The 72,089-nt window shown below is 39.8% G+C and overlaps 1 protein-coding gene across 1 annotated transcript; it reads right to left on the bottom strand.

Annotated features, from left to right (window-relative positions):
* Positions 1–33,687: 33,687 nt before the first annotated feature.
* LOC311201837 (filamin A-interacting protein 1-like) lies at positions 33,688–44,092 on the bottom strand (the record flags this gene model as incomplete). The annotated part of the gene is made up of 3 exons (XM_084276298.1): positions 33,688–33,870; positions 41,274–41,447; positions 43,826–44,092. The coding sequence occupies 3 exons, from the start codon at positions 44,090–44,092 to the stop codon at positions 33,688–33,690; spliced, it is 624 nt and encodes a 207-aa protein (XP_084132424.1).
* Positions 44,093–72,089: the final 27,997 nt, after the last annotated feature.

The following is a 72,089-nucleotide window of genomic DNA, read 5'->3' as shown; positions in this document are numbered from 1 at the left end:
CCCCTTCCTTTTGCCATTTTGTATCTAAGATAAATAAAGGAAATTAGAACTTGGGCCTCAGTTCAACAAAGCACTTAAAACATGGTCCTGTGTATTTTTGTTGAAAAAGGAAAGGACTTCAGCATAAGCCTGATTTTAATGATATATTGAAATGCTTGGCTGAATGAGGCTCTTGGTCATATTTACCTCATGTAGATACTGTTGAAGCTCAGGCTTTTGAAATTCTCCAGGGGGTCCAAATCTTCAGGTTAGTTTAATATTCCAAAAATACACATCGATAGAAGTACAAATTCTGTCAAAGCTCTTATTAGCGTTTTATATTACTTAAAGCTGTTCACTTTTTTGGAGGAGGTGTGCTTAAGCTTTGCAAGAGATACTGTTGAACTGAAACACATGCCAGATTGACAAGTTGAATTTTAATGACTTGGATAAATGGGGTCTGATGTTTAAGGTTTTAATAACTCATGTGACTTCAAGGATTTTTCTCCAATGTGTGATCAGCAAGTATTTTTCTCTCAACATACGTTTTTGTCTCTGAAAGTCTGTGGGGGGATTGACATTAACACATTCTTTAATTATTTATTGGGTTGATAGCATCCTTCAAAAATTTCCTACCATATTTGTCTTTATTATTTCTCCTGGCATTGTTATTGACGCTTTCTTAGATTTCATCAGTAAAGTGTGGTTTTGTGTTTATATACTAACGCATAGATTACTTTCTGAATATTACAGAGAGAGATAGGAGGCTCTTATGGCTGAGTGACAGTCCAAAAGGCACTGACAATTGATAAATTGCCTGTGGAAGGCAAGGGAGAGAAGCAGGAGAAAGTTCTAAAGATAACATTCTTTAGAGTCATGCGTCTTACTATGGACCATAGACGGAAGGAGATTCATATCTTCATTGCTGTGTGTTTTTAATTCTTTTGGCAGCAGGAAGAAATATTTTCCCAAACTCTCCTATTGTTTGCAGATTCCATTTTTCTCCCTTTTTTGGCAGATGCAAATAAAATTCCTAGCCAGATATTAGAGATAATTAGATCCCTTTTGGTTAGGCGCCGCGTTGAGAAGTTGATGACTGCATCTCTTAACTACTAATGACTTTGAAGGAGAACTGGCAAGTTGTGAGATGGTTTCCTCTTGTATATGGGACCAAGATGATATGTTTTATGAAAAAAAGACATCTTTCCTGAGGTAGAGCTTACCAAGAACAAAGATTAATAGAATTGAATTTGAACCCCTTCCCCTGGTCTATACAAATATATAACCAAGTAATCTTTTCTCCATAATGAAATGAGGTAATGTTCTTTAGTCTATGAAAACTCTGCTCAGTAGTATATTTAAAGAGTCCATTTGGGCTTAGAGGTTTGTTTTGTAGTGTTCTGCACTGAAATATTATTATATTTTTTAGTTATCCATCTTTCCCTTCCCCTTCCTCTATGCCTGCCTAGTTGGGCTATTTCTGGAAGCATGACAGCCATTTCACTATTAATGCAATAGCAAAGTGAGTTGTAATCATGTGAAGATTATTGTGATGAGTACCTTGGAAGGTACCAAGTTCCACATTTATGGATGTGCTTGGAAAGTAGAACATATTTTAAATGTCTGTCTTCGGTCATTAGACCTCAGAAAAACTGTGTGACATTACACTATGTAATTAGTAGCCTGGGTTTTTTTATCCATCTCCTTTGAAATTCAGACAAAGCAAGATTCTTCTTGTAGAACTTCAGGGAAATTGTGTGACTCAAACATTTTCGACTTCAAATCTGACTCCACATGAATCCCTGTCTCAGATCTTTTTTTAAGTGTTAACCTGAGCTGTGAATTCAGTCATGATGTTCAAATTAATTGAACCTCTTTCTGAGCAATTTAATTCTTGTATGAATTATAAATGCACAGGTTTGAGTGAAGTTGGCTCACCTTTTCCCATAGATGTGAGTTGAATGTGGTGTCAGTGGAGGATGCTTCTTTCAAAGCTTTGATACAGATGAGGGGAAGAAGTAGATCAAATTGATACAAGTTCTTTTATTTCCTCTATATCACTGATCATCCCTTCCCTTCTGCTTTTCCCTTTGTGTCTGTTGTTTCTTCACTTGTTGCTGGGTGATGCTGTTTCACCAGTGCCTCAGAGTGCAAGGTCCAACACACAAGTAGAAGGGATTTGGCATTCAGTGTGTTTCTTACAGGTCTTAAGTTCTATAGGGGTCACTTGAGGCCATGGTCTGCTTTGAGAACATAAGGCTGTGAGGCACTGTAGGAAGGCTTGTTGGAGGCATTGATATTACACAAAGCTGTCATTTTTTTTCTTTATTAAGTGGTTAATTAGAGAGAAATCAGGATCAAAACCATATTGTGAGTCTTCTATTTCATTGTTACAGTTCTCTTAGGTAGGCTTCTCTTGTCTCCTACAGATTTAACCCAGTGAAAATGTATAGCTCTTAGAGCTTATCTGAAAGTTACTAAGGTCGTAAAATGACTGTGGATGCTCAGGAAGGCAAACTTTGCAAGGAAAGTGTTTTTGTTGAGCTGCCTGTAATAGTTAAATAAAGCACAAACATGCTTTTGGGCCCACAGGCCTTTCTTTGGGTCTCCAGATGCTGGCATTTATGTTATGAAACCTATATAATAAGAGACTTTTTCCCACTTTGATAATTTTTCCCCCTCCCTTTTTGCATTCCTGCTAGAAAATTTTCTAAGGCTTTCCTTAATCTTTGCAATTTCAGTGGCTATATACTAGTCCCCATTTAAGGCACGGGAAGTTAATGGTGCTCTCAATACCTGTTCAAGGAATCTGCACTGAAATAATGCTGAGGCAAAGGTATCCCATTTTAGATGGTGGACTCCTAGGGTTGTAATGTAACTTGTAAAACTTTGATCCCTTTGGGATTCAAAATCGTGGAGCTATCGGATAAATTCATAGTTCAGAAATGTGACTTAGTTGTGTGGTTCAATTCTCTGGTCTGGAAAAGTATTTATAGAATTTCTTAATCTCCTAGTGTGTAGTCCCATGTAGTTCTTTGTGTTAGTATTGCCCACAGCAGGTACTGTTAAAGGGGTCTCTAGGGTTCAGGGAAATGTATTTAGCAGATTCAGACACTCCATAGCCACAGAGTCTGTAACAAAAATTTCACAAAACCCCTGAGTGAGGAAGGGGAATAAATACAAAAGGGTATTAATTTGGCTTTTTTATGGCAGACTGCATGAGATATGTCAGCATTAAGAACTGTTACCTTAAACTCAGCAATACTAAAGTTGTGTAGTTATTTGGGAACACTTTTCTCATGTCTCTGGATGTTAAGTCAACAGGATGGGCTATTACGAACGATGTCTTTCAGGGCAGGAATTAAATGCATGAATAACCTATAGATTGCTTTATGCTTAAAAAATTGTACTCTAGCACAAAGAAGTGATTTAAGGAAATACTCTTCCACCATCTAAACGAAAGACAAAAATTCCTTTTTTGTCTCTAAATCCTGCGTTCTTTAAACAGTCTTCCCTGCAGCCTTCCCCAGTGTTTTATGGTCTGCCTTATTTCTTGGGTTGGGTTGGGGATTTTTTTAATTGTTGAGTACTTTATTTTTAATCTGTTTTGTTTACTTACCTATTTTTAGTTCTAAGTATGAAGTTTCTGTTCTTTTTAACATTGTTCCCCTTGGTAATGTAGTTGAAAGTGTTCTGACAGAGCATCATTTCTGGTTTTTATTTGCTCTGGGCAATGAACTTAGAAGCTTCTAATATAAGTTTAATATTAATTAGATTAAAGATATTTACTGTCCATAAAAAAGTTGTGTGCTTTTCACTGCGTGATCCTGATGAACTGTATAGAATTGATTAAACGTAGAGTTGTATTAGATTCTGTTTTGTAGTGATACAATTTCATATAAGAGAAATCTGAAGTAGCTTCCCTTGCTATGAAGTCTCATGGTACATTTGATAATGATGATTTATCTTACGGACTGTGTTATTACTCAAAAGAAATAAACAAGCCAATTTCTTAAGTGAACATGTAATTTCAAGTGGTTCTCTTACACATCTTTTTGACATAGCTGTGTCTTCCTGGCAAGGACAGTACAGCAAAATACCACTGACCTTAGTAGTCCTAGGTGACTCTATGGAACAAAGATTCAAGCGTGGTAAATTTGTTAATCTTTTGGGTTGTTCCCTACATGTGTCCTCCTATCCCCTCTGCTACCCCAGTAAATACTTAAGTGTATGTGTAAGGAAATGTTTGCACTTAACTGTAGCCAGTAGCAAGGGCAGAGGGAGAAAAGCAGTTCCCGTTATTGTAATGTGGTACTTACAGTACTGTTTGCAGCCTTTTTGTGGAAAATGACAACATTCATTATTTACTTTAACTTTTAAAGTGATACATAATGGAGTGTCTGGGTTCCATGTATGATAAACAGAGGTCTAGAACAAGAAGTTGCAAAGGAGTAAGTATTTTCTGAATTCCTAAGGTGTGTTGTATTGGTTAAATGAGACCTGGTTGTGTGTGACCTTTTAGAATTTGATTGAAGTTGACATGTGCTACTCTAAGATGACTGTGTTTTGGGACATGTGAAGTTTATTTGTTCTTTGATGTGTTTTTGGTTTATCCTATTTTCCTGGTTTTATTTATTTTTATTTCAGAATCCCCATAGTAGATGAGCAAAGGCTATTCTCACGTAAAACAAATCAGCCCTTGATATTGCTGATGAGTAAAGAGGAGCATACGTGGATCCAACTCTACCAAAATAGGAGGAGTTATTTTGCTGAAGCTGAAAGTGTGTACAGAGTGACATGAGGTTATACAGAGCTTGACAAGAATAAACACTTAATTTGAGAGTTATAAAATGCCTTTGACCTTGGGGCCTGGGAATGTAAGTGGAGCCTTAACTTGTAGCTATCTGTGTATATCTAAATCAATGCAAGTCATGCCTGAAAGATGTTGCTATGTATAGTTTGCTCAGCGGTCAGTGTGGTGGGAGGTCAGAGTTCTTGACGCAGTTCTGAAGGGCATAGGTATCTCCCAGCACAGAAACTCTTACACCTCAGAGACTGGGAGAACCCCTCAGCTGTGGGGAGTGGAGAAGCAGGATCTGAGCTGGAGTGAATTCTGAAATGCCTCTGGACCTTTTGGAATTGCTCTGAAAAGTTTGCACATGCAAATGCACACAAAGGAGTTGTGGGTACTTCTGAGCTTTTTATGAGCAATGTTCAGTCATACAACAGCACAGAATCTTGACTTCTTCCAGGTAGTTATTCTTTAGAAGTGACTGAGAGCCATTTGTGATACCTTAGCTTTAAATATTGTACCGGCATGTGTTCCACATGTATTGATGTCACAGAATTCAGTTTGTTTAACCAAACTCTGACTCACTACTTTTGCTTCAGTATTGTGGAAAATGCTTTCTTGGAAGCATCTTCTCTATTCTAGGTATCTCTCAAAACCAGGAAATCTGCCCATTTTTTGGTTGTAAATTCTTACAGGCTGCAGAGAATAGAATTAGTATCTTATGTAATACAAAAGGAAGATGAGAAATCATGTTTGTGGATCCCTTTTCAAGTATAATAATTGCATTCTTTTCAGAACTGCAAGTAGACCAAATCACTCTGAAGTTTTGGGGTTTCTTTCTTTAACTATTTTACCAGGTATTAACAAATCTTTTCTCACGCTATTCTGTTTTCTTCTCATGCTATCCCATGCTCATCTCTGTTTTAAGTGCATCTAGGAGCCAAAAGCAATAAAGGAGGCTAACATTTGTCAGGTGATGTTCCAGTTTATCTCTATCGTGTTGAAAGAAGAAAATCCATGAGTGGATTATTGGAAGGTGGAGGGAGGACTGTGCAAAGATGCCAGCGTCTGATGGAGTAACTGGGAAGGAATGATTATGAGGCATTTTTAGCATTGGCACTGGATTGCGGGGAGGGTTGTGATTGCACCTCTGTTCCCTAGGGGCCGTCAGTGGGAAAGCGAAGAGGTCCAGAATCAAGAAGTAGTCTGCAGTCTCAAATGCACCCCTTTCCCTTTGGTGTTAACCTGAGTTTAGAAGGGAGAATGGCTGTCTCTCTTGTGTTTCTGTGTGGAATTATTTTAGGCATCCTTTCTTTCAAATGGCAGCTGTCAGTTACAAGGTGGTGAGGGAAGTGAAAATGGTCACCTCTTTCACAAGGAAAGAACATGTTTTCTTTGTTTTTCAGGAGAGCTTTGGGATTGATTTGTTTGTGTGATTCCGTTCTTTTGACCCTGATGTTGTGTTCTCTCTTCTCTCCTCATCAGAAAATCACTTTCACTGAAGAGGTTACTAAGTTGGTAATAGAATTTTATTGTTTTGTTGTGTGTTTCTTCTTTTTTTTTTTTGGTCTCTCTTAAAAAAAAAAACCCACACTTCTTCATTGACCTGAAATAAGCAAGCTGCTATATATAAAGTCTCACGAGGTGACAGTCCTTTTAAAACTGTTTATGTGTGTGCATGGTCTTACGACATTCATAGGCTATTACTGTTTCTAGTTGGAACAGTGAATGTGCTGGGCATGTGTGCACCTGCAGCCTGGGAAGGTAAATTGACCAAGTTAAACACCTTCATAACTCTTAAGCTATAAGTGTACTGATGCAAATTGGATTTCCACTTGTAACTTCTAAGCAATTGTAAAAATTCTGCACATGTTCTTTTGTCTGTTGCCTTTTGAGCACCTGGAGTGCTTCGAGTTATCTAGAAAACATTTTTCGTCTTCTTATTTATAACTAACACAAGTTGTGAGAGAGGGGTTTATTCCATTTTTTGAGAACCTGTTAACTTCAAACAAAGGTGGGTTATTCTGGGTATGGTTTTTTGTGTGACCAGTTTTGAAGAAATTTATGATTCTGGTCTCGGTATCAGAAAGTTTATAAAAGCTACAGAGCAAGCAAACCAGAAAGTGAGACAGAGCTCTACAGCAATCTAATGGTTCAGACTGAGAACTGTTTGGGCTTTTGAATTGCATGGTTCACAGTGAGCATGCTCACATGTTTTTTTACTTCCAAAGTAACATTACATCATCTTATTTGCAAAGTCACTATGCTCTAGTGGTCTTTACATCCAAAAGAGCTCTCAAGTGGGATATCAAATAAGCATTACATAATCAGAACTAAGTCTGTATTGGTTGGTTGTACCCTTAGGGTGGGATGCTGAATGGTGGTTGCATATGGAAGACGTAATCTTGCAAAATTAACCATTTCCTAACCATCCTATCAACAACTATGAAGTGAAATCATAGACTGGGGGTAGGATTCACTTGGGAAGGGTGTATCTGAAGAAAATGGTATTTTAAAGTGGTTAAGAGTTCACCTTTCTGTAAGTGTACTTCAATATATTGAAACAAACAAAAATAACTAGAAGGCGTTTATAGATACGTTTATAAACTGAAAATTTCATGTAGTATTATTCCTGTTGTTAATTCAAAGGAGACAGACCAGTCTGTGTGGTTTTAATTTATTGGAAAATGATTCCTTAAAAATACTGGAAAGAAGCTTTTTTGTTATGGAATATCAAATTTATCTTTTTAATCTAATTAATGCACTTTTAAGAGTTACTTGGTAAAGACCATACATGCAAAATTACCATTATTTGTCTGGCAACTTTAATCAACCCAGGTAAGAACTAATACGGGTTTTAGTAAGATCTTTTTCTGTAAAAGGTATGATGCAGAGGTTATAGTTCTCAAGCTATATGAAAGTGATAGCAAAATTTGGTCTTCATTGATTGTTGTGATGTCTTGTGTGATTTCAGTCCAGTTTTAATGAACCCAGACTTCATAAACCTCATCTTAAAATAAATAGTTAAGTCCCTGCTCTGTCAATATGTGTCTATATAAAAAAAAAAAAAACCAACAAATCCAAACCAACAACCAAACACTTGAAAGTGTAAACTTTACATTATGACAACCCACAGGTGATTTCCTGTGTTGTTTTAATGTAGTTTTTATGCATGGGTCCTGAGTAAAATTGCACCAAAACTTCAAATTATTAAAACCTTAGTCAGCCCTTGGAAATGTGTACCTTTAAGATACTCCTTAAGGGTTTTTCTCTTCTCTCTCTTTTTGCCCTGCTCCCAGACTAAATTAGGCCCTGGTACAAGTCATCTGAAAACACTGACTTTGCTTTCAAAATACATTTGCTGAAGAGTGGGAACTTGTTTGCAACTTTTTTGTTAATGTGTCTGCCCCAAAGTGTCCTCAGAAATAATACATTGGACTTGGTCATTTCACAGAATCCCCCAGTTCCTCTCCAGAATGAATTCCAGATTGCCAGCACTCCCATAAAAGCTTGAAACAAGGTACACATTTTGGAAGTGTTGGCCTCAAAATGTTCACCTCGATACTTCAAGAACAAGGGGGATGTAAGTGTGTGCAATACTTCAGATCCTCAAATGGAAAGGAAGGCAGACACTCCACAGACTTATTTAAAACTCCATTGGGTTTCTGTCTGTTCACAGCAGGCAGCGAAGTTTTTAAGACTCTTTTTTTCCTTTGCCATTCATGCACAGGGCAGAGCCTGGCTGAATACTTAGTAGGCTTAATTAATACAGTTACTGTTCCGTTCTTTCATGAAATAAAATGAATGCAGGTTGTAACTGTTACCCATTGGGTGGGCAAGAGGTGGTGTTTAGCAACCTGGCAGGTTGTGTTACTTATCAGCAGTTCTGTGTAGAAGAGTTTGGAGTGCGCTTGTGTGACATTTTCTCCTTCACAGTTATTCTTTCTGTTTGAGCCTCCCGGGGGTCTCTATACCACTTGTGGAGCTGACACTGGGACAAAGGATTATTAGTTAATTTGGAGAGCTAAAGATGCACATCACCAAAGTGTGTTTAGGAACACAAGATTGATTTGGTGGTGTGGTGGTGATGGTGATGCATGCCCCCTCCCTCTACACCTTCCTGGTCTGGATTTTGGTAAAAAAAAAATCAGTCTGTGGGATTTCTCTCACTTCTCTCTTTTGGTAGTGGAACTTGCCACCTGACTTACCTGCCTTTTGGCCTCTCTACCCTAAGTCTGAATATTAATATTCCTTTTTATCCAAAAGACCAAAGAACTTTTACATCCCCTCATTAGCTGTGGGTCATTGGAAACTTTTTGGGACCCAGTATTTGCTGCTTTTCTCTGCTGATTGTTCTTTTTCGGTATATGCTTTTTTTTTTTTTTCAGGAAGTTAGAATTGAAAAAGTAATTTTCTGGCATTGAAAGTGGTTCCTTGGTTTTCTTTTGACAACTTCTATCTGTATCTCCTCACACTTAAAAAAGAAAAGAAAACAAAAAAACCTCTAAAACCCAAAAGAAAACAAAAAAGAAAGGGAAGAAAATCTAGTGTTAACCACATGGTGATTTTTGATGCTGATAATCAATGCAAGAGCATCAGAGAAGAAAATGGTTGAAGGTACTAGATAAAATTAATTCAAATAAAACTCAGTAGCACTTTTTATTTCACGAAAGATTCTTTTTTGGGGGTAACTTGTCTTGAAACTATCCAACACATCTACTTTTGCTCTGTGTTTGTGATTGAGTGACGACTCCTGGAAACGCTCGGTTGTTTTTAACATATTTTTAAAAAATATTGATGGACTTGACTTCCTGTTGCCCCTATTTGATGTTAGCAAGGGTGGAAGTAGCTGTTGGCATCTGTTGTAGTGGATAGCTTTTTTGCTACTGAGGTGTTAGAGTGCTGAAGATACTGTATACGCATAGACTCTTACTCAGCTCAATTCTCAGGGTACCAGAACCACCATCCTCAGGAGCAATGATGCCTTGGCACTGTGGGAATTTAAGTCATCAAGCTGACCTGCTTTTGGGTTGCTTGTGCATTCTGCTTTTTCTCTCTATTCATGTTCTATTGATTTCTCCCCCCCTCTCTTTGAAGAATTACGTGCATGACTTTATCTTTTCACAGCCTTCTCTTCAGCAGAAAAAGAAGAGTGTGGGTAGTGCTGTAGAAGTGTTTTGAGGTCCGCTGTTCTGGAACTGTAAAATGTGCATGCAGGCTGACCCTGGGAAGCAAGAGTTGCAGGGAGAGAGCCTGCAAACCACTGGTAAACTGAGCAGTGAGTTTACAAGAAAAGAATGTTGGATCACCAGTGTTGATGCTTGGGTAAGCGATTCACAAAAGAATCTTCCATCTGGAAACTGAAAGGAGAAAAAGTTTATTTAAGGTGGCCTTTGAAAAAAAATAGAAAAAAATCGCTTCTGTGGTACATGGTTGCAGCTATATATTTTGCAGCATGAGTCATGGATGGCTTTATAGTTCTACATCCCCTTGCATAGGAGGAATAAACTTTGGAGAATAGAAGTTAAGAGAAAACAGAAGTGTGAATAACTGCTAATGGTGCTCTCTCTGGCTCCATTCAGTCTGCCATTTCATCATATATGAAGGGGTAATTCAGAGATTCCTTTCTTGGCACATAAGTGGCAACATATGTTTGAAACAGTGAGTGGAAACTGTAGGGGAAAAAAATGACAGGCATATGGCAATAGGAAGGCAAGGGAAAATTTGTTGCCCTAACGTTTGCCACATAATTGGTGCACTTAACTTCTGAGGGACTGATTTATTTAAAGACAGAAATGTATGCTCCGTTTATTCAGGTTTTCTATATGTATCCTGTATCTTGTAGTTCCTTCATAATGTCTATCCAAAGAGCTCTCTGAAGTAGTGGAAGGAGATGTGCAAGGTTCAGAGCCTTTCTGCCAAGAAATGGAGAGAAAAATCTGGATGCAAAAACACAAACCTGCCTTCGTTCATGTTCTTATTTTAAAGGAGACAAAACTTTAAACCTCCTGTATTTTAGTATTAGGATTTTTTACCACGTTAAGTTAGTAAGAATGTTTATGGCTTAATGCAACTTAAGATTTACTGCTTAGTGAAAAGAAGAGCTGTTCTGGAAACAGGCATCATCCAAATGATGTTTCCAGTGTGAAGTACATGCTGAGGTAACCTGCTAACTTTAGTCAAAGAAGCATTTCTGCCCTGTGCACACATCTGTGCGCAATTGTAAGCAATAGGCAGCCTCTCAAACTGTATGTGATGTGGCGAAAACATAGGTGGCTCTTTCTGTTTCCTCGGTTGATTTTGTGCCTTGAGTTAAAACAGTCAATTTCAAGTGAGAGTGTTGCTGCGAAGGTCAAAATCTAACCTGATCCTGTGGAGCTTCTGTTGACATGTTTGCTTAGAAACTTACTTCGGCCCACAGCTGAAAGCTGTTCAATCCAGAGAATATGTTCTCAAAAATACTTAGGGGGAAAGTGGTCTGTTTTCTTTCTATTGGAAAATAATTGATCACAACCTGAGAGAGTATCTCCCACCACGTTTCCCTTCAGAAGTATGGTCTCTTTTCTGAAGAGCAGTGTGGCCCTTGGAGGACTGTAACTCAGCATCTGATGGGTCATGTTGTGGTCCGTGTTCTGAGGGGATGTTAATCCTCTCATGGAAATGGAAAATTGACTAAATGACATTTTAATTTTGTTCACTCTTCTCTCTGACCTCTTCTGGCTCTGGGATTTTATGGTCTAGTGATGTAATTTTGAGATGGTAAGTACTATGTGAGATTATAAAGAAATGCTCATTTATAAGTTGGTTGCATTATGCCAGCAAATGTAGCTTATTTTGGGGAGAAGGAGGACAGATGCTTTACCAATCTTACTTAAATTCGGAAAGTATGCACTATTAAACTTCTAAAAATAGATAAAAAGTCAGCTGTGACTTAAAAAAAAACCACCCCACTCCAAAAAACACCTCCCCATAATTAGTGCTCTGTGTTAACAACTAACACCCTGAACACTTAAGAAATCTGAGCTTGTTTCTTTACCGCATAAATGACGTCAAAAATACTGTCAGCAAAAGGAATGAAAACAAATGTTTTGAACCGATTTATGTTATTTTAGTTGTCACCCATGTTAGCAAAAAGCCAGGAAAATGCATCTGGAATTTGTAGGAATCTGTGGACTTGGTTAGGGGCTTTTTTTCTTCTTTTCATAAATCAGTTGGGGAAACCTGGTTGTTTGGTTTTTTTTTTTTTTCCTTTTTGGTATTAAACAACAAAAATGACTAATACGCTACTTGTTTTGGAGGATAGGAGAGACCTTTTAAAGATGTTTCAGGAAATTATTAAATATACTCTATTTGGTAGCTTCTGTATGTCTTATTTTACTAAAGTGTAAGTGCATTTAGTTGTCATAGAGTTGTTTGGGGTTTCTTTAGTAAGTTGGCTTTGGTGGAATCACTTCCATGTGTGCAGAATCCTGTAACTATGTGTGGACTGCAGTGACACTGGTGTGAAGAGAAGGACTTGTGTCCTTGTTATGGAGCCCTGCCTCCTAATTATACATTGGTCTTGTAGGGTGCATTTAAAGAAATCTGGTCCTTCTGCTGTTTTGTTTGGGCTTCAGTTTCTGAGTAACTGCTAAGGAGGTAAACGCATTTTGTATCATAAACCCTTCAGCTGATTTGAATTTTTCCTTTAATTGGGCATCACACCAGCATAAAATGCTCTGAAGACTTGTCCCATTTGAGGAAGGGATTTTTGCTTCGCTATGTTGGTTCAAACATATCAACTAATATTCACTGTCAGGTGGCAAAAGAGAGTCAGTGCATGGCTCTTACATCATTGTATCCCACTACCATGAAACTGTAGTCACAAAATGTGACATTTTTACAGTGTGAGAAAACTCCAAACAGTTTGTAAAGCCACTTTCAGCAACAGATTTGTGGTGTGTCTGTGTGCCATGGCTGGCAACCATCCTGCAGAAGAGCAAATTTCATGTGGGGGCTGCCTGTTGGGCGTGGAGCACATATGCACGGGTGGTTGTATCTTCTGCAACACTAACAACCTGTTCAGCACAACTGAAGTCATCCTCTTTTCCCTTCATTTTCTTGTGTCCCACAGTAACTCTACTGCTCCATGTACCTTCAACCCCCATATAGATAATGCTGGATGACTGCTAACCACTGCTGCCACTCCTGTGTGACTGAAGGCTGAAATCTGTGCTTTTATGCCACCAGCAGTCTTATCTTTTCCTAATAAAGTGGCATATCCTTCTCTAGATCAGCTCAGCTTTAGGAACTTTTTCTTACCAGAAGACCTGGCAACTGGTCACCCTATAAATAGCTGCTCTTTTTTAATTTGGTATTGGCAGCTTAAAACATGTCTTTGAAGCCTTGAAAAAAGCTTCATGCAAGCCTGTAGCTCTGACTTCTGAAAATGTGCCCGATTTCTGCTGACCTTGTATAGAAGCTTGATAATCTGATGGAAGCATCAGTGGAGTGATGCTCATGCTCAACTGTTTAAATACATCATTTTGGAGAAAATTTTGGCCAAGTGTGACCCTTAGAAACTTATCTTGGAGATGTTTTTGGTACTTGTTCCAAGACTTGTTTGGGGATTGAAGGGGGTTGTTGTTTTCTGTGCTCTGAATTTAAGACCTGTCCAGTGTTCAGTAGACATAACCAATGATGCTGACAAAATAACTGTCTCCTTCCTGTATTTAACTTATATTTGTTTGGCTTGCCATCAGAGCACCTTTGACTTCTAAGCTATAGAACTGTGACATGCTGATAGAAGTGAGCTGTTACCTTTGTTTTCAGACCTGCTGATCTGAAATCCCATGAAATTTACCACCCAGAATTTGGAATGGCTTAGTCCTGCCTTTTCTGATGCTGAGAAGATGGAATTAATGTTCTTTTAATTGAGACTTGAAGCAGGGTTAGATTTGAGCTGCTTCAATTTTAGAATTCTTTATATCCTTTTGTCCAATGTAGTTGGAGTTGTTTTTTCAGGATTTAGAGTGGGCTGTGTTGATTCATTCTAGTGGGATGAGTTTCTTCTCTGAGTCTTGGGGATCAGTTTTCTTGTTTAATTGCCCATCCTGCCCAGATTGCTGCTGCTGCTGGTGTTGTAGATTCTTTTCAATTTTGAAATTTTGCCTAGAGATGATTAAGAATTGCATACTCTGAATAGCATTCTGAATAAACTAGAGACAACAAATCTGATGGTTTTGGGGCTTTATTGCAAATGATAATTTAAAGTTTGTAAATATTCTGAGAGGATGGTGCAATGTGATTAAAGTAGAAACCCTATGTAAATATTTTTTGAAGTCTAGCATGTCTTCTGGTGTTATTTTGTACCATTTCCTTTTAAGCAGAATGTTTGTATGTTTTTAAAAGATGCAAACTCCTAGGATGTTAGCTAATTAGAATGGAAGAATTAAAGTGTATAAAAATAGCTTACATGTAGACTAACTAATTAAATATTTCAACTATGTAAATAGATGACAGTAATTGAAACCTTGTCTTGCCTTTGGAGCTTACGGTCATCAGATCAGGAATTGTACATTTGTGGTTGATTCCTCCCTCTCTGGGAAGTTGCAGACTCCTCTGCTTTTGCTGCCTCCTCCATCCAGAGCATCCTAATTTTATTTTTCCATATTATGTGAATTTAGGACACTGAGAGCCATTGTCATTTCATAGTGACTTTGTAGTAGAGAATAAAAAGATCACTTAAACCAAGTTTGGTAAAATTCACTTTCATATTTCTGAGTATTTTTTTGCTAATTGCAGATAATTTTTCTGATACTTTTCAGAATGCTACTAAAGAAAATGAAAAAGATGGGAAATGTACTACTTTATTAAGGGAGAAATGCAATACATTACAGTGTGCTTCTTACAGAGGTTGCAGCTTTTCGGATTTGATGGATATCCTTGGAGATGAAATTTTATTTTGTTGCATTTGCAGTAAGAACTCCTGTTTATCAAACAGCCAAAGTGTACAGGTTTCAAGCTGTGCCATATTTCACTCAATTTAATAACCTGCAGCAGTTCAAAGTGCCGTAGCACAAAAAAGACAGTGATGGGGAATGTAACATAATCTTTTCTACATGTAATCCTCTGTGGGTTTTGTTGACACTGCCAAATAGAAGACAATCTATAAGCATAAAGCTCAGCTGAATCTCATCTAGTTTGATTGAAAAAGAAATAAAAAATGGCAAAATCACATAACAGGTTCCTTAATGATATTTTTGTAAGAAATTACAGGTCAAACTTTCTTGTATTCTTTATGAGAGGGATAAGCAGAGAATGCTGTGGGTACCAAAGCTGGAATGAGAATGTATTCTGGAATGGTGAGCACCAGGGAGTCCTCATTGCCTCCTGACTTCGGTTGTTTCTTCCTCCCAGGCAACGTATTGTCAGTATATTTTATAAAATAAAACAGCATAGACTACAAGCTTGCAGGGAGTATATTTCATACAGCACAGTCTATAAGGAACCCTGTGCCAGACCTCATCCCAAGTTTGTTCGTTTTAGGCTCACTTGAGGCTTTTGGTTGATAAATATCCCTTCGCAGTTTCTTTCTCCAAAACCTCATTTCAGATCAGGAGAGCTAGGCCGTGACCATCGGGGTTGAGCATGGCCTGCCAGAACACTTCACCAGGATGCTTTCTTTTTTTCTTTTACTATCAATTCCTTAAGTCAAGAACTCCTGTGTGGGCTTTATTAATTGTCCTGCAGGCCTGTAGGCCTTTCTTTGCTGTCCTCCTTTGTGAAATGACTGTGTATACCAGGTCCGAGGGCAGATGCATTTTGGGGAATGTTACAGGGAACACCAGCGTTTTGGGCATGTGATGTAGTCACACAGAGCTTTCATGTGAAGTTAGGAATACTCTGGGGTTTGGACCTTAAACAGCCTCATAGTAGAATTTGTTGGCCTACTCTGAGAAAAAGGCAAGGTAGGCATTTTTGCTCGAGTTTTAGTAGTTAACTCTTGTTTTGTTTCAAATTTGTTTCTTTACTCTCTCCTTAAGCCTTCCTGACTGCTCTTTAAAATCTGCTTTCTCCTAGATATGGTTCATAGGCATGTATAGTTACATAACAGAAGTTAATAGATACCTAGGAAGTACCTTTCATCGTGTACTAGCAAACACCCTAATTGGGTTTAGTACTCTTTACAGCTTGCTGATAGGATGCTATCAGTAACACGTAAGCTGGCTGCATGGGAGTGTGTGTATGTGTGCACGTGTACAGATACAGTCTCCCTTTAGCCCCAGTGCAGACTTCTTGATAAGATCCCAACCTCAGTAAGGTGCTACATGAAGCTCCCCTTCCTTGGGTAGGGAGGGTATTGACAGTGTCTACACCTCTCACTAGAGGCTTATAGGGTGGCTTTGGAGGCTCTGTCCTGTATTCCAGACCATGAACCAAAGTTCTAACAGGAGGCTGTGAGGCCTGCCATGCTCTCCGTTGAGTTGGCAGCCTGAGATGTGGGTAGAGCTGCAGCTGAGCAGATGCTATTCCAAAGGATCAGCTGTTGGTTGTGTGACCTATGTACGTACACACCTTTAGAGTGGGACACGCATGAGTGACGTGTCTCAAAGGATGAAGATGGCTGTGCAGTAAGAAATCATGCCATATGGTGAACCCCTCAGCCTGTGCCCCTTTCCTGTGCACAAACCAGTATTTTGAGAAGCATCGGAATTGTCTGCTCTCAGAGCTTGTGTGGTGTCTTGAATTTCTTAAGGTGCACAATTAAAGAAACCCCATTCAGTGAACAGCCACATTGATGTTCTGAAAGATGTTTGTGTGAAAAAGCCCAACCTCCCTTTTGGGCCTAATTAAAACTTAAAATTAATGATATGTGTTGAAATCAGAGCCTAGATACTGCTATGTAGGGGCACTTCTAGTGCAGGTGCCTAACAAAAGTGGAGGAGCCAAACTGTAGGGTAAGCAGGGGCAGAATGATTTGTTCTGTGATGTTGTCTCATTTTGATTTCTAAGAGGAGAGATCCATTTGATCTCAAAACACTAATTTTCCCATCTTTTTCCTGCTTGCCACTGAATCCTTAGTAACAACGGTTAACAATTTCAATGTCTCAACATCTAAAGGCCCAGCAGAATTTCTTTAATTCTCAGGCTCAGAAACTTCTGCTAAAAGTGAGTTATTACCTGGGTATCAATGAAAGAATTGCAGGGGGGGTTTATTAGTTTTGGAGTTATCATGTGTTTATTTTAACAGAGGCTCTCTTTCTGTATAATGTAAGATATAAACAAAACAAAAGAAACCCAGAATAGTTCCTGCACAGCCTTTACCCCCATTCATGATACACTCTGTATGAATTATTTGATTGTATCCTCTCAATATATAAACTAAGAAATATTGGAAAGACAGTAGGCATAGCGGGGTATAAAAATTTTACTGAATATGGACGTTTAGAGTGCAAAGATGGAATGCAGTAGAGAACATTGGATGTGCAAAACGGTCAAATAAAATGTATCTCAGTGTACGTATGTGCGAAAATAGGGACATGTATACATGTGTGTATGTATATATACGGGCCTACGTTCATCTAATGCATCGATGTCAGATTCCCAAAAATGTGGTGACGAGAGAGGAGCATTTTAGCTCATGTTAAGACAATGTGCTTTAGTAATTTCACCATCCCTGGAGAGCTTATTAAACACTAAACAAAATGTCTCAGAATGTAACTGATTGAGTGTTTTAAATTATTCACTTTCATTTGGCTCTTGGCCAGCTTCTCATTGTAGAGGGCTGTGGCAAACAGAACCTCTGATTTACACTGACAATGATAATACACAGTTTATGCTGCTAGCTTCTCAGCTCTGAGTTTTTATAAAGTAAACATTCAAACAAAGCTCAGGTTTGTAATGTAAATGTGTAACACTAAACTTAAGTCAAACAATTAGAAACCAAATAGTGTTTGTATTTTTTCACCCTTCCCATGAAAATGGCCTTTCCATTGCTGATATATGGGGATATCCCAACTTGAATAATGAGAAAAGACAGCAGTGAACAAAGAACTCTTTTTTTTTTCTCACTTTTTTTTTTTACCATGTGGATTTAGCACCAATTTCCTAACTCTTTTTCCTATCCTAACCATTTTCCTATCCATGTTTTACTGCCGAGTGTATCCTTGTGGGAACTGACAAAACTTCCACCATACTACTGCTCATTATGTTCCACTTGCTCTGAACGAAGAGTGCAGAATGAGAGTTAGTGACCTTCTATAAATCTGAAGTTTCCAGATATTTCTGGGATTTTGCTGTTTAAGGGGTTGAGGAGTTTTTTTGTTGGATTTTGGTTTTCTTTTCCCCATTTGCTTCATTAATTTTCTTCCAAAAGGGTGTTTGTTCATCCTTAAGAAATGAAATGTGAAGTCTGGTTGTGTAAACAGAAGCAGAATGGTAAGGAATCTGAATGGGCAGACGCAATAGATGTGAAACAGTTAAGATGGGTCAGATATAGTGGTCCATACTGGCAGATCAGGGAGGTACAAGACGCCAGACTGCAAATGACATTTTTATAAATGTATTAAGCAGCCCGGTAAAGATTTATCTTTCAAATTGCCTATTCAAGGAGAGGTTACAGAAAGGACTAGTGACCGTAGCTGGATTGTCTACAAGTTACCGCTTTTGGAGTGAGATTTTAGTCCATGTGAAGATGCTTATCTTCAGAGATTTAAGTGGATCTGTCATGAGTACATTTCCATGGGCAGCGCTGGAAGCTTAGGTGCCTGCCTCACAATGGAGCATCTGAACAAAATCACTTACTTTGAATGTCTTCATCTATAAGCTGAATCACCCCTTTGATGTCAGTCACAGTAAAAAATTTACCTGTGGTTTCTGAACATAGTTGACAGCTACAGTGGAAAGCAGAGTGGGGCACATGAGGACTGAGAGGGCAAAATTTGCTTGTTAAATTAGCTAAGAGGTGAGGTAATATGCATATTAGAAGTCTGCATACCTTTTGTAAGAATGGAGGAACAGAATCGTTATTGGAAGATAAAGTGAAGGGTAGGATTCATTTTGGGCTGCAAGCAAAAATACATGTTTTACCATAATGGCTGCAGAACTAAGTATTCTTTATGGAGCTGGTGATAAGAACCGAAAGGAAATGAAATTGAATTATTATGATACTAAGGACTAAAGTATCTGAGAACAGATGGATAAAATAGAAAAAGAATAATAAAAAAAACCCCACCCAATGCCCACTGCTTTCATAGGAATGTCGGCTTAGTGTGTACTTTGTGAACTGCAGCGCGTAGTTGTGCGCCGTGTCTTCTCTTACATGTGTGTCCTGAATGCAGTGACCGTGAGTAGCTGTGACACCAGTCATGGTTTGTGATGGTGTGCCACCCTTCCATTTTATGCTTCAGGAAAGTGAGGTGTTTGTGTTAAATAAGGAAGTGCGATGACGACTTGTTTGGCCTTATACAGCAAATCATCAGTTTTCCTGCTGTAATTGTAACAGCTGAACAAACAAGATAACACAAGAAGTTTCTTGAAGAACTAAGGTAGAGGTTTGGATGCAGTGGGAAAGTGGAATAGTGTTCAGATGGTTCCGGATTTTTCATTTCTGCATTCATAGGTCTTGCATTGTGATCCAGGATCTCCTGTGTCCTGGTTCTTGAAGATAATTCATCATATGCATTTTGCTTACTGCTTTTTTTTCAACTGAAAAGCACTTACATGATCTCTCTGGCTTTTTTGAAGATAAATGTAACTGAAGATATTTCTAGTGTTTTCCTTTTGAAAACAGTCTCTCTTCTGGGAGGCAGGAGATATCTGCTTTATTGGGAATAATTTTTAAAAGTCTAACTGTCTCAGCAAGCTTGGTATCTTCATTCCTCTTCCCATTGTTGTTGCTAACTGCTGCATGCCTGAATTCATTGGGAAGTCTGGCTGCAGGTTTCTAAGAGGGTGAAGGCTGCGTGCCTGAGCTCTTTTGAAGCTATGACCCCACATGCTAATACTTACTTCTTGAAAACTTGACTAAATAGTTCATTATATATATTTTCAGGACATATATGCACAGATTCCTATAATCACATTATTTGGTTATTAAGAAAGAAAAGAAGGCAAAATTGAAGATTATTATGTTCTACAACTGTCTGAACATTCAGCTTTTGCAACAGCAAACCAAGATTCTCCTTTAACTACTTAATTTGGGTGCAGTGAGGATAGCTGGCTGTTTCCATAAGATTTGAAAAAAACAGTATTTGCTCTGGAGAAAAAAGCTGTTTGTATAGCAAAACAAAATTAATTGTGGAAGTTTGTTTGGATTTTTTAGCGTGCAAAGCTAGGAGGCTTTCCCCCCTATTTTTGTGCAGTGCACTTTTGTCAGGGTCAAACTGGACTCTTGCTTAATATCTTGGACGCCAAAAGAGATCTGTTTTCAAGTACCCTGTAGGCTTTTCATAATTTAGAGGTCTCTGCTTCTTCCTTGTATTTCATTTGAAGTCAGCTGAAGGATGAGAAGATAGGATGATGATGGATAGGCACATATCTATAAAAAACACAATTAAAAACTGGCTTTTGTAAACATCTATTTCAAACAATTGCAAGTAACTAGTCAGACCCTTGAATTTTGGGGGGTTTGTACGTCAGAGTGCGTAAAAAGCACACTCATGCCGGGAAAGGGGTAAATGAACTGCTGTGAGCTCAGTCTTGCTTCAGTGCAGATACCAGGATTAACAGAAGGATGGAAGGGCAAAGCATTACTCAATTTAAGGACAGATGGGGAACAAGAGCAGGCTTGGCACATGAATCTGCTTTCCTCTCAACTGGCTGCAGTATTTTGTGTTTGCCTCATATCTGTCAGTTCTCTTCTTTACTATTGTTTCTTCTAATTAGTTGGTGAATCAAATGAATTGGCCCTGGGTTCTGCTTGAGTTATTCCTAGAATCTCTTGTTAAAAACTAATGTTGCTTTCCATTTCACTGGGTTTTTAAGGGAGGGATTAACCAGTGGCTGATAGTTTATCACTTTCTCATGCAAGTTCTGTTAGAACACTTAAATACTATTTAGTCCCGGTAAGGTGCTAGTAAGCTTGTTGCTTTGTGTTGTACCAATTTGAGCTAAAGCTTCAGATCAAAATTTCATCTTCAGATAGCTTCACAAGACTCTTTCTCCATAGAATCTGTTGTGAAAACCATCTTGACTCTCCAAATGGTGGAATCCAATGCTGCCAGGGAAAAACGCCAATGAAAAGAACTAAGGTTGTAGCAAGTGAACAAAATTAATTTTATGCTGCAGTGTTTGGAGGAGAAGGATGTCCAGCAATTCCATGCTCTCGACTTTGCAGACTTTTGTGTAGTCTACTTTTGATGGATGGATTTGAACATACCAGCATTTCTGTTTCTTGTGTGTTACCTTTGTTTGCACGTATTTTGCTTTTTAAGATGTCTTTAATTTACTGTAATCTGTTGTTAAATTGCTTATTTTAGTTGCTTTTGATTTGTTCATACACATTTATGTGGAGCCTGCTTTGTCAGTGTTACTTTGTTTCTATGGTGCCTTCAAGGGTTTTACTTTTTCATAGGCTCCATTTAATTAAGTTTCAGTTGGTGCGGTGCCTTTTTACCACTTAAAGCTAGATACAGTAGTTGGGTTTTTTGTTTTCTTACCTCAAACAGGTTGAATTTGAGAACTTATTCATCTCTGGCTTTTCAGTATTTACAGTGTGCGCTAGTTCATGGCTCTAGTAGGAACTAAAAACGTAACTTACTCTTAGGATTGCAATTTATGATTGGGTGTGTTGCAAAAAGTTTGAGTATTAAAGTAGCTATTCCATATTGTACTCTAGTGTGACATTTATCTGGCATGTAAAAATAACTACAGATTCCCCTTACTGCAGGCCTTTCTGCCTCTCTCTGTGTGGTGTCATTATTTTGGATTGATGCTCAGTAGTCTAGCTTTTATGTAATTATGTATACATGAGCTTCAACTCACAAAGTCTGGATGTGCTTTTGTGGAGTTAATTACATTTATCATATTTTGCACTCTCCACTTTTTTGCTTTCCTTTTTATAGCTCCTACAAAAGCATAATTAGTTCTCTCTTTGTGATCTAAATGCTTTGTAATAGTATAATTGTATTCCTCCAAGTGTTTTCTTCTCAGACACTTTGAGAAGCATGTCCTATCCACATCCATGTTTACAACTAAACAATCTTAACTTTTAGGTTGGATTCTTGGACTTGCATTTGCCTGGGAGCCCTTGAACTCTTGTTCTTTGGCTAATTTTTTCTCTTTTTTTAAAGTAAACTCTGCTTAGTTGAAATGCTGTTTGGTTAGACAGAGCTTTGCTATTTCCTGTCAAACTTCATTAACTATTTTAATGCTTTATTTCCAAGAATACAGTTTTAATGATCGCATCCCTAATTGATGCGTCATCCTGAACTATGCATGCCTTTGTACCTGCCAACTTTCTGCTAAGTTTAAACAGTCTTCATCTTCATTTTAAAATTAAATACCAGCAGCCTATTTTTTGTTTATTTTAGGGAAAGTTTGTGCATCCTATTCCAGTGCTCTTTCCACTGTCCAAAACAACTGAACCTTTCCTTCCTGTGTCATTTTCTCGCCTACCTACTGACACACCAATTTACTGCCTGAACCTGTGCTTTAGTCGAAGGACCATTTCAAGCATGTAACTGTGGAGAGAGTCTTGTTGTCAGGTGGCTAAGAAGCTAATTTTGTTTCAAGCATCTTGCAAATTCCTCTGTATGTTGTTATTTTTATTGTGAATGACTCCTCCTCAGTTTTCTCCAAGAAATGCTCTGAATGCCTCCTTGGGTATCATAAAACCAACTAGCTTTGTATTTAGTAACTAAAATAGCAGAGGGTGAGATTGCATATGTGGTTTTGAGACTCAGATCTTTGCATATGTAAATGTTAAACTACACACTTCAAGGAAATGCTGACAGTGAAATCTGAAATGCAATGAAATTAGCTTACTTTTAAGATTGATTGCAGACTAGAAATTTAGACTCGACTAATCTTAAAATTGGCTAATGCTTATAAGTGTGTATGGAGAACAGCCTGATATATAATTCATGTAACATAAACATTTTATGAAACTAGTAAAAGCTCTGTTTGGAACGCCTTCTTTTATTTCTTCGCGGTAGAATGTCTGCTTTCTTTGCATATGAAGTTAATACGGAGCTGAAGAAGATGGGAATTCAGAGAGGTCAGGATCTTGAAACCCTAAGGTACATCCCTTTAGTAAAACTCTATTGTTACATGTTGTCTTGTTAGATACTCCCTATTGCCAGAAATTATGCTTTCCAAAATGTTAAACTTTAGGTAAACAGGGGGTTTAGGAAGCTAAATCAGCTCAATATTTGTTTGTACCCTTCTGTAGCTTCAGTACTCTAAATTTCAGTCATATTTTATTTGTGGGCCAAATACTACACTACTGTATGCCTAAAGCACATACAAATGATGACAACAGTCTTCACTGTCTTATCAAGAGAGTTAAATTGTATAATCTCTGGGTTTATTTGTTGCTCTTTCAGTCAGAGCTGCAGTGTCGGCTGTTATGCTGTGTTCAGAGACCATGAGAAAAGTGGGTTCTGAACCAAAGATGATCTATATAGTGCTGATACTTCAGTAAGAGTTGTGCATGCCTAGCAATTAATAGTGTGGATTTATGGATGTGGTGCTGTATTACAATGGTGAAGCTTTGATGGGCATGTTTACAAGGTCCTTTGAGTTTTAATATAGTGGTTTTCATTAAGTTTATTTATAATCTATAGTTTTTATTGGCTATACTTAAATCTGGTCTATAAGGATTTTGAAGGTTTATAGCAAACTTAGAGAAATATAAAAAGTTAAGTAACTTTATCCAGTGAGTGTATTTATCCAAATATGTCATCAAACTTCTCAATTTCCTTTTTAGAAGGCCAGTTAGGGACAGACTGACTCATTCTTCTGTCTGACAGAATGCAAAGACATCCAGAGTTTAGCTGGCAAGTGTATTGAAAAGCAGAGAGAATTTTAGAATTTCAAGGAGTGTGTCTTGCTTCTCAGTTCCCCAGTTGGATGTAAGATAAAATTTTCAAATGAGAAACATGTGAAATCTTGTCTAAACATTTGAATAAACAATGTCCTAATTTCCTGATGACTGAAATTCAAATTGTAGGATCTGGACATTCCTGAAAGTCATCTGAGTCATAAATTTATACGTCAGAATAAGGTTTATGGTGCTAAGAATTTTCTGATTACTCTAACATTTTTAGCATACAAATTTAAGTGAAAGGAGAGGAGGGTGCACGGTCTCCATTTCTGCTAGGTTTTGTTTCCTTTTCCACAGGATTGTCTGGTTTTGTTCAGGCTCTTTCACAGGTTGTGAGAGGGAAGGAGGCTAGCACAGGGTGTAAGGACGTGCAATTGAGATGGTAACAATTATGACTGACTGAAATGGAAGGATAATTCAAGCAAAACACTGTTTTGCTATGTATAATATGATAATGTCTGTGGGATGTGTTTTTCCCTGGTAACTTGCAGATACTGTGAGTCAAAGTGCTGAGCCAAAGGAATTTCCCAATAGTGTGTAGAAGACAAGACTATGCTTTGAAAAGTGAAGAGTTCTGTTCAGGTTGTAGGTTTTTAATCAGCTCTCATAATTTCAAGTTGAATGTGGAACTTGAAAGGTATTGGCAAGGAAACAAATAAGGCATTGTTTCACAGAGCAGTTTGAGTGATCCTGTTTTGCAGGGCCATAACCTGATGCTGTCTCTGCTGAAGCTGCTAGGAGTATCTTAGGCAGAGAGAGCAGACCTGTGCAATGTATTATCTTGTGAAGCTCATTGGCACATTTGAAAGCAACTGTGTTTCTGGATTCAGTGAGTTTCCCTTCTTCTCCAGCACTCTTGGCAAAGGTAGAATCTGGGAGAACGTAACTTATTCTAGGCCAAATTTGCCAGACGTAGGTCAGTTAGCTGTCTGGGTATTTTCAGTGTTATTGTCCCTTTGGCACTTTTAATTTCCAGTTGGGGGGTAAAGGAATAAAACTCTCCTATGGCAGAATACTTTCAGTAGCCTGATCACAATGACACCATTGTAACTGTAGGTTTGGGGTCTTTTTTTTTTTAAGCTTGAGAAACTAATGTTGTTGATTAAGTGATGGTTCGGGACCCTTTGGTGCGGGAGCATTCTGTTGCCAGTATGTTTATTCAAACAAGCTCGAGCTTTTACTAGTAGTGCTCCCTAGCATGAGCATTTCTGTGGAAGGGTGAAGGGACTGCTTAAGTCTCTGCCTGTTCAGTCTCTGGAGTTCCTTCAAATCATGTCTTGGAAGTGCTATTGTGTTGGGCTTTGATCCCAAGGGGTGCCGTGTTGAGACCTGCTACAGAAGGGGAGTGGGCAGCTTTCTGTTCGGAATCATCCTTAAGCAGTAGACCTTGCTGCAGTCCACTCAAACGCTTGCCTTAGGGTTTTATCTGCTGTAGATCTCAGCTGTGTCTGATCAAAATGGATGCCTGAGGGTTCTTTTTCAGTTTTAATGAAGTATCTAGAAGTCTTTCAGTTGAGTAACAATCCTACCAGGAAGGGACTGTACTGAGTTGTTAAGGAGAATGAATTACTGCACGAATAGAAATGTATAATTTTATTTATGACAATGTAACCTTTATAGAACAGTTCCATGGGGACTGAGACCTTTCTGTATTTTGGACATTTGAAATGAGAAGCAGAATTCTTGACTGTATGCTTGGAGAACAACCCTATGTTCCTGGGGCTGAGATGAGATGATTTAACAATTTTGCTTGTGTCTACTTTCTATTACTCCTCTCTTCTACTCTGAGCTATCCACCCGTCCTGTCCTTCCCCTTGCATCCCAATATAGGAGACTGAAACAGATATTTTAAGTACAAAAGTTTATATGTCCCTCTTGACCTTTTAGTTTATTTCTGAATTTATACATATTCTTTGGCGTTTTTCCATTATTCTTAGCAGAAAGGTTCAAATATTGAACATACTTTTTCAATGTGTTCACACTTTTGGACTTCAGGCACTAAATGGGTTATGTGCTACCTTGTCCGTGTGTGGCGTTTTCCTGCGAAGTTACATAGTGAGCATTTGGGGTTTAGGAAGCAAGAAAATAATGAATTTACATGAAAATAAACTGTAAGAAGATACTGGTGTTTAGTTTAAGCAGTTCTTTCTAGTAACCTCTGTTCAGAACAGATTTAGTGCTACTGATTTTGTTTATTGTCTGTTTAAAATTACTGTCTCAGCACAGACAGTGAGACTGTGACATTTTTCTTTAACTGCTTCGGTCTCCCACGTGTGCTTCTTTCATACCTGTATATAACACTCAGAGGTTTTGTAGCTGGGCATAAGTGCATTGCAGTTCATAAGTGCGCCATGGGAAACTTGGTTATGAGTTTAGACTGCAGGTCTTGGTAACTGATGTGTGACCTGTGCTCTCAGTTCTCATGGCCATTTTTCTCTTGCCTGTCCTCAAGATATGAAACTAATTATAGTGCACATAAGTCACTTAAATTTTTCTGCCACAGGAAAGATCTTAACTTCATTGAGAATTCTCCTCCTCCACACTTGAACAGGAGTATAACTTTTCCCATAGCAATAGTTTGTTCTGGAAAATTATGATAGTGTCAAACTTTGTATCTCAGAGAACGATTTATAGATTTTTCTCTCTGTCTGATGTCGTGTGTTTTCTTTTCCAAGTCCGGTTACAAAATCCTGTGCCAATTTCTCCCTCTCTCACAGCCCCACCCTGCAATGAATCAGAACTGCACCGTGTCTTTTTTTGGTCACAGGTCTTGGTGTGTTCATCTGCTGCTATTGTTGCCTATGATTTGAGTAGTTATGCTGTGCTGCGCTCAGTCTTATTTGGAGATGTAAATTGGTGACTAGAGCAAGTGCCCTATTACCGAGGGCGGTACATCACCATGAGCATATTTGGCCGTGCTGGTCACTGGTTCTGTTCCAAACAGCATCTAGAGTTGGTGTTGATTTACAAGAGCCATAAATATTCTGAGACTTGCCAGTTTAGAAAGATCATCTTTCCCTTTGAGCTCTGAGACTCTGGTTAAAAGTGCTGGTCAGGGCTACCACCAAGGACTGTTTTCCACCATCATCCCTGTCAGGAGAATTCACACCCTCTTGCAGGGTGGGCATACGACCATCGCTTTCCCCTACTCCTGAGAGGAGATCGGGTAGCAGTGCAGGAGAACATCGTTTGATTAACATTTTTTGTTGTGTCCTCCCTGGCCTCAGAGTATGCCGTGATAGCTTTGGTAATTGTGATGGTGTGCCTGGAGCACTGAAGACTTTTTATGTGTTCAGAATTTTAAAAAATTAACTATGAGCTTTACTTCTCTCTGTCATTCCACCAGTGCAAGTGGGGTTGCACGAGAAGTAGCTGTCAGCTACATTTCACATGTGCCTGCTGGCTACAGTAGGTGGAATAATTTAGACCTGCAGCACAGATTTGGAGAATTTCTCAGTTGTGTTAACACAGAATTGAAAGCCCCGTTTCTATTTGTATTTACTGTTAATCTTCGGTTTGGATAAACATAACGTGACCTTATTTAACAGTTTGGGGATTTTTTTAAATCCCTTTGTTAACCTGGATTATCTTAATTTATTTACTTTAAGATAAAGTATTTTAACCTTCCATCATGCAGAGAAACTGTTGCACAAATCTTCAAATCCTTGAATTTTGACAAGGGTTTGATTTCACAACATCTGTTGAAAGTTAGGCAGTGGAACGGTACATCACTTCCTCGAGCCTGTGTTCGTGCCTCAGTGGTATTATTAGTGAGACCGTCCCGTTGGGGTGTGATGTAGGATAAGAATGCTAATATTTTGCTTGTGGTGGGTCTCTCTTGTTCACCTAAAGAACACTGGATACCCATGGAAAAGGTCAAATGTACAGAGATCTGGCATCCATTTCACAACTTGCAAGACATAGTCTCAGGCATATGTAATATATATAACTCATTGCCAGAACGCTAAGAGGAAATGATTGCATTTGAGTACAATGCAATCTACAACAATAGTTCAGTGTGCATGAAATTAAAAACTGCTGGTAACACATGTAGAATAAATAAGTCGACAGTGTTTATTTGTACTGTAGCTTTCTGTAACAGATAGGATCCTGCTTCTTTACACTATTTAATCAGCTTCATTGAGAAAAGCAGCAAATATTAGTTATACCTGCTGTTACAGAATATTAAATTTTCCAGAGCAGGGCACGCAATGTATTGTTATTCCAATGTGTGAATGTGTCAGAATTGAAGTATAGTAAAGTTACACTGACAACATACTAGCACACTTCATCTTTAGGCTGAGGTGGTTCCTTCTCTCCTTGATGTCCTGTCCCAGTTTTCAAGTGTTCCTTACTTGACCTACCATTGCTTGCAGCAATTACTTTCATCTGATCCTTTAAAAAAAAGAAACCCAAACTAAATATCTACATGCCACTCAACCTAAAGATCTCACTTTTATAAAATCACCTTTCTTGCCTACTCAGTACCTGGACAGTATTATAACATGATTTAATTCTGGTACGTTTTTAGTGTGATGTTGAGTCTGTGTAATAATATTGCATGAGAGGGTGAGAGTGTACTGTAAAGGTACACAAGAGGAAATAACATAGCCGTAATGCAGTAATGAGAGTGTGTCCAGTGCAGAGGCATAGAATGGGGTATTAGAGACTGAAGCCAAGGGCAGGGAGGTAAAGACTGAGTTCCCTTCTGGTCTGATAGAGTTGGGGATGTTGGCAGGTTGCTCTAAATGGTGAGATTTGTTGATGTGGTGGTTAGGGCAGATTTGAGTCGTCAGTGTAGAGATGATGGCTGGTTTTGAGTTTCTGTGAGAAGCGCAAAGAGTGAGTAGATGAAGAAAAGACCTACAGAATAAGACTGGTGGGGTCCTAGGGACAGAGTAGAGGTGGACAATAAGAAGTTAATAACTTGGATTATGCTGTAGAAGCACTTAGAGAAATGAGTCCAGCTGGAGTTACAGAAACTGTGGGTAAGATGGCATGGAAGTGCTGAAAGCTCATTTGTGAGAAGGGAAGTTACTGATTGACACTTAGAGAGCAGTTTCAGTTGAACGTGGGGCAGAAGCCAGACCAGAGTGATGCCTTCCATGAAACTGGTGAGGATTGCAAAGGCTTGCATCAGGAGTCCAGGCTGCCAGTAGAATCACTGTGACATCAGAATCTTCAGTACTCAGCTGGACAAGGGTCTGAGCAACCTGATCTGATTGTGAAGTTAGCTCTGCACTCAGCAGGTTGTGCCAGAGACCTCCGGAGATCTCTTCTAATCTGTCATATGAACTGATGGACTTTGAGGGGGGTTAGCAGTTGGAGCAATGAGTGCAGTGTTTTGTCGTGTGTGGTTAGATGAGAAAGACTGCTGTTGTGAAACTTCTGCAGATTAGGTTCTGATTGCTTTATACTTGGTGAATGCTGACTCCTCAGATAGGCACAGTAATAACACCTTTTACTTTAACTCTGAAAATGCCCCTTATTTGATGTTTTAAGTAGTAATGTTTGGTAAAGGTGGAATGGAGTTTGGGGTTGTCTGGCTTAGGTTTTTTTCACTTGCTTAGAGAATAAGGAGTAGGTTTCCTTTTAGAAAATATTAGGATTATTTTATATGTCAACAATTGCGTTCTCTCTTTCTTTGGACTAGGTTCTCTATATGATATTTGTGACTGTGAACTCAGAGCTAAAGCTGTTTTGGTTTATGTTTGGGTTTTTTTTCCCTGGGGGGAGAATATCTAAGTAGATGATCCTTAAACTAAAGATCATGTTAGCTGCTGTGATGCCAACCTGCAAGGTTTGGTGGTAATACTGGAATTCTTGTGAGCAACATTTATCATAACTGCATTCAAAAAATCTACACACGTCGCTTATTAGCAAGTTGCTATTTTTCCCTGTCCTGTTGAACAACATTCACTTATTTAACTACTGTATCTTCATAATAAAGCTTTACCCTTTGTATTGTTAAAAGTATATATAGTATATAGAAAGGGACACAGTATACATAGGAAGATTTCTTCCTTTCCTTCTATTTAACCCTCAGGTATCCAGAGACTGGTTTCTTGCACTTGTACCTTCATTTCCTTTCAGTATTCAGAAAGTGTGGTGTTATGGTGGGTTTTTAATGTTTAAAACTCCTTGAGATTTGCAGAGGAAAAGGGCTATGTAAGTGCTAATAATTTCAGTATTTTACACTTAGTTTCTCTTTTTTTGTGGGGGATAGAGACTAATATGTAAATTGTAGTTACTTGCATGCATATGGCATGTGTTGTCAAATTGTGAACATGCATTTCTAGAAAACCTTCTAGTTTCATATTTTAATTTTCCAAAATAGCAGCTCTTATTATTGTATTACAAAAATATGAAAAATGGATAAATATATTTGCACAAATAGGAACACCCTCAGGAAGATAGAGCGGAATCTACATTTGAATCTAAAGCAAGCATTCTTCCTAGTCCTTAATCCTGTCCTGTCTCCCAACCCCATAAAATGCGAGAGCTTCTAAACAAGCTCAGTGGCTTTTATGCTGTGGTTCTTCAGGTTCACCTAGCAGTCTTTGTATCTAGCTTCCAGAGGCTTTTTTTTTTTAATGTTTCTATGAGTTTGAGCGTTGCAATTGCGTTAGGGCTCCAGCAAAACTTGCCCTTGTAGGCTCTGATAGACTTGGCATAGTACACCATCACTCACATACAGGTTATCTTTTGTGTTCTTGTCTCATCTGTATACATACAAAGCACAATTCATGTTGAAGTGAAGGAAAGACCTATCCAGTCGTTGCCTACTGGCCTTCTTTTCTCCACAAAACTCTTTCCTCCCCCTTATCTGATAGGAGTTTGCCAGTGACTCCATGCTTTAAAACTACATGTGACTGAAGAAGATTAATAAATACAATGACAGTAGCGTGACTTTATCATTCTTTTCCTGGTAAATATCTGTTGCCAAGGATTGAGAGTTTTTTCAGTTTGGAAGACCAATCTTTGTGTCTTAATTGCCACAAGACTATGGAGAATTAGTTTTGGCTGTCAATGAGAAAAATGCTTAAAGGGTTAACATTAAATGCTAATTCACTTCTCATATCTAGAAAGCTGCCACTAGACCTGTCGTAAGCTTAAACTCCCAAATCTGACAGTGTAGAATTGCTGAGGCCAAACTTGGTCTTCTTGCCTTGCTATGAAGTGGAAATGGATTCTAGGATCATTAAAGGGAAGAGCTTTTACTGAGTTAGTGAAGACTGCTGATATTTTGTGTGATCCAAACATGTTTTTCTAACTTTTTGATGATAAATGTCATGTCTGGAGAGAGTAAGGCAGCAGAAATGCCCTAGAGATGGAGGTTTGTTGTGTTTTGGTAAAACCTCTTCAAGTTAGTTTTCAAATCACTGAAGTTTTCTTTTAAGAATTCGTCAGTCTTGTTCTTCCTGAACGCACATTTAAGAAAGAGGAAATGCTTTATCTCCACCTTATTTGAAAATATATTTAGAGTCATATGTTGGATATGGCTGATAGTATCTTTATTCTCACTAACAAAAGTAGTTTTCAGTGCTTCAGCATCACTATCCCATATTGTCTAAGTTTTTTTTTTTCATTTTGATCACATAACCATGTGTTATGCATGTACCAGGTTTACCTTGCATGTGTTCTAGTGCCCTCCAGGATATCTGTAACATGTTCTGTAGCCTCTCTCTTGGACAAAAGCTGATGCTTTTTTGACTGATTGAATTTCATGATTTTGCTTTGAAACTGACATACTGTTAGGAATGCTTTACACCCTTCCACACTTAAAAGGGAATACTGCATGTGGCTGAAAAAAAGAAGAAAATTCAATTGGGGAAGGAAAAAAATCATTTGTCATGTATGAAGTTTTTCATAGTTTTATTTGCTCTTAAACCAAATGCAAAATTCACATCCTGAGAAGATTCAAATTAGACTAAGGTTTTCAAAATGGAAGGAAAGGTTACTTTGTGCTCTGAATGTCAAGTCAGGCAGGGTAATGTGGAAAGAGCCGTGCCTTAACTGCTGAGTGTTTCTGGTTGTGTGTTTTGTTCTTGGGTTTGGTTTTGTTGTGGTTGGTTGCAGGGTATTTTTTATTTAGGTAGTGTGTGTTTTTTGTGTGGTTTTTTTTTTTTTTTTTTGTTTAGCTTTTTTAATGTCAGGCAATTGTATGGAGATCTTGATGGCAGTGTTACTTGGCAAACGTTTTTGGAATAAGCTCAACATGTGACATCACACACCCCCTTAAGATTTTCCATAGAAAACACGTCCTCCAAAGAAAATACAAAAGCTGAGAATTAATCTGAAATATATTATTACATCCTCTCGTGTCTCATTGGGCACCTCTGTATTTCCCGCCCTTCTCTCCCCCTTCCCCCAGCCCTTTTATTTTTTCAGGCAGATGGACTAAATGCTGCAGATAACGGGTAAATGTTTTATAGCCTTCCTGGGGGGGAATATGCAGGGAGCAGCAAAGAAGAAAGGTTTAAATCCCGTGTCTATCCAGTTTTCACAAGAAAAAAGTGCAAGGACTCTGCAGCCTTTTGTGCTGTGTGAACACACGTCTGACGTAACATTTTTGCCACTTCTAGCAACTGTTTCGCTCTGTCTCAGAGATGAGCGTCTCCTGGTTCTTGAGGAAAAGACAGCAGCGGTGAAAACTGGCATTCATCTCAGATTTTTTTGTTTCCTGATATGGTGGTGTTTCACAAAAATTATTCTCAGAGACAAAAAAGTTGGTTGTGTGCCGTGCGGAGGGACTTTGCGCTTTTCTGCGTGTGTCTGTGCTGGCCGGCATCGGTAACAGATTGTTCTGGGAAGCAAAGGGTATTTTTCTTTCCCCCCACCCCCAGCCTCTTTAATTGCAAATGGTGGATGTGGCTGTGTGCTCAGTGGGAAGCATATGGGCTATCTTTTGATAGACCTGCAGGAGAGAGGTGTAGCGCGAAGGGTGAACGCTGCCAAAATACGTGGAACATGATGTTATACAGGCGAAGCAGAGGAAGAATTATCTATGCATAATGTGAGTTTAGAATAAGCTTGACATTCTCACACCCAAACATTTCCATCTGGAAGCCGTTCCTGAGCGAAAGGAAACAGAGACAATATTCTCCTATCTCCTGGAGTAGCTATCCAGGGAATAGGAAATGTTCTTCGATATCTTCCCCTCCGCCCTTGGGATGTATTCAGTTTTACTGCAAATTCAGAGAAGACACAGTTTTCAAGTGTCTTTTTTTGAAGGGCAGTAAATGGCATTAAATTCTTCTTAAATCCTTCTTCTGAGAATCGGTATTGAAACCCTCACACTGTGCTTAAACAAGCTGTGTGGCTTTTAGGTTATGCGTGAAATTGAAGTTGAATTTATGGGTTTTATGCCAATCCTGATACAAGAACTTTATGGCGTTCCTGTTTTCCAAGCTTTCTGAGTTATCCTCTGCCTTTGCTTCCTCTCTCTGTATTCGTGTGGTCTGTCCAAAGACCTACTTTTCCTCACGTCTTTTTCTTCCGCCATCAAAGGCTGCAGGCCCAGGTTCATGCTGTGCTACTCAGGTATTGGAGTGCATGCTGAGCAGCTTAACCATGCTGAAAGGTTCACCCTGCTTCATCTTGGCTGCAACTTAACACATTTACATATCTCCCAGTATTCTCTATGGTGTAACCTACCTGTCGTCCCGCCACCGTGCTGAAGAATCTGCCCACCGTTCGGCCTACCTCACCTGCCGATGGAGCTGTGGACTCCGCTGTTGTTTAGGAGTAGTTAGGCATGTTTACACAAGTGAACTCTGAAAATACAACTCTGCAAATATTTGTGCTTTTTGGTGGACAGAAGGTGAACAGATCCACAGACATCATGTTAAATTGTAGGCATTTCTTAGTAGTATGGCAAGAGGTAACCTTACCTTTCGCGTTCTTGTTCCAGTAAGCTTGTAAACTCATCGCTTTTTTCCATGTATTTGCTGTGCTTCCTCTTCTCTTCTTCTAGTTCATGCAGTGTCTGTCTGTGTGATTTTTCTACCATTAGAAGCTGCTCCAGCATTCGTCTGTGAGTTTCTTTCTGTTTCTCTACAACTTTATCAAGCTACAAGAAGAAAAAAAAAAAAAGGCAAAAACTCCTGAAGTCTTTCAAAACTCTTACTTGCTCACGCTTTTATTAATGAAAGATTTTGAGAAGCTTAATAATATAAAATGCTCTTAATAGCCTAATGACCAGGTCCTTTGATACAGCCCGTTTGGAAAGGGTTATTTAATTCTGTCAGTCTAATTCTGACAAATTATAAAAATAAATTAAGGTACTGTTTTGCAGAACCTGCGGTCACCTTCTGTTCTTCCTCCTGCCATGATGGATCCTCAACAGCTACTAATTAACAGTTACTGTTCCCAGGGCTGTGCTTTTCTCATTGATCATTGTGGTGGAGAAACAGATGTCTTGGCAGAAGTAGCCTTTGCTTCACACAGAGGTAGATTGATTTTTTTGTTAGATAGAAATAGCTGCCTTATTTGTAGCTGCATAGGAAATGAGAACATTGAATTGTCTTTATAAAGTAGGCAGGTAGACCAAAAAACCAGTTTCCCTCTGGTTTTGCAGTAAATGTGGATTGTTTTCCACTCTATCTCCTGTGCTTGCTCTGAGCATGGCTCTGGGTTTCTGGAATTAGTAAGTGTTAAATTTTGAAATGGTTGGAAGTATTTTTACTTAAAGGTGGCGTTTCCTCTTATGTTCCTCAAATTTTGTGTGTTATAAAGGGGGTTTGCCTTGCAGATGGCACCTTTATAGTACACTTTGAACAGCAAATTCTTTCCCCAGAGATTTCTGCTGGGCTTCTAAATACTATTATGTGGCGATATTTAATTTAAATAATCTATTTTAGGGATTGGCGACTACTTTTTTTTCTAAACCATGGAGGTTTAACTGTTTACGCTATTTCAAAACAGTTATTTCCATGAGGTGAGAAGATATTATCATTCCGAGGATTCTCTTATTTTGAATTCTGTATGTGACCAAGTTATACAAGTGTGTGTGTTTGAAACCAAAAGAGCTTTACCTCCTTAGGCATTACTTATCTAGCTGAAGTTTGCGAAGTGCTTACTGGAGACCATCTAAGGGCCTGGGAAGTGTCTTTATTGGTGAGAATCTTTTCTTTTCTCCTTGTTACCCTTCCCTTGTGGAGACTGCCTCCCTCATCAGGTCAAGACAGGAATCCTTGTATCCTTTTTGGAAGAGAAAGTTTGAGGCCAAAGCGCAGTGCGCAATCAGTGCCGCCCTTTAACCACAGCCTGTTCCAGCAGGTCAAGCTGCTTTGGAGTGCTTCACTCTCTTAGTAGGAAAGAATTCACAAATGGGTGGTGTGGGAAGCAAGGCTGGTTCTGGTTCTTCAATGTTTCCCTCACAAGGAATTTCATCTGCCACAAGATTTTTTTGAGATTTTTGGGGCCACAGCTTATTTTGGACAGTTTAATTCCAAGGCGTGTAATTAATTATCTTTTCACATTTATTCACGGTTTGGCTGATAGAATTGATTACAGGAGGATCTGGAATGCCTAAACATGAGTTTCTTGAATTGACCGAGAATGTCCTCAGTTTCTATGTGGGATTCTGAGTCCCCTCAGCTTACCTCAGGTTCTTTTAAACATTTTATATGTTCTCTTATGTGTCTCCTAAGTAACTGTTTTGGTGAAACTGCTGTGAATGAGGAAAAAGGCTTTGAAGATAGTTTGGTTCCAAAATATTCCAACAGAAACGTGGAGCATTTTGAGAATTGCCCATTCTTTAGGTTAGAGAGTGTCTTTTCTGTTGCAACATAGCTGAGCTCATTTCAGACATGATTCAAAAATGTAAAGAAACCTTTGACTATCCACTTTCTCTGTTTCATGGAGCTCTTGATTGTTAAGGCTTTTTTCATCTTGTTCACTCATAATTTGCACTACACCAGCAAGGTCAGTGCTTTCTAGAATCGGGATCCTGAAGTAGGAACTCTCTTGGGAAAACATTTCTTACCTAACCCCTTGCATATGCAAGCTTTCTCAGTAAGCAAGTGCTGCCTTATACAGTAATCTGCTGGCTGTGCTTTCAGTGCTTTTTACAGAGGTTGAAAACTGAATTGCCTTAAAAGTTCAGGTTGAAGAAAACTGGTCAATTTTAACTTGTCCACACTCTCCTTTCTTCCACCAGAAGTGGATACCGGAAAATGTAAAATCTTCTGATCGGCTACTAGCTTACCAGAATGAGAGAATTTTCAGTGTGTTTTATCAGCCTTCTTCCCCCCCCCAAGATTTTGGGAGAGGTTTTTGGAACAGCCTTCACGCAGATGCATGGAGCACCATCAGCTGTGTTTCTCATCCTCACCCTTTTAAAGGTCATGCTGTCAGCTGAGTATATTCTGCTTTCTGGAAGCAACCTGGCTTCTGTTTTTGGTGAAGCTCTGATGCAGTGCTGTTTGCAGCTGTGGCCATGTCTTGCTTAAATGGATACGAACTGGGCATCAGCCTTGCATGATAGGGGTTGCTGGTCTCAGCCCTCAGTGCAAAGGCAGGTGGGGAGGAAGGCAGGGGTGATGTGTAGTTCCCATTTCCTTTGGTGGGTGGGCAGTCTTCATGGATGGGGTTAGGAAAGTAAATGTGAAGCATTTGTATGGATTGGCCCCCCACTTCAGAAGCATATATAAGAACCTGGGGGATGTGTAAATTGCTGTTGTAAGAAAATACTGAAATTTCTGGCTACAAGCTGATCCTAAACGAAACAACTACTGTTTTCAAACACAGAAATGCCTGGTGGAGGTGAGGGTTAGTCGTCAACATGAACAACACAGACCAAATAGAAAAAAATCCTGCTTCTGCACTGCTGGGTGTGAAGGGTATGGGGCCTGCCAGCAGTGTTTAATGGACTTGGTATATTATGTTTGCTCTAGAATATTTCTTGAATGGCTATGAGAGGTTAATTCAAAGGGTAGTCCAAGCAGCAAGTATGAAAGAAGAAAGGTAGTAACTCCAGGATTTTGTTTAGCAGTTCAGTGCCTGGACCTTCCACTTCACAGTTGTGCTGTTGTCAGTGTTGGGATTAGCAGTTTGGATTACAAACTGTAATTTGGAATGGGAGAGGTAGAGGGGGAACAAGAAATTTGGTAATGGGTAAAAGAATACTTGTGTCCTGGGGAGACCTGCTTTCAGCAGAGGCTAAGAGACACAAGAAAATAAGCTGCTGCATCAAAGCTGCTTTGATATTGTGGTTTTCTCCTGTGTCTTAGATCAGAAGATGTATTTAAGTTTTCTTTTCAAGAGTGCTGTCAGGTCAGTTCTGCCATGAGCATCTGCTGCTGGTGTGTGGCTGATGTGGCTGGGGACAAGGTGGAGAGCAGGAGCATACGATTCCACTCAGGAGAGAAGGGACAGGTGCTAGGTTTGTATCCTGGTACAGGTGGGTGATAGCGAATTAGAGAGGCAGCAGATCCTACTTCACCATGCACGCGCAAGACCTGTGTGTAAGCTACGTTATGGGTATGAGCATTTGGCCTAGTGACACTTGACTGTGTTTATTGTGCTGCTGACAGGACCGAGCAGAGCCTGGAACTGCATTGCTGCACTTCTGTGTGTTTTGTTTGGAAGCTCTCTTGTGTGTCCCCATGCAAGACAAGGGCACTTCCCTGGGGAGCAAAGTTGACTCTTGCATTTTCCCTGTGAGATCGTGTGGCTGACTCCCACGTATCCAGCAGAGAAGAGTGAGAACTTGTGTGAGCCCCTGCTAGTGGGAGATCCTCTCTCAGGAGCAGTCTCCAGCATGCACTGGTTCTCCAAATTACTTTTGCCAAATGCTAGATCTTCACATGTAGAAATATCCATCTCATAGAATCATAGAATGGTCTGGGTTGGAAGGGACTCCAAGGGTCATAGAGTTCCAACCCCCCTGCCACAGGCAGGGCCACCTACCTCCAGGCCTGGATCTACCTCCAGGCCTGGATCTACACAAGGTTGCCCAGGGCCCCATCCAACCTGGCCTTGAACACCTCTGGGGATGGGGGCATCCACTACCTCCCTGGGCAGCCCATTCCAGCACCTCAACACTCTCTCTGTAAAGAACTTCCCCTTAATATCTCATCCAAACCTTCCCTCCTTTACCTTGAATCCATTCCCCCTTGTCCTGCCATTATCTACCCTTTCAAAAAGTTGATTCCCCTCCTGTTTCTCTGCTCCCTTCAGGTACTGGAAGGCTGCAATGAGGTCCCCCTGCAGCCTTCTCTTCTCCAGGCTGAACAAGCCCAGCTCCTTCAGCTTGTATTCATAGAGGAGGTGCTCCAGCCCTCTAATCATCTTCGTGGCCCTCCTCTGGATCTTCTCCAACAGTTCTACACCTTTCTTGTATTGCAGGCCCCAGATCTGGACACAGTACTCCTGATGACGCCTCACGAGGGCAGAGTAGGGAGGGACAATCACCTCCCTGTCCCTGCAGGCCACCCTTCTTCTGATTTATACATTTATATAAAGTGTATGCAGTTCTTGGCTAAAAACCATAGAGGACTAATAAGCAGCAGTATAAATGTCTTCTGTTGAAAGTTAAGGTGATAAAATCTTAATTAAGTGATTTGTTGCTTTTTTCTTGCTAACCATATGGGTTTTTTGCTAGAATTGATACTAGACTGTACTTACTATGCAATACAATGGAAAACAAGAGGCATGGTCTTATGTAACTGAATACTTCAGCAGGCTAAACCCTCACAGGAATTTAATTGCTTCTGCCACCAATTCATGTCTGAAGTCAAATTAGGATGATGTCTCATATCCACAACGTTAGAACTGAACTTTTGGTCTTTCTCGGACTGTTTAGTGTTTGTCACTGTTCCAGAATAAAATCCAGGCTAGTTACATTTCCTTATCTGAAATTACTGAGATTTCATTCCTGTTAAACAATGACCTTGAGGATATTATTATAAATGTATTGTAAGTGAGTTTAGGTTTACTGGAGATTATGGGAACAGTTCCTCCCTTGTCTTTTTCAGCCCTAGATGAGCCAAATTTCTGTACGGATATGTTGGCCTGCTTTTCCTGAAGGCCACGTCAACGTTATTGTCTCAGACTCTTCCTATGACTGTAACTTACTGGTACCCTACAGCTGTGGTCGTTGGGAAGTTGTGACCAGCACTTGTAGTGCTGTGAAGATGAAGTGAGATATGCTTTGTTAAAAGGCTGCTAAGGATGCATCTTTCTCCAAGTTGATGGGCACTGAGATTTTAAAAGTTGAATATATTCTCAGTATGGTAGGAGGTATTGCTCATTACATTTCAAACAACAAGGCACCAGACCTTTTTTTATCCTTGAATGTGTTATTAGGAGCTGGGGAAAGTTTGAAATCAGAATTGGCTTTCTGATTCCATGAAGGTTTAAAATGTGAGGAAAAAAACAGCATAGATTCTGCAGTTCCTTTCCCTTCGTCTCTTCTTTCCTACATCAGTTTTTTGATTTTATTTAAAGTTTTTTCTTTAATCTAGGAAAATGGATCATATGCTGTTATTCTGTATTTACTAGAATGTTGAATACTGCTCTTTTTCTATTTAAGAGAAGTGGCAATTGATCTGAAGCCAGTTTTTTGTGACTGACTCAGTCTACATTTATAAACTATGCAAAGGTGGCCAAACTTTTCAGGCCTTTGTATCAGAAGCAAAAACAAAATAAAAGTATATTTCCTTCTTTTAAGCCGTATTAAACATAATCCAATATATTGCATCCTCAAGTGTGAGGAATAAGAGTAAGTGATCTGCCATTTATTAGGGTGTAGAAGCAAATAGCTGTAGAGAAAATTTGCTTTAAATTAAAAAAAAATTAAAATTCCCTATAGCCAAGGATGGCATAGTTTTGGTCTGTCACACTCAGAGTAAAGCTGTGGGGTCACCAAATATTCCTACTCCTTTGTTAACCAAATTTGCTGAGAAATTTCATAAAGTTTATGGTGGATAAGTGGATTGTGAGAGGACATTAAAGGACCGGTAATTTTATAGATGCCTTCTGAAATTCACTGTAGTTTCAACTAAGTTTTTGGAAGATACTCTGTGTTCAGGGGTACAAGGCTGAGCTGTCAAGGATGAAACGCATATGAGGAGGTGGTTCAGCAGAGATTTTGTAAGCAGATGCAAAGGTACCTTGTACTGCAAAGGCAGAATTTAAATGGTCAGTTCCCAAACTTTGTCTGGTTCTTTCTCCCACTTTTCCCTTGTTTTTTATAAACATTTACAAGATCAAAACCTGAATTGATGATTACTGATGTAATTTTGGGTGGATTTTTAAACTGAAATTGTGGGATGCCTGAGGATTACAGCATCTTTCGGTTTACCCAGATTATGAAGTGCCAGTGGTCCTGCTGGCCCTTCAGTTGCTCTCAGGATGTTTACCTTTGCCTTTTGGAATTGTCAGATTCAGTGGTGTTAGAAATCCTTTCTCTGCCATTAAATTTAAGGCATGTATAAACCTGTGTAAAGTAAACTGAAATTATGTTTTCAAACTTCTTTGACTTCATATCACTTCCATTTGTGCTCAGAGTCTCTGTGACATTATGCAATGATGTTGTAAAATAAAACAACCTCCACGGTTCAACTTTATCTGTTTCAGATTATAGCCAGAGATTTTAACCTTTGAGCCTTTGAAATGAGTGTGCACCTTTTTCCTGACATAATACTCTCCGAAATGAACTCTGTGTCCTTAGGTACATTTCTGTTCAGAAAGTTTGGAAAACACTTGGCAGAAGAATTTTATTCATAATTTCTGCTTTTTATTTTTAGGATGACTGTCATACTGAGTGGCATATTAAAAATGTTTATCTAAATTCAAGAGAAGACACTTACTTGGGGAAAAAAACATTCTGATATGGAGGAATTTTAATATCCAGTGATTTGCATTGCAGAGCAGAAATGAAAGTCAGATAACATTGCTCAGAAGGTACGGCGGCTGCTGCTGCATTGTAATTAAACTAAAGGTTACTTGGGTAGAATGTGAGAATATTGGATTTGCGCCAGGATGAAGTTGCTGATGACAGCTCATCACAAGCAAGCAGGTATGCCTGTGACTCCCCCAGAGCTGGGGGAAGCAGGGATATGTAAAGGTAGACACCAGTGCCGTTACTGCTGAATGGGCCCTCGCCGGCCATCACTATGATGGGCTCAGTGAGACAACCGGGGACGCATCTGTTTGCATGGGTTGGGAATTTGGGTAACACAAACCAAGGAAGAAAGGAAGTCAAAAATAGAATTAACAGAATTTAGTTAGACAGAATCGTGTCTTTCTGTGTTTGTAAAGACCCTGATATGCAGTGTAATTGAGCATCATTATATACCTGTTTTCATTAGGGACTCTACTGGATCCTAGGCTTTGTTCTGCTGTCACTTATACTCATGTTGGATTCTACACGTAGAGCTCGTTTGACTTTCTTTCACTGAAGTCAGTAAGAGATTTTCTGCTGAGTTTGATGGAAACTGTGCTTAGATAACAATTACACATTCATACCTCTCCCATAGGCTTTTCGTAGATATCTTCTTGCCATTGCTCGGCCTTGGTTTGAATGGCATCTCGCTGGAGGGCCTCTAACACCTTCTTGGGAGTAACAAAGCCATACTGTGCTTCAAGCAAAGCCAAATCAATTTTCTCTGCCTTAAGTACTCCTATAACTTCATCTTGAGCCTGCAGGAACACAAAGTAAGCTTTTATTTTCTTAAATTACACATCTCTATTTACAGGTTAGCTTTCTACTTTTGATGATAAGAAAATTATAAAACCCTTTAAAGACTGCTGTGTGTGTAAAGTGCCCCCGAATACTCAGTAGCATGAAGGCAGTTAAAAAGCATGAAGGAACTATTGGTCTCTGTATTTTATTAGTTCTATATAAACTCCAGCATCTTCAGAACCCTCATCAATGCCTAAATACTTTATTAGTGATTAGATTGTATTACTGTTTCTGGACCAGTGTGTAGCATTCATGATGCAATTTCAAGGTTAGGTGGGACTTGTGGTATTAGAAGCTGATGTAAAATCGTTAGTGAAGGGTGTTAGGATGGCTGGTGAAGCCCGGAAGCCGCCTGTATGTTCTGGGCACACACGTGGATTCTGCAGTTCAAACCTCTCTGTGGCCTGTTGACTCGTTTGAGTGGTGAATGTCATGAGGTGTGTGGTGCAGGGCGTCTGCAACACACGCATTTCAAAGCCATGCTATAGTGGCAGTCCTTTAAAACAAGAATAACTGCTTTCAGAGCTGGCAGTGGGGTCCCATGTGCACGTTGCGTGTGTGTGTGAGACATGTAGATGTGCACACACTTGTGTATGGGGCGTTCAGGTAATAAACAACGTTGCAGCAACAGGTTTCTGGGAGGAATGGCTGTAGGGATGTTCTCAATTTGAGTGCATGCTTTATTTTATTAAAAAAAAGTCATTTTAAAAATTAAGAGAGAAGGTGGTGTTACCTGGTTTCCAAAAAAAGTCAAGTACTTTGAATAGCATAGCCTAAAATTGTTCATTATATTTTGCTTTTTTTAATGACACTGCATTTGTTTCCTTGATCTTATAAAACATCAGGAGACATCCTGTTACGAAGAGTAGATACAGTATGATCTCAGGTGTGTTTTCAGTATGTGTTCTTGTGCAAGCTGGCAGTGTGCAGACCTTCCTGGCATACAGCATTGCTGTCTTAAATCCATGCACAATGCTGGAGAAACATGCTGTATGTTCAAATACTGTGTCTGCAGTGTTTGAAGTGCTCTATAGATTGTCTTTGCTCTTTTAAAAATAGCCCACAAACACTGGACCTGGCATTACAAGAGGTGAAACATAGGAATAAACAATCTCATCTTATTTTTTTTTTTTTACTTCATAATGCTTCCTCTGGAATGTCTGACATGATTTAAAATGTTTGTGTCAGGCTCATGTTTTCCAGTTTCTCATTTTGCCATGTTACAACCTTAAGAATTGAAGTGTGTCTATATAAGTGTAATGAAGCATGTGTGTAATACATGCACAGGAAGAGAGAATTGTTTTCGAGGAGTGCATCATGTGAATTGTAATCTGAATTAAGAAAGTGAGCAGGAGGGAAATGTTTTGCAAAACCAGATATCATTCTGGTTTGATAATTAAATCTTTTGTTGAAGTTTGACTTGGATCTACCCTCAGATATTGATACATCTATCAAGTATTCATATTGCATTCACATGCAATGTGAATGTTAAACAATGTTCTGTTAAGCATTTATGTAAATATGTATGTGTTAAGAATGGAGCTACCCAGGTACTGTCTAGGTAATACAGTTTGAAACCCTGTGGTGCACCCATTTATGTCACTGTTTGCTCTTCTCTCTGCCTGTGAGCAGTCTTAAGTGGCTGTCACTGCTTCTGTGCAATTCACAGAAATATTCTCCCAGCTCATTGGAAATCTGGTTCCCACTTCCTGAAATTACGTTTCACCTGGTTTAGACATCATTTACCTGTTGGTTACTGGTTCCTTTTCCAGGGAGAAAAATGATCATATTTAAAAATCTAGCAACCCTTATGCTCAATATTATGGGGAATAAAATAGCTATTTTGATTTTTCTAGCAAAAATTGTCAGAATACTTCTTTGAGGTCTGGCACAGGCTGATTCATAGGGAGTAATGCTTATCACTTTGTAGGAGGGAGGACATGATTAAGTAACAGATCTTAAAAGTTTCTTCTATGTTGCAGGTTTTAGTGACAAATACTTTGTATTCATAGTACTTAGAATGTAACAGCAAAATAGGGAATATTTGTGAACCTTCAGCTTTGAGAGTTACATGATCCTTCACAGTGGACCATGGGTGTTTGTAGTGTGATACAAATACAGTGGGAGTAAATTTTATCTGCATTTAGGGGTGATGTAAAGATCATTTTTTCTGGATGATAGTAGCTATTACTTGTGGTTTTCTGTACTTTGCAGTTTATATTATTTGCCCTTCTGTATCAAAAGGGTGTTTCCTTAACGTGAAGCAGCATGTGTTTGCAGTAAATGTGTGTGTGTGTTTTAATAGGGAATATATAAAAAAAAGACTATAAATCACCTGTAATTCACCCTCAAGGACGCTCAGAAGAAATAACAAGTCATCACGAGAGAGATCCTCTCTCTTCTTGAAAGAACTTCTTTGTTTTTTCTCTGCCTTGGGGCTTCTTAGGATGGTACTGGCTTGCGCCTCATCATCCTTCTCCTGCCTTCTTTGCGCACTTCCTCTCCCACTGTCATCAACATCATCTTTCCGGTGGTCTTCTGGCCGTAGCTGGCTCAGCTTTGGTCTGGTTGGGCTTTCTGTGCTGTTACTTCTGGAACGCATGGTTTGTGTCCCTGAAGCTGAAGGAAGGTGGGAAGAAAAATAATTATTTTAACTAGCAGAGACTATAAAACTCTGACCATAATTTACGGTGGGTATTATTCCCTGCAGACCGGTAGCTTTCCCTCCCGCACGGGGCTGTTTGTCGTTTGACAGAATCTGACAATCTCATGTAAGCCAACAGGACTGGGCTGTGATCCTGAGTGGGTGTCTGTAGCCAAGTGAGTCTTAACTGGTCTTACGCAGGTCTAGCGGTTCCCTCTCAGTGTCTGCAGAAGCAGCAACTTGAGCAGCAGTACTGTGCACGTCGTTGCAGCCTGTGTTTCCCGTTTGATAGGAGGTGCCTACCTCACCTTACAGGTAGACACTCACTGTGAGGAGGCAAATTTTGGGTTTTGAAGCCTCGAGAAGCCTCGGTGACTGTTAAGCAGGTATCCTTTATCGCAGCGCTGGGCACACAGGGGATCAATCACTCCTCCAAATGTGTGCGCCGTTTAAAGCCAAATTTCTCATGTTTATACAGATTAGCTATACATATTCATTATAATCTCTTAAGGAAAGGCAGGGTTATGCAAATTATTTCCAGGAAGTCATTTGCACTAGGAAGATCTTTCTGTTCCAATTCCATCACATCTCAGCCCTTAGTGTATAGCTGTGTTTTGGGTTTCTTTGTCCATGGCAGAGCACAAAAACGATCCTTCGCTGCTACGAGTTATGCAATTGCATTCCCTGTTTGGCAAAATGGAGGGGCTAGCACATCCAGACTGCAAGGGGATGTAAACACTGTAAACACCCACTCCCGAACACCACCACCCCTACCCCAAAACCAAACTACCTTGCTGATTGGGCTGTGTCCCCTTCCCCAAAACCACGTAGCATGAAACCTTACTACTACTTCAGTGCTAGACTATAGCACTCTAGAGGTGTTAGTACCTGGCCAACGGGAGACCTGTTCTAACTGGGCCCCTTTGAAGTGCCCCTGTTAAGTAAACATGCTCTAGTGCCTTTACAGATAAATGGCTGACGCTGTATAAATATTGATTAACCTCAGGAACTCTGTTCTGCTTATCATCGCTCAGATTAAGGTATGAATGGATTGTGGTCCACCTCTACAGGAAAACTGTGGTCATGGATACCATCTAGCAGACAAAAGACTGAACATGTGATTAAGGTGAAATTAGTCATGTTCCAAATACAAATAAGGCACAATTTTTCTCATTGAACTGCAAAATTAATTGATGAAAGATCCAGAAGACTGTTATGGTCTATGGCAGGCAGGAGGTGATTGTGCTGTTGCTTTTTGACCTCCCAAATCTCTGGTTGATAAAGTTCTTTCAGAGCTCCCCCCTTCCACCAAGTTCTTACTCTAAATCCTGAACTCTGTGGATGTACTCCTCAACTCTAGTAGTTTTCCACCAAATGCTTCCTTTTGTTGTTGTTGTTTCTGCCAGAGCACAAGGTGTAGGAGAAGCTTTCCATTTGTAATGGGTGATGGCTGAGGGAATTCATCAAAAACCTTACGAGAAAAGCAAGTGACATTTTCTGTAATGCTTAAGTCTCATTTAGGTCTAATTTAAAGCACTTACAAAAGCTTCTGTTCCAAAAGGAAACTTGTTTCTTCAGGTCTGCAAAACCCAAGGTGTGTCAGATTTGCATGGCAGTGTACGTCAGAACCTGTTTTGTGAATCTGCATCAACAGTGTCAGGCTGGGATTGGAACTTGCTACAACCAAGAGTTGTTCACAATGATTAGTTTAAGTTGGTGCTCATCCTGTCCTTTCAGTTGAAGATAGTTTGAAAATGCTAAATGCCTGCTTAGCTATTGCATGTGCCACTCTTGGCTAGCATTGATAAAATCCAATGCAGGACTTAAATGAGTTAAGTCACATAACCTGAAGGCACTTGGAGCTTGTCTGTGAATTTTGGTGCTGTGAGCACAGGTCAGTATGGAAATGCATGAACAAGAAGTCCCTGCAGGTACCCCTCGTGCGTTCCAGGTGCAGCACCAGTCTCGGCTGGGCATCAAGCTGCTGTCAAGCTTGTGGACTGTAAGTGTCAATGTGGTGTTCCTTGCAGGAGGAAAGAGTAACCAGTGCAAGAGGAAGAGGTTCCTACGTTTTCAAGGTTTTTGAGTATGCTGCACCTGGAGACAGGATCCTGAACTTGAAAGGACAGTAGTCTCAGGGATCTTGCCAAGAAATATGCCCTCCCCCACATTGTCTTTTACACCGTACACATGCTGTTGACTTCAAGGCCACATGCCACACACAGTTTTCACAACTGCAGCGGGCTTTAGAGCTTGTTATGCCACCTTCCTAATGAGGTAGATCAGTCCGTATTGCCCTGGCAAAAGGTACTTAGTCCCTGAGAAGGCCAGCTGACCCACCAAATAGGTTACCCTCCTACAGAGGTGGCGCTTTTGAAGCACCCCTGAGTGGATTTTTCTTCTTTTCTTGTTGAGCAGATTTGTTATGTACACTTTACCTGCACTCTGTTCTGTTCCAGCATTCCTGAATGCCACTGCCTACTATTGAATCTGCTAATGCAAGTATTTATCAGATCTAGCAATTAACATGAATGATTATAGAATGAAATGGCAGGTAAATGTAAGCTTTAAGCACTTTTTTTTTTTTTTTGGCACTTGAATGTAGCTGACACTGGTATTAGTAGACTGGCTTATTAATGTATTCTTTCTCTGTTGATTTATATAAGCCTTCTTATTGCCAGTGCTTTTATTTGCAGTGCTGTGCATTTACATAAGTGCTGATGGGGCTGTCAAAGGGTGTAGGTGTGAGTAACAGAAGAGCCATTCAGAGATTCAAAGTACTGCAGCCAGCGTAGCTGCTGCTGCAGCAAGCGAATCAGGACCTCAGAAATGGACAACAATAAACATCCCATTCACTAACCCTGAAACTCCTCACCAGCTTTGAATTGTCAGAGCTAGATGTGGTACCATCGAAGGCGCTGACCCTCAGAGTGCACCTGGCATTTTGGACAGAGTATAAGCTACCATCTCACACCCTTGTGCCATGGCAGAAAGACCATGATCCCTTCTAGTCCAGAGGATTCTGATTTTCTGCAATGTTACCAAGTTGTTGATTAGCCCTGGGGTAACATTCAAGATAGAAACAGTGGTGTTTGAAATATTCCACCTGTATGTTTTGGTATGTTGGGTTATTTTCTACTTTGGACAGCTCTTTCTGAGTTCTAGGAGGCTAATGGAGAGCAGTTTCTCAACCTCTACCTCAAGATAAAAATGCTAATAGGTTGTCCTGGATTCAGCTAGGATAGAGTTAAATTTCTTTCTAGATAACATTTGTGGGTATCTCTTGTTTCATGGCATCAGAAAAGGCATCTTCTCTCATCCCTCCTAAGCACAGGCTCTGGAGATTAGACTGTTGAGTGGAAAAACCGTGTGTTTTCCTACCTGTATCTTGGTCAATTTTCACTTTAAATTACATATTGATGTTGGGGTCTGTACAAGAAAGCTGTCTTGCAAAAAAGAGGTGAGGAAGAAGTGTTCCTTCTTGTAACAGAGATTGTAGTTCACGAACAGCCTCTGTGGTTTCTCCTGGAGGACTAAGTTTTGCATCTTTTAGTAAACTTGGTTATAGAAGCTAATTTAAGCCTTGTTTCTCTGTACCATCAAGGTTAACCACATAAGATACCTGTAGAAATCAGTAAACAGCAACTGCTAAGAAAGAAGAAAGTAGGTGAGAAGATTTGGTTGGGTATGTGTGCCTTGCACTTGTGATCTATCATCTCTCTTGGATCAATTACTATACAGCAGTAGCTAAATGAATTGAAGAAACAAGGATAGAATCATAGAATCTCCTGAGTTGAAAGGGCCACAAAAGGATCATCAAGTCCAACCCCTGGCTCCACACAGGGCCATAAAAGTCAGAGCAGGGGACTGAGTGCATCATCCAGATGACTCTTGAACTCAGTCAGGCTGGGTGCTGTGACCACTTCCCTGGGGAGCCTGTTCCAGTGCCTGACCACCCTCTCAGGAAAGAACCTCTTCCTAACAACCAACCTAAACCTTCTGTGTCACAGCTTCATGCTGTTCCCTTGGGTTCTATCACTGGCCACCAAAGAGAGGAGATTGGTGCCTTCCCCTGTGTGGTCCTGATGAGGCAGGAGCGAAAAGGTCTCCCCTCAGCCTCCTTTTCTCCAAGCTGAACAAACCAAGGGACTTCAGCCTCTCCATGTAAGACTTCCCCTCCAGATCCTTCATCATCCTCATTGCCCTTGATACTTGTCAACATTTTCATAGGGTGCTTTATGTACCATCTAGGCAATATCTGCATTCATCAAAAACAAAAGAAAATTGAAAGGAATCAGTCACCCAGATTATGAAGTCACGTCTCCTGAAATCATAGGGATTTCAGGAGAATCATAGGATAGGGATTAATTTGCTCCAAGTGTGCTAACCAAAGAGCACAAGTCCTGTGTCCTGTACTGTTGTGCTTTCCTTCACATTATTAGGTGTCTGTTTTACTGAAGATTTTGCTGTGGTATCCTGCTTGAAGTGACAAGGTGATGGTTCTCAGGCTCATTGGATTCAGTACAGGTTATCAGACTGGTTCTAGATTCAAGATGCAGTAAGGGTGGGTTACACTGAATCATTCTGGTAAACCAAAATACTGTAAGCAGCACACTCAGCAAAGTTTGAGTATATTCTCAGTGTTCTTGTTCTTCATGTAGTTTGTTTTCTGTTCTGTTTTCTAAAAAGCTTGCTCATCTCTGTCCTTCTGCATATAAGTGAGAAATTTTACTCTCCTTGTTGATGAGCAAGTAATCTGAGGGATCAAAATATTCTTTCCTGAAGAAATGACCAAATGTTTCTATGATGTTAATTTGGTCTCCACCCTCTCAATCATATTCTGAAGGAGATGAAACTGCATTTGTCTCTCTGGCAGCAGGGAACAAGCAGGTGGTTCAGAAATCCCTGCACTTCTGTGGGAAAGACTGAAATATCCTTTAGAAATTACTTCACTCTCAGACACCTTTAGAGTTTTAAGAGACATCTATTTCTTTTCCATCTTTATTTTCCCTTTAGTATTTTCTCTTTAGTCAGTGATTGACTTACAGGCTGCCAGAATCTCTCACAGGACCAAATCTTCCCTTTCTCCCAGGGTAAGGATCCTGAATAGCTGAGGAATTGATTTTTCTTCCAAAAAAATCTGTGACTAAGCAAGGCATTACATCTCTCTGGTTTTTAACATCCCTTAGGGGGTTATGGCAATGCCTTTGGTTTGCTGAAATTGATAGGATTCCTACCAACAGACTGACTTCTTTAGATGGAGTTGAGATGAGATTGCTCAGCGTACCAGTGTAATGGGAGAGTGCAGAGCACGTGGTGTATTTTGGAAAGAGGTCTGCAACCTTCATCACCACAAGTGTGGTTTAAGGCAAGAAGAAAGGTAGCTTCACCCTAGTTGTTATAGGACATTCTTCCTTTCCTGAGTAACAAAAGCTACTTTGAAGCATCATGTTTAGCTCAGTGCCACACATATGCTTAAGGAAAAATGAATCCCCTGTCCCTGTTCTGCTTTCTTGTGTCACTGTGTGCCAGGTAGAGACCAGGCATAGGAAGGGGCTTTTGGCTAGGTCACATCATGTCCTCCACCAGAGAAAGCAGCAGGCTTCTCTTCTTCTTCTGCAGTCCTGATGTGGCCAATGAGCCAGCAGTTGAGCCATGCTGAACCATAATAGAACATGGAAAAGTTGTCTTCTTAATTAGAATCCCAGGATCTGGCCATTTCATAGCATCACTGGGCCTTTTCTGGAACTGGTGCCTTCTGATGTAATGTGTTTAGGATTTTCATCCTTCCCCTGAGCAGGAATATATTGCTTTGTGGTAGATTTTGCACCACATCCAAAGATACAGCCCTCCTTTTTGGACAGACTGCTCTAGTGTTTTCCTGAAAATTGTTTGAAGCTGTTTCTATCTAGAGGGGTGTTCTGTTGTACCATGGGTGACTATCTCGATTGGGCTGTACTCTTAATCACAGTAGACTCTTGGCCTGTTGTGGTGCATGAGTTGGGCAGTAAGTGCAAAGAAACTTCTTTCCTTTAATGGCTTCTTTACCCAGAGACTCTGGGAAGTGTTTCCATCCTGCCATATAAATTGAAAGATGAAGCTGTTTCTCTGGGAAAAACTGATGCAGAAGTGCTTGCCTGTGTAGCCTGATCCATGTATTAGCATGTGGAGTTGCAGGGAGTCAAGCAGGAGAAAGAAAATGAATTGGCAGTTTGTTTCCCCTCTCATGGGATCTTGTCAATTTTTGGTCTTTGAAGCTCTTGGGGATCCTGTAGGAAGAGCAATTACTCGAATAGGAAGAAAATCTGGATTCAACAGAGGATGTAACACTCCCAGGCAGAAGTGCATGCTTGAGAATTGGATGTCATTTTTGTGCTGGTTGTGGTTTATGATCTTCTGACCACAAGTCAGATTTGTCATCCCCTGGAGACAGAGCCTCTTCTGAGACAGCAAGATGATGTTTTGGACTGTGTTAGAGAGTTCTCATGTTACTCTGCTGATAGTAAAAGTACTGTGAAATTTCCACCATCTGTTGTCTCCTCCCTCTTCCAATCCTGTACTGTTTTGCGCGTCCACATTGATTGTAGTTGGGGAAGATCTTCTCAAATCCATTTTGCATATGAGGTCTTTACAGGGTTACAGTTGTCTTTAGAAGGCTGTGTCTTTGTGGGAGGTTTTCACCAAGTTGTCTGTCATTTCAGTATTGGTGTGTGAATTTGTGATCACATCTTCACTCTTGTAATGTTTCTAACTATGTACACACACACACACACACACACACACACACACTCCATGGGTTATTTTGTGCCTGGAAGCAGAGGGAAGAGCCTATACTACATGGCAGGTTGTTGTAGCCAGCAAATATCAGCACCCCTCCTACTGAGATTCAGGTGGTGGGTGTCCACACATTTACGTTCATACTGTGGCGGTTAAAGGACACCCAGTCCAGGTGCCCTGCATGAAAGCATAAGCTGCTGGCTTGGAACATACTTGAAATATTCACATTAGGAAAATGTGGTTAGGAATGTATACTTCTATTCAGAGATGTCAAACCTCATTTAAGTGGGGTTCTTCAGATGGTCTATAAAACCAAGCAATCTCAGTACTAGACCTCTTTGTGGTGATCCATGAGAAAATCAAGAGGTTGTGCTCACTGCTGTATCACATAGTATTTCTTTGGCAAAACTGGGTAGCTGTTCCGAAATCTGAAATGAAGACCTGGACTCTGCAGAGGTTTGTACTCTGAGAGTTTTCTGACATGGACTGATTTTTCCATTGACTCTGATCATACCTTGAAACAACTTCAGGCCGTACCTAACACTCAAAGGCACTCACATCACTTTTTCCTTCTGCTAAACCCTTCTCTCTCCTCCACAGGAATTCATCTCTCTCCTAGTTTGTGGTTCAACATTTTGCTAAGTTGATGGTAGCTTTAGAGTATATTTATTGCATTGTATGTATCCAGTTTATGTAGCAAATAGGTTAGATGCAGTAAATTCGTTTGAGTTGATTTGTCTTCTCGGTGGGGTAGTGCACATGTCACAAGGCCCCACGTGTAAGGTTTTGGTGGGAGAATGACTGAAGCTGTACGTGCACTTTAGCTTCAGTGTGCTGCTACAGGGTGACAGTGCTAGTATCATCCCATGTTTTCATGAGTTCAGAAGATTGAGGAGGAATTTCTTCAACTTTCTACTTCTGGGAACTGAGGATTGTGGGGAATTTTACACAATTACACTGAAATGCTTCTAAGAAATTAATGTGGGAAACTTTCTTCATCTGATTCCTTGGGTTTAGGGTGGTTTTGTCTTTTTAAAGCAATACTTCATGATCGTTTTGTAATAAAATAAAAGTGGGTTATCTCTCTGGCACTAATCCTTACAAATTTTTGTTGTGTGTTGGAAAAAAAATTGCTACCATAACTTCAGGTAGATCAAAGTGTTAGAAAAGGTAAACTCTGCAATGGCAAATTGTCTGTTTCTCTTTCTGAAGAAAAAATTGTGAATCTTGCAGTTGTCCATCCATATGACAGACTTCTTCTATTGGTAAGGTAACACTGAACTAAAACTCAGATGTTCCAATTTCAATTACATAATTTTTTTTTTCCAAGTATAGAATTTTCTCGTTTTATGAACATGGGAAGCAGCTAACATGATTTAATACAGTCCATGTGCTTTAGTACTTACTACTCAGCTGTAATTTTGGCTCCGATATGTAATTACCCTGTAATTACAGCATTATCCAAAGCAAAAATGGGAAATAGCGCTACATGTAAAGAAAACGTTCCTATCTTAGAAATTGTGTACCTAAACTCAAGGCTTTTTCCTGAATATCTTAACTGGACTATAGACATTTACGCAGCAGGGCAATTCAGCTCCAATTTAGGTTAGGTACTGTAGTATATACGAGCAGGTATATATGTTTTAAAAGAAAAAAGGATTCAGTGAGAAAGAAGCACTGATGGAGCCTGGTTTTCTGTATATCTGTGCCTATAGAAAAGCAAAGGCAGCAGCTACTGCAGCCGAGCTTGAATCACATATTTCTGTTTTTCCTCGCTGTGCCTATCCCTCTCAATTCTTTTTGCAGGCACCAGGGGAATCTGTAGAAATGTCAGTATCTTGTCCCCTCTCTCTGGTTTGCTTGCAGCTGGCAGGGGTTCAGGATGGGTCTGCTGGCTAGACAAAGCGCATATCCTCGTTGCCACAGATAAAGAAGCTCAGGCTATCTTTAGGAAGAAAACACTGGAAATTTAGGTTGGCTTTTTCCCAGAATCATCTGTCGTGGGAGTATTTGTGAAGCTGAAGGATGGGATACTCAGACTTGTGAAACAAATAGGTTTTTGCATGGTGTGTAACTTGTTTCTATAAATCCTGCTGATAATATCTGAAGTAGGGTATTTGAGGACCTAGGAAGGGGCTATTTATCTGTTGTCAAGTAACAATATGCACACTTGAAAATGGAGAGAAAAAGCCCAAACAGAAAGCCTTGAGGTTTTGGGTTTCAGGAAAGGCAAAATTTTTCTCTAAGTCACATACCTTCTGTCTACTGAAAAGTGAGTTTGCTTGGTTGGATTTTTTTAGTGTTTGACTTTGGTTGAGGTTTTTTGTTGATTTTTCCTTTACTTATGTTTTTTACTGGCTTTTATGTTTTGCGGGTTATTGATCTGATCTAGTTTGTACATTCAAATCTCATTTCTGATTCTTTCACACCCCTCAGGTCAACACCTACCTTTCTGGCTTTTGTTTTGTCCCTTCCTACTAGAGACTTATTAAATGAAATCTTATAGAGGCCCTAGTCAAGATTAGCATCTCCTTGTGCCAAACGCAGTACAAATATACCTAGAGGTGTTGTCTCAGCAACAGAGTTAATTTTGTGCAAGTACATGACAGTTTTGGCAGAGTTTAAAATCTAGGGGGAGTTCTTGGTGCACAGGGCTCTCTGAATGCTCCACATGTTTGGTTGTCTCCCAGCTGGCAGGTGTGTGCCCTTCCTTCCCTAGGTTGAACATGCTTTTGGTAAATGGGGAACCTGCAAAAGCAGCTATTTCTGATCTTCTGGCAATATAGGTTATTACCCATGCTCTTTTGCTGTCCTCAGCAGACCTCATGTAGCCAAAATATTCTCATTGTGTGGTAATCTTATAAATATTTCAAGGTGAATCTTGTGTTATCAGTTTTTTTAAAAAAATCCCATTGTTGTAGTGTTCCCTCCCACTTTTCAAAACTTCCTGTCACCCCCAAAATGGAAACATTTAATGTTCTATTTTAATCATCTAAGCATAGTTAAAATACTGTCAACTCAATATTTTTATTCCAATGTTTTTACTAGCCTGAAAAATCTCTTAATTTTAGAACTATTTTTCAAAGTAGTTAGAAATAAAACACAAATACAATGAAGTTTGTAAGGAAAAAAAGACAAAAGAAGTTCACAGAGTCTGGTAAAATTTGGTGATTAACTTTCCTCATGCAAATGCATATGCGTGTACAAACACAGTTTCACTGACCAATATATCTTCTACAATACTGTCCTTTCTTTCTGATGGAAGGTAAATTGACTGGCAAGGAACTGCTTGTGACAAATGCTCCTTGTGCCCATGAACACGCTGGTAATGTGACATAAAGTCACTCTGAGAAGCAGCCTATAATCACAGCTCTCCAAACAGAATCTAATTGAGGAAATGCTGCACTATGATATTAGCTATAATAGCAGTGGGCAAAAGAAAAGCAAGAAGCCAATGATATTTCTTATATTTCAGTGTGTGTGTGTGTTTGTCTGTCTGTCTCTACACATTTTAAAGAGTGTGTTTGTGTACAAAGTGTGTGTCTGTGCAATTCTCTTCTGCTTGGTGCACGTGGCAAGTACCAAATAACTGGTCTTCTATAAGCTTTCAGCAAAAGAGCAGCAGTACACAGAGTTAAAGTACCTTGTTTTTGCTTTCAGTGAAAAATGTATGGTTAGAAAGCAAGGATTATCTAGCATATGTTATTTAGTGTAAGCTAAATTTGTTACCCTACAGTAATTGGTCAGTGTATCCAAGACCCAAACTTCTTAACCCTTGCAGCCATCTCCATTCTGCACGGGGAGGTTTTTTGTGCATCTGCTTGGTGTTTGCATGGAGTGCCATGCATCCATGAGTCATGAAACAGGCAGCAGAGACCGCAGCGAGGACTACTGAATAAAAATGTACACCTTCAAAGTGAGTATCTATTAATTTTCTTCAAGGGTACTTTTGACAAGCACAGCTTTGTTGAGACATTTCTTTGTGTGGGAGTGTTCGCCTCAACGTTGCTTTTCCCCACACATGAAAATAAACCACAGACTTTTAAATATCCTGAGAAAAGGTTCTTCAAAGAAAGATCAAAAGTCTTTGCTAATGTCTGAGGAAGCTACATGGCTGCCTATCTTGTGAACTCATGTCTGTGAAGAGCTGGCTAAGACAATCAAGATCATTATTCCATTGATTTGATCATTTACAACCTACTCTGAGGGGAGATGTCTTGTTTGAAGGAGGAGGAGGTGGGGGAATCCACAGCTACCCCCTAATTTTACCAAGACAGACATTAATAAAATAACTTCTCAGAACCAACTCTGTTGGATTTCCTGCACTATTGTGTGGGATGCTCTACTTCAAATAATTGTCTTTGGCAGAGCATGTTCAAGAGTTCTATGTGAGTTGATTGACATTTTTAAATATACAATTTTATCTGCTTTTATAGCTATTGAAGTTATGTGAAATGTCCAGATACCCTTTCAAGGCTTCACACAAATTGTACATCTGATCTATTTTTCATTTGTTTGCTTGGTTAGTTTTGATTTGATTTGTCCAAAAGTGTCTTTTCATCTGTTTCTGCATCACAGAACACATATTAGCCAAGTTTTGAAAGTTTGTGCTGTTCTCTCTAATCTGGAAATCCCCATCTTTAGACAGCTTTCAGGAAAATACATTCATTTTTCTTATTCCTAAAATCAGGGTTTTCTTTCCATAAAACATTGTCTGTTTGCCTTCATCAACTTCATCGTTCATGCTTCAGACCAAATCTGTACATGCTGTGCGGTAGCAGAATGTACTTAACTCATAGAAGCTTTTGAGAATAGAATTTCTTTTTTGTAGGATTTTACTGGTTCTGTTAATGCTGGCACCAAATATCTGTGAACAGCGCTAGGTAGGAGGACTGCAGGCTTCTATCTAAACCTAGCATTTCTGAGTTACTGGTATGGGGCTTTTTTGTTTGTTTGGGCTTTTGTTTGTATGAAGAAAAAAAATTTTGTTTGTGTAAAGAATGAAACTTCTTCAAACCATCCCCATCAATGACTGTGTTCTGCTCCTATCTAGACAGTAATCTTTCTGATCAGATAAACCAATGAATTGGCTTTTTCCCTGGATTTTAAGGTTTTCTTTTAGCCTTGGACTGGATTATCCTCATATATCCTAAAGTTCAGATATTCTGTGATTTGTTACTTTGCGTTCCCGTGGTTGGGGAATACCAAGTTTTTCTTTGTATTCAGTAATACAAAACCAGTGTGATTGCATGCTGTTATTCTCCTTGCTTTCCTTTGTCATTAATGAGAATACCTAAGGATGTAATAGCAGGCTAATGTACTTTTTCTGACTAAGAGAGTCTTCAGCTGTGCAAGAAATGTGCTCTGGCATTTTCCTCTTTCAACCACAACTACAAAACAGCAACATGCAGACAGTGATGGAAGATTCCTCACCCCACTCCCTATGCCTGTGTTCTCCCGGTGTGGTATCCTAGAGAATTTGGATAAACTAGATAAATATCATAAATGGTTCTTTCCCAGGAGTTTAATGGAAACAGAATTTCTCTGACACCTCCAGTCTTCTCAGTGAAACATTTCTGAGGAGATTAGACCTTATGTCCTGCTGAAACAGAGCTTTTGGTTTGGGGTTTTAGTGAAGGGAAGGGATGCTGCCATCAGGGTGAATGGCTCAAGTTCCCTCCTCACCTCTGAGCCAGGAGTACCGACTGGCAGTGCCCTGTTTCCTTCTCATCCAACCCCACAAATGCTGCTTGCGGGCTCCCACCATAATTCATTTGCCACTGTGCATCATTATGACAGAAGTGCCCTAGGGACACTCCAAAGAAATTTTGAAAACCTTCATTTCTTGACTTTGGTGGAAGTCAGTGGTGTGTTGGTGTTTTGAATCAAAATATCTTTTTGTGGATTTCTGCTTTTTGTTATTTCAGAGACTTTTTTCTTTTGCTTTCTTTGTCTTTTATTATTCTTTGCTCTTACTTATCTTGGTCCTGCCTGTTGATTTCATGGCAGCAGGATTTTTATAATTATCTGGTGCATGTTCACCTCTGCACAGATTAACCCAAAGGAAACGTGAGCTTCCAGGTGTATTTGCAAATCAGCTTTATCGTTTGCTTTTTATTTATGGAGATTTTTTTTAATTAAGATTGTTGCCTTAATCAAAAGTAAAATTAAAACTTTGAGTGGTGGCTTATATTTGTTTATATTGTTTGTATCAATTGATGACTGTGGCTGTATGCGTTTGCCAGGAAAATTTGAAAGGAACAGTTTGAAAAGTAACTGTACACAGTGAAATTAATTTTTCTGTGTGTTCAGAGTACAGATTTTACTAGCCATAACATTTGTTATTATTTATTTTAATGGTTTACAGTTTTGGACCTTTAGCTCCTGTAGGAATATGCCCTGCTCTGATGATACAACCTTGGAAAATCCAATAAAAATGCACTGGAAAGTGCAGCTTTCTAATAGGAAGTTTCTGAAAAGTACTGGAATTACTTTTTCCTGTGAGGAAGTAATTTAAGTGGCATGAAGGTCAGAGAGCCAGGTAGATGTACCTCCTCTGTGTCGCTGGCTATGCTTGCTCCCCCCCGACCCTCACCCCGCCCTCCCCCCCCCACCTTATTTTGAAATTTGGGCTCAAGGACATCAGGTCTGCATTGGAACAGGACAAATGGAGAAAACTCATATATACGTTTCACAGCTGCATAAGGACCCTGCAATTTTGTTCCATGAGGTTTGTATGTAAAAGCAAATGTTGATTTGTGGCTGCAGCTGTGACTTCACCCTGGTTTAGATTATGCTGTAGCTGAGTCTTGGGGGGAGGGCAAGGCTCACTCAAGAGGTGACTTGGAGCACATACTGCTGCTTGTTCATCTCTGTTTTTCCGCTAGGTCAAATAAAATGTGTCTGTGGCCAGTTGCTAGCCCAGTGGCTGGTGGGATTCAAGGAAAGGGATTTTGCACAAGTAATGGATGCATCTATACAAATATTTTACAGGGTTCCAATGTTCAGGGAGCTTCTAAGGGAACACTAAAGTCTGGATGCCACTTTGTCTATCCCCATACTTCTGAAGGCCTCTCTGAAAAGCCATGTTAAACACCTTTTTATCCTTTTGAAAGAATGGTAATCAACATGAAAGCAAAATCTTGGTATTACCCAGCTTAGCTGTTTGCCGCCAGTTGTCCTGTATTTTGCTGGAGCTCTGTTACCTGTGTGTTAGTGCTGCAGAGATTTGCAGAAAGCTTGTCCACCTGCCTCTGTGATGGCAGGTGACAAACAGCGTGGAACTAGGCAGAGACAATGAGGGACCTGAGGGATGCAGTAGGGGACCCTTCTGCTTCTTGTGTTCAGCCCTGGGAAGACTTGGGAAAGAACCGCTCCCTGCGCAGCAGGTATCATACCTGGGTTGGTCTGCCAGGAGAGTCCTGTTGGAGTTGCCTTTTTTGATCTCCGTGACAGTAATTTTATGTTCCTACCGGTGTTTTCTTGGCAGCTGAGGATATGTCTGCAGACTTTAAGGTGTGTTAAGGAGGGTGTAGATAGGTGAATATAAAGTTTGCATTTAACATGTATGTCCTTCCTAGCGAAGCAGTGAGTCATATCCTGCAGGCACAGAGGGCCTCCTTAGAGCTGCTGCTTGGTAAGTCTTCACTGAAATTTTTATCTGAAGCTAATATTTAGCTCCTGAGAGCACTGTGCCTTTTCTGCACATACATAGTGCTAATTCATCACACATTAGGTCGATGGAATAATGCGACTTCTGGAGGTACCTGCACACCTCGTCAGCTGGACATACCCTCCTGATTCTGTGTAGTCATTCTTCCTGGAGATGTAGGGAAAAGACCCTTCCCAGTCAAGCTTCTGACATGGAAGTTTGCTTGCGAACACTTCCTTAGCATTAAAAAAATGCAATAATCCCAAAAACTTCTGAGAGGTTGTAAAGTTGTTGTTTTAACACACAGCAGGTGAGTGTGTAATGGTCAGGTGTTTCCACCTACTAATAGTATTTACTTATTTTCTCTGAGAGGAAAATTTTTCTTAGCACTTTCTGCATCAATTCTGTTTTGAGTGAGTAAGTATTTAAAAAGTGTTAACAGTAGAGTGGATTTACCTTAAGATGATACGCAGCCCCTGAATAGCTAGTTTTTCCTGTATGTGCAAGCAATTCTATTTGAGGAACCATCACAGATCCTAACACTCTTCTGACACCAAAATGGGAAGTTTTCTGCTCAAATAAATTTCTGGAGATAAAGGAAATGCCTTTAAATGAAAAGCTAGAGAATCTGTTCTGCATCGTTTAATAGTAAATACCCAGTAAACGTCAGAGTGCATATTGTGGGGTTCTGCAGGCTTTCCTTGTGCAGGTAGGCCCATTAAAGTCTTTTCGGGTTAGAACTGAAAGAAAAATAAGGAAGAAATGGTAGCCGTGAGGTAACAATGAGGTAGGTTGTGGCTCATAACGCTGGTACGAATAACCACAACAATCCCATTTTGTCATACGCATTCATCGTTATTTTCCTACCTTGCGTGAGCCTAGGTAGGTTTATCTTCAGAGCATTTGCTTAGCAAGATTGTTTCTTGTCATAAAGCTGAAATTTAGCCATCTCTTTAAGGCTAGTTAGTGATTTCTTTAGAATGTATATGGTTCTGGACAAACGCTTCAAAGGTAAATGGTGGTGCTTACAATCAGGATCCATTTCAGGAAACGGAATCATATTGGAATAGCTTTAACTTGTCTTTCTACAAATAAGGCAGAATAATTGATTTTTTTGCTGCCTATCAAGAGAGTGATGTAAAATCTTCGGTCTTTGAAAATACCTTTTTGCAAATAGTATGTTCTTAGTTTTAGTTTTGCTTTATGTGAAGAACTTCTTAATGTCCTGTTAGGTCCTGGACAGGATTCTTAAATGCCACTGTAAGAAATCACAAGTGCGATCCTTCAGAAACCTGATCATCTTTACCTTACCACATCTGCATTGTGCATTTCAAAATAAACTTGTGGCTAAAAGGATGTTAGAGTACACTGCATTTTTTTTTCAGGGTCAGAACGATGAAAAAGCCTTATGGCAAGTTCTTGTTCTTGCAGTGTTCTTTGTATATCTCTTAAACCAACATTATCCCAGTTGATATCCTTTATGTTCTGTGATCAACAGCATTTGTCAGAGATGTATGATTTTAAGGATCTGGACTCGATATAATTCAGTTTAGCAAGTAGAACTTGGTCCTAAATGATTGCTATTGTTCAGGGCCTGTAAAAATAGTTTGGAGGCTTAGTCAGAACCACAGTAATAAATGTAGTGAGCAAGCTTTGAAAAAAATATTAAGAACAGGATCTTGTGAAGTTATACAGGCCACCTGTGCAAGACGTAACTCTGTGGAGATTTAAGGCCGTCTTCCCAAAGGGCCTGTACAGTGCTTGTAAGAACTAGCTTTGTCGAATTTGCAGCTGTCTTGTTAAGCGTGGACCCTGGTCATCTGCTCGCCGACTTGGCAGGTCCAACAAAGGCAGCGTGTCGGCCATCGTCTTAATCACTCGAGGGATAGTGCTTGGCCACGCTGCTCCAAGGGGTACTGTGGACAGCCCCAGGGTGCACAGCCCTGCCTAGCTTCAACATTGCTGCTGTGTGCTGGAGCACAGAGTGTCTCTGCATGCGCTAATCTGGGGGCTGCCTGGGAGGATGAAGGGATAGGACAGTCTGTCAGGAGGGAGGAAAGAGGCCCTTGACAAAACATGCGCAAAAATTTCGGGGAAGTGTGGATGCCAATGTTGGGGTTTCATCTTTGTTTTGTGGAAGCTATGTATGCAGGTTCAACTGGACAAAGCATCTGGAAGTCAATCAACAATACTTTTGTCCTATTTTGGGACACAAATAGGGCTCCCATGTATTTAAATATATAAAATACATACATTTTAAAAATGCAGAAGTATATACATATGAAAACTCACCCCACTATGAAGGAAAATTACTAAGGGCTGAGAGCATAACACCTTGTAACAAAGGAAGATCTTTGTCCAGAATCAGGTATCTTAAGGTAAATGTTTGCTTTCAGATGTGCAGAGGAGCGTGCTTGAAGGTTTTAATGCTGGCTGTGCATAGGTGCTTAACCTAGCTGCCTGTAGGCAGTGAAGAGAGTGGGGCCATCAGAGGGCACTTCCACAAACCCAAGGCTGCATTCCTGCTCAGGAGAAGCACTTATCTCCATGAGGTGTAACAGAGACAGACTGGTTGGTTAAGTTACCTAAGTGCTGAGGTATGAAAACCAAAGGAATCAGTATTGCTTCTCAAAGATGTTGAGCTGTATGAGCATACCAGAATTTGTTTTGCTGAAGCCTTGAAGAACTGAAGTCAGAGTTGTAGTAGGAAAATTACTAAAATAGATGGCTTATCAGCCTATTTAATTAGGTGCTTCTGATGTTATCTCTAAGAAAAAGTCCTGAGGTAGCTACTAGCAACTGTTACTCAGCAAAGTGAGAGCTTGTAGGGTATCCCTCTTGGTTGTTTTGGGAAGACTTATCTCAGTCTCTAGCACTGGTCAAAATCCAGAGAGCATTAATAAAGTAAGTGAGATAAACAGAAAGCATCATCATGCCTTTGTGCAACCATATTCAGGGGTTTAGATGCAGCTGATTCCCTATCTTTACAAAATGTAAAGTAGCACCAGATCACCTATGCCCAGTCTCCTAAAACTGTTAGACCACAGCTGTGCAAATTGGGAAGCAAAATATGGAAGAGGCATCGGATTCGGGATGCGGATAGCCTGAGCAGCACGTGTGAAGTAGCTGGAAATAATTATTTTCTCATCAGATGATAATCAGGGGAGGCCCAGTGAATCAGTTTGCCACAAAACTGAAACACATAAAGTACTTCCTTGTGCAGCACATAGTCAGCCTGTGGTGGTCAGTGCTGCAGGTTTATCAGCAAGACCAGAGGTGTTAGTGCATTCAGTAAGGAGATTCAGAGAGGACCTGGTTGGTTGTGGTAGTTCAGCGGGATGTTCCGGAGGCAGCTTAAATCTTTAAATGGCAGCTGAGGGCATGCTAGGAGAAGGATCCCTCTGTTGATGCTCCCTTTTCTCATTTTGTACAAGCATCTGCTTTTGGCCGCTGTCAGGAAGGTTGTGGAACTAATTCAGCCTCTGGCTTGCCTCATGCATTTACCCTGCAGCTCAGGTGAGCCTCCAGACTTTTGATTTCTCCAGTACCTTTTAAAGCTAGGTAGTAAATTATGTTTTGTTGCATTCTGCTAATTATTTACAGCAGGGAGTCAGGCTAATTTTGCCCATGTGATACTCTGTATATCAGAAGTTACAGCTGCCACAAGTCATTATTTCCATTGAGAATAATGATTCATCTTTCCATGAGTCGTCAAGAGATCTCACAGTGGGAATGAAATTTTAGCTCATGTCACCATTCTGTAAAAGAAAATACATATGGCTACAGGACCTTATGTTTGGATACATGTGTTTTCAGTTGGAGTGGGTTGTTTTAAGAACTTCAGTCTTTTAAGCATTTTGAGTGTATTTAGTATTTATTTGTACATTGCTAGCCTCAGCATGGTAGCTGTGGAGAAGAAGGCTTGCTCATATGGAAAAGGTACATCGTAGCTTAGCCTCTCAAATGTGGTTTGGTCCTAACGAGGAAAAGCAGCTTGTAGTGAGATAGAAGAGTCTATAGGAGATTTCAGTCTTTTTCTTCCATGCTGTAATTGCTGCTGCGATGCTATTCCAATCGGTGTTTTAACTGACAGTGAATTTCTGCGGTATTTTCTTCAGCTCTCTGGTAGAAACTTGCCTTGCTTTTCTCTCATTGCAATCAAGGTGGTCTGCTGGAGATGCTACTCGTGTTGGGAAGGCCTCTCAGGCAAGAGCTAGCCACACCAGCTCTGCCTCTTGCATTACTGTAACTATATATGGAATTCTGAAAAGAACAGTCATATGCTAAAGACAAATTCAGGAACTATAAATCTAATATATCAAAAGTCACTCTACATTTTTGTTGTGTCCTTGCATGTAATGTTTTTTGGGTTTGATTGGGGTTTTTTTCTTGCTTTGATTGTCTTTTTAGTGCTCAGTATACAAACTCAGTAGGGGAGTTGGAATGGAATTTAAAAAAATCTGAAGTCCAAATGTCAGTTTCGTAAAGAGACTGAATATGCTAATGAACAGCATCTGTATAAACTTGAGGTAATATTGTGCATATTTTCAAGGGTTGTATTTCTTGTGAAGAGATGTCTTTTGGAAGAGTGACGTTATCAAGGTTGAATCAAAGGACAACATTTTGAGAGGGCTTTAGAATTGTGTACCAGGACGGGATACAGGACTTTGACCTTTCCTTTAAGATCCTGATTTTGGTGCAGTATTTGTCTCACATCTCCTGTTCAGGAGTCAGGACATTGTCATCCTTAAGATGATTTTCACAAGATAAGCCAGCTTGCCTGAGAATCTTTTCCTAATGAAGAGCCCATAGCTGTGTGCAACCCCAGAAGTGATGACAGTCATAGGAGTGCAGTGAGAATGTCTTCCATCACCTTTATCTTTCAGTGCTTCCTGCAGCGTGCTATGGCTTAGGCAATGATTGTGGTAAGAAGCAATTAAATTTATGCAAAGACCAAGTTGATTTGACATGTTTTTTAACCAAGTGTTTATTAGTTGAAATAATCTTGGGCGGTTTTTGGCATAATTTATGTTTGAGTGGGAACTTGAGTCATTGTCAGAAGTCTGTGTGCATTTGAGCATGTTAAGCTGACGTTACCAAATGGAACCGTGGGAGGCTGTTGGCTTGTGTTTACGGAGTATAAACCAAAGTTCCTACCTTGCTGCCTCAAGAGCCACAAAAATGTTAATAGAAGTCAGAGATGCAAGAAAAAATTTATTCCATATAGCCTGTCAACTTGCCAGTACTAGCTTTTCCTTTGCTTACTTCCCACTGTTTTGTTCCGTCTGGTTTTAAGTATCACAAGGGATGAGACTTCCTCTGCATTTCCTTGGAAATTACTTTGCAGTCCTCATAAGCCTTTGTGAAGCTTTTCCCTGGTTTATATGTCTGGGTCCTTGGATTTCCAGAGCAGAACCTGCACCCAAACCATCAGGGGTTGCCTTCCTGTTAGCTTAAGCAAGACGATTCCGGCTTCCTTCTTGCTGCATCTGCTTTTGTTCAATTGAGTGAAACCAGGGAACCGTTTGCTCTAGGAGTGTGTTAGGATGGGTATTGGGATGCTGTCTGCTGAAGAGTGCTGTGAGCATTTTAAATCAATTTGTGTTACCAGGTGAAGTAGCTGTAGCTGTTAATAGTTTCTTTAATTGTATTTTCTTTTGTTTCTCTCAGGCTGGGTTTTCTGCACACAGTTTGGTGCCTCTTAGATCTTCCTAACTGGATTCCCTTGTTTTCTCCTTGACTCCTTTCCCCTTTAACACTAAGGTACTTCTGCATAAGCCTTGCGATAGGCACATGAAAAAGCCAATTATAGGCACTTAAGGCTAGATTAAGATGAATTCAATGATTCATCAGTAAGTAAAAGCTAAAATTAATTGTTTCAACTGCTTCTAAGGTTGGAAAATTCATCAAAGGTAATTTGTCCCTTAAGAATATGCTGCTTTTATCTCAGTAAAAGTGTGCTGATGTGTACAGAACACAAGGCAAACGAACTTGAGTTGCTTGAGCCCACAGGAACACAATGAATTTTTCAATTGTTTCAAACCTCAACATGTTTCTGGTCTCTTATAATCTAATTATTTTCCATTGTTTACTGTTATTGTTATTAATTATTATGTGTACATATATATACATAAAACCAATAAATATATTTTTACTTGAATCATTGTAGCTATGGAAAAAGAAGGAACTTAAGAGTAACTGAAACCTAAATGCAAACAGTAGTATACACATTTTATTTTCAGGCTTTGGGAAATATTTCCTTGATTCCTAAGACTTAGTCTTGTTTGCCCTCCAAAGTGAGGGGTGTAAACTACTTGAAGCTGGAAGGTTTAGGCTTTGTGGGTGCACCCTTATGCTAAAACAACAAAGGCAGTATTTTACTGCTAAAAGTATAATTCTCTGAAGTTGGTTCTGTTAGGTTTCTGGAGCTGGAAAGGCAGGAAGGTTTGTGCCTTGCACAGCGTTTCTAAAACAGTTTCTTCCTAAATGATTTATTAATACCTGTTTAGAAATTCAGGCTAGAAGGAGGCATCTGACAACTTAGAAGTGCTGGGTAGAAGCTCTTGGAGTCTTACAGTGTACCTTCCTGGCTACCAGTGTGCTTTGCCAGCTGACCTGTACACCTTGCTCCTTCATCATTTCATTTGCAGAAATATATTATCTTGATGTTAGAAGAGAAGGTATGGAAAAGTCTATGAAAATGAACAATTTTTCCATTTACTTAGAATATTTTTGCCTAGTTTTTAGTTGAGCTTTGTTGACTTGTGTACCTTCCTGTGGCAGAGATACCAATTGTGGACAGATGCCAGAAACAGCTGAATGCAGTGTTAGTCCTCACTTTTGTTCTTCCTTCCCACAAAATTTAACTTCTTTTTTGACACAGAGTTGCTCTATCCATTAAAATAGACTTCAAATGTATGTAATGATGAACTCATTTGTAAGTTCTTTGTTGGGAACAGCAGTTTTATCCTTACTCAACTCCACCTGTCTCTTTTCTGCACAGATTTTAAAATCTAGCCAAAACCAAATAAAATAACAACCCTCCTCCTATTAATGTGATGCTACATAATAAAATCAGGTTAAAAAAAGCTTGCCCCAGCCATCTTTCTCATTACCTTTTGCCTCTTAGGTCTTCAAATACAGTATCCTAACATGTTGCATGCATCTGATGGTTTTGTTTATGGCTTGGGATTAAAAAAAAAACCCAACAATTTGTTTTTTCCCATCTGCTACCCAAATTTCTGCTTTGAGGCCTTTTCATTCATTGTCCATAAATACAGATTCATGGAACTTTATGAAGAAGCTACTTGCTTGGTATCATTGGTTTATTGGGCTTTAATTCATCCCAAAAGCCAGGCTGTCATCTCCCAGGAGCAAGCAGAACTTGGAGGCAACCTGTAGTTTGACACTGAGGCGCAGGTAGTTTAAAAGAAAGGGGACAGGGAGAGGACTGCTGCTGACAGTGATGATGCCAGGTTGGTGTTCACAGTTTCTGTAGTTCAGAGCAATGTGGGTATTTACTGCAGCACATCTGGATACAGTGTTACAGGGGCTACAACTTGATCCTGGAGCCAGGTGCAGCGGTAGGAAATGGCATACTTTGGTACATGTGTCTTGCTTGGGTTTTACTGCAGGCAGAACCGGGCTGATCTCTCGTGTGCTGACCAGCTTCACAGCCCTCAGCTTGGGTTCCTGTGCACAGCAAGGTGCACACAATGGCAGCGGGCTCCTGAAAAGCTGCCGTTTGGAAGGAAGCACAGAGGGCTGCCCTGCAGACCTGCAGGCACATGCAGAATGCGCTACATGTGGATACGCCCTACCTCAGGTGGGGACAGAAGCACCCAAAGGCATACAGAGATAGGGGTTTTTTTTTGCAAGACATAATCAGGTTTGTGAAAGATTACATATATATTTTTTTAATTTCTTTTCTTCAAGTTGAGTTTGTAAATGCTTCCTTAGATCTGGTATGCACTCTGAAGTGTTACAGTGTGATAACAGATGAGCTAAATCGCTTGCTGCCAAAATCCTGCAAAGTGTGGCTGGTATGCAGCCTGAGGAGGAACGCTGCTCTTTTAAAACTATGCCAACCTTAATATTGTAACTAAATCGTGGTTTCAATTACAAAATCATCACAGAATCCTCGAAACAAGGTGTAAACTAGGTTCACTGTACAAAAAGGCAAAGAATGTGTGTGACACCTGTGAACACACAGTGAAAAAGATACAGAAACTGTGGAAATCACGTTTTGTGACATTTGTGCTACATGGTCACAGTCTATTTCTCTCTTCTGTCTCATAACTGAGCCTCTTTAAAACATACTTTGTACTCTCACATTGCTGTTTTCTCACAGCTTCTTCTAGTCCCTGGGTTGGAGAGATCTTGGTGTGGTTATTCTCCTTGCTTCTTCAACAGCTTTTACATAGTGTGTCAAGAAGCCACACAGAAACTTTGATTTGGCGATGCAGTAAGTCTGTATCATCTTAAAGCTGCTTTTCAGATGGGAACAGTGGTTGTGCAGTTCAGTGAACTGATGGGGAGTAAATTTACAATGAGTGTAATTTCCTACTCTTAAAAAGCCAAAGCAACAAAGACAACAAACACATTAACTTTTATGCAAGTGAAGTTTGTGTGCCAGATATCATCAGTCTGCATCATTATGACTCTCTTCCCACAGCTGATATAACATGGGTGCAAATTTTGGCTTGTCTAATGGAAATATGGGCATGATTGATACAGATATTTTTTTTTTCTGCTGAAAGATTCATTCATGCCCAGAGCTCATGTTTGTGATTGTGCAAATACAGCTTCATAAGTGAATCAAAAAGGTTTCTGACAATCTGCCTGACCTGAGACAGCTAGTTTTCAAACTTCAGGAAGTTTTGTGAGGGTATTGGGGGTGGAAGCTTGTTATCTCGTATTATAACTAAGTTGTGTGCAAATTCAGAGTACTCTTTGCTGCTACAGACAGGTTTAGTTCAGCTTTATTGGTCCTACTGAGTTTTATATGCTGAGAGTCAGCCAAGAGTGTCTCTGTGGGAGAATGCTGATAAACCTTACAATTTTAAACCTGGCTGTATTTCTCTGCTGTTTTTTTTTCAAATACAGTGTGTCTCTTCTGCATATAGTGGTATCTTCTTGCTTCCTCCGGTCAGTTTGGGCTTGGCTGCTGCAAAGGTGGTAACTTCTCAATTACACATCAGGTGGTTGTTTATATTCTTTCTAATTTTTGCTCTAGCTGAAAAGCTTAGTCTTTCGTGTCCTTCATTTGGGCACTTTGAGACCGCTCAGCGGACGGGCATCCTGTGCGCCTTGAAAAGTCACTGTTCTTCCAGTGTTCCCGCAAGACTACACTGCCTGCTTAGGGGCGGCGGTGAAGGAGTTAAAGGCTCGTGGAGTTTCAAAGAAATGCCCAACAGCTGCTGCAAAGTATCCCTGCAATCCTAGCTGACCTCATTCTTGTCAGACAACGGTGATAATATCCAAACCCGGGTGCAAGGCAGGAAGTGTGTCAGGAAGGTATGCGTTCTGTGCAGAGACATCAGAAGCGCGCTTTCTCCCAGGGCCACTTACCGTAAGGTCCATGTTAATTTAAATGGACTGGTGAAGTTCCAGAAGGTGTTCACAGAAACATTATTTTGGTCAAAAAAAACCCCCATTACTTGTTGTTCTAATGTGCAAATGGCAAAAGCAGATGAGGTAGCCACTCTGTGTGTTTAATATAATGACATTGCTGGCCATATGAACCTACTTTTTAAACTTCTGGATGGTTCACGTACTTTGTTGATAGTTTCGCTTACGATTTTTAAGGGGAGGCTTAGACTTCAGAAGTGTGGTACAGCAGAGAGATGAATCTACTTCGATACATTTTCATGTTTACATTCAAACAGTGATTTGATATCTAATAGGCTTTTAACTAATGTAATCAACTAAGAGAATTCTCTAATAAGTGGAAGAAATTCCCTTTCCTTACCCCGCCGCTGCAATCTGTGATTTAAAATTTAAAAGATTTGGATAAGTAACTCAATGCCTACTGTGTGTAGGAGGTGTGAGAAAGTCTTCCAGAGTTTTGCCAAGAAAGTGGGAATGGTTTGGTTTTTAAAAGACTTAAGATTTTTTTTTTTACTAGTCAGTGTACTAAGTGTCCTGTATGTACAGGCTCCTATTATTTTCATCTTAATGAAAACTTCATGCACAAGAAATGAGCTTATGTTTTATTACTATTTCTCAGTAGCACCCATTTTTAAAGCATGCAAATAAAAATAATTCCTACCAGTTCAGAGCTCTTCCTCTGATGTTTAGGGTTATTTTCCTAAATTGCCTCTTGGTTGTGTTCAGTACTGTCTGTCTTGTAGTATGAATCTGCAATAGAATTCAGAAGTCCTTATGATTTTTTATTTAACAAACATAAGTAAATGATAAATTTTTACAAAATCATTAAGGGTTAGACTAGACCCAGTAGAGATTCTACCATTCCAAGAGTTGCATGTGAGTAATACAGTCTTCTGATGAACTCTCATGAAGTCTAGCAGATGCCTGTAAGAATATTAAAATAAAGCACTGCTGTTTCTTTGCTGATTTTTATTTTGTTTAAAGGCTTGTTTCCCTCTACATTTTTTCCTGTGTTCTATAGTTGTCAAAAGTACTTGTTGGTAGGGAGTGAGCAAATTTTAGCTGCTGTAGCTTAACATGGGGGATTTCATCCTTGGGAATTCACCAGTTCATGAAGCTAGGTCACTGATCTCAAAGAACCCTTTGAAAAGTGTAACCCACAGCCTGTCAGCTATGGAGGAGAATGAATGCTGTGGTGTTGATGCTGTCTGATGTTCTAGCAGCCATTGTCTTTCTATGGAGGTGTGACCAAGGAGCTCAGGTGGGGTGCAAAAAGGATGGCAAAGGCGGGCCACTGGGATGAAGACCTGAGTGAAACTGAACTCAGCCCTGCTGCGTGCTGAGGAATATCATCTGCCTTTGTAGAAGGCGATCCAAAGATGTAACAGAAGAGAAAGGGAAGGAAAATGGAATTGTTTGGACAGAGGAGGGCATTTTTTGTTATTTACTGGTAGCAACTCATTTAATATACACATGCAGTAGTTTCAAACTGAGTTATATTTTATATTTGCCTGCTGTCTCTGGAAGTTACTGCCAAGAGTGAAAGCCACGTAATACATTTCTAGTATTAAACCATCTATTACTGATAGATAATGACAGAGTAGAGGGAGAAGGCACCAGTTAGTCTGGGTTAGCTCATGTGTTCTGGATAACTCTTTCTTGAACTCTTAAATTTCTAAACTTCTACCAGGCTATGTTGATTTCCCCCTGCATTTTGTATGTGATGAATTCTCCTCTCCCATGTCAATGTCAGGTAATCTCAAGTACTCCCATGATAGACTTCCTCATACTCTTTCAGGTAATGTGCCATTTCCTCACTTTTCTATTAGCTATTATAAGATAACTAATTCTGTAACAGCTGTAATAACACCTATTAAGAACTGCTAGATTTTGGATCTGTAGTACCTTTCTGATTTAAGCTCTGAATTTTTGATGGTGAAGCATGGTGTTTGGGCTCTGAAGTGTATAAGGGCCAACCTTTTGAGAAACTTCCTGTAATTACTAAACAGTTCTAGATAAAGACCCAGGAGAGAAATAGCACCAGATTCCTGGTTTATTAATTGTTGGTAAAACCACTTTGACTCTCATTTGGAATGTCTCTGTGAAGTGCTGTGTAAATGTACATCTTGCAAAATCATCTAGTGATGTAAGGTGTGGGACAGGTTGTTGATCCATCAATCTGTCTCCTTCCCTTTTCAAGGTGACTTACCACAAAACATTTAATTAACTTGTTTTCTGGTAGCAATGAAGTTAAATGTGTTGTGTTAAGTTTTTGTTTGTTTTTCTTCTAAGTTTATTGGTTTAATTTTGACTAATAACAAGATAAAAGAAAATGCTGTGCTGCTGCTTCAAAGAGGGGGAAGAAAAGAGATCTTTTCCTGATTTTTCACTATAGCACAGTTAGATTCCTTATGCTCCTTTTTTCTCTTCAGAGCAGGGGATACTAAGACGATACTAGATGTGAATTTTTGCACTTCTTAAGACCAGTGACATATCCAATATGATGAATCCTCAGGGAAATGATTCCAAGATCTCAGGGATTTCTTGCTAGAATTCAGCCCTCCAAGCAGGAGGCGGGGGAGGAAACTTTTAACATAGCTTTCACAAATCCTTAAGTGATGCTATGATAATTCAATGCTTCTTGACACATTGTCATAGTATTTTATTCAAGAACCAAATAGCTCTTTACTATTTTGAGTCACTCTTTGAGTAATGGTTTGCAGCAAGTTTAATTTTTGGCTTTCTGCTGCATTTCTGGCAACTGTCGAGACGTCTGTTCCATGTCTCACCCCTGTCTAAAGCATCGTGGGTTTCTGTGCTTGCCATTCAGTTGGTAATTCCTGCCAGGTCTGTGACTGTCCCTTTTTGATCTCGGGTTCTGGTCTTTCTCCTTCATCTTGAGGCATCCAGCTGAAGCACTCTTGTAGACATTTGCCTCCCCATCAAATGTATAGGAGGGTTTGGCACCTGGCTTGGTAATCTGAAAGAAACTAAAATCAAACTGTTGTGACTGTCCCCTTCAAAGGCTGTTCCATGGTGCACATGGAACATCAAGGAAGACAATGTCTTAGAAAGCCCTGATTGAAAATCTGTGGGTTTGTTAGTGGAAAGAGTAGGACAACTTAATTGATTACTTTAAAATCATTGTAACCAATGATTCAACTGATTTTGTTGAATTTGTGTTGTGACTTTTGTGCTATTGAGGTGTTTAAGGCATGTAATTGAGAAGGCCTGATGTGGATGGGTTTTGTGAGTCATTTCATGTGGATGCAGAAGTGCTCAAAATGACAACACGATGCTGTCTCTTCCATACTTGGAATGACATCTACTTATGTATTAATAAACCAGCTGTAATGTTGAAGTGTATGGGGTGCATGAAAGTCCTGCTTCCTGATACTGGCAAAGGTGGGTAGCGTTTCCAACGAGCAAGGGTGTGCTTAAGATTGTTAGACATGCTTCCCCTTGAATCAATGGGATAAAATACCTTAGTGGCTCCAGTGTTGTCACCTGTCACCTCTCAGTATTTGTAGCCTGTACAAGCTACAAATAGTAGCTTTTAGTAATAGCTGTACAAGCTTGTGTTGTCCAGTATTTTCTTACCACAGGTTTACTGTCATTTTAAGAAAACCATTTGCGTTGTACTTATGGCAGTTGGTAGCAGTTGTTTGTGCTCTTTACTGACTCACTGCCCTTCATTCAGAGGCTACAGCTTGACAGGTCTGAACCTGTTTCTGCTCTGCTGAAAGGGGATAGGATAGCATCACCACCCTCCTTTAGTAGGCCACCCTTCTGATGGAGAGCAGAGTTCTTTTTAATGACCTCAAGAGAACTTGAGTACAAACTGCATGAAGGCCTGCAATCTTTGAGGGACATTTAAGGCAATCCTGCTAGGATTTGATGCTGTGGCTGAGTCATTTC

The sequence above is a fragment of the Gallinula chloropus genome (genome assembly GCF_964237585.1).
Source record: "Gallinula chloropus genome assembly, chromosome: 1".
In the NCBI taxonomy this organism is placed as follows: domain Eukaryota; kingdom Metazoa; phylum Chordata; class Aves; order Gruiformes; family Rallidae; genus Gallinula; species Gallinula chloropus.
This window is presented reverse-complemented; position numbering and strand designations above follow the sequence as displayed.